The sequence below is a fragment of the Salmo salar genome, chromosome 18 (assembly GCF_965601325.2).
Source record: "Salmo salar chromosome 18, fSalSal1, whole genome shotgun sequence".
Lineage (NCBI taxonomy): Eukaryota > Metazoa > Chordata > Actinopteri > Salmoniformes > Salmonidae > Salmo > Salmo salar.
This window is the reverse complement of record NC_138308.1, coordinates 19,438,784-19,510,872: the sequence shown is the minus strand read 5'-3', so window position 1 is coordinate 19,510,872 and position 72,089 is coordinate 19,438,784. Positions and strand designations below refer to the sequence as shown.

The window sequence follows — 72,089 nt, the reverse complement described above, 5'->3', positions numbered from 1 at the left end:
CACTCATATTGCAATTTATTATAGGTCATATTTCATAGATATCTGGAAACACTGGATGCCATGATCTGTTTCACCTGTCCTTGTGCTTGTCTCCAAACCCCCTCCAGGTGTCGCCAATCTTCCCCGTTATACCTGTGTTTTCTGTCTGTCTGTGCCAGTTCGTTTTGTTCATCAAACCTACCAGCGCTTTCCCCCCTTTTCCTGTCTTGCCTATTGTTCCTGTTTTCCCCAATTTTGACCTTTTCTGCCTGCCCTGAGCCTGCCTGTCATCCTGTACCTTGGCCCCACTACTCTGGATTATCGAACCCTGCCTGCCTTGACCTGTCATTTGCCTGCCCCTGTTGCTGTAATAAACATTGTTACTTCAACACAGTCTGTATTTGCGTCTTACCTGAAACGTGATAGGACTGTTACTTTAACCCCATTTCATTTTGTGTTCAAGGTGGCTGCCCACGGGAGGTGATGCAGTCCAGAGGCATGGTGGATTCTTGGTTTCCAGAGCTCGTTCGCTACTGTGTTTGGTGAAAGCATGGCTTATGGAGCTTGTAAGCTGAAATGTGAGAAAAAAATGGATGTGTGCATCCTGGGCTGCACCACTTCCTGTGCCCCTTTTGGTTTCTTTGTTTTGTGTTAGTTTTAAGTGTAGCAGATGGGAATTTTTGAAACTCACTCCTCAGTCTGAAGGATCACCACTTGCGCTATTAAATTCAGTAGCGTGACCTGTTAAAACCCTTCAGGATGGTGGTCACGTGTGTTTGCGAGGCAGAAGTTCAAGTCTCGATATGAACTGGATTGGGAGGGAGCACTATGTCTAAGCAAGCAGCATGACGTCCTTTACAATGGTGCCATGACCCGGATTTGAAGGTGCAACTTTCACTCAGCACAACAATGGGGACGGCCATGGAAGAGGCTCTCCGCAGTCTGCAGCATCTCGAACACCCCCGAGAGATGTTGCAGCGGAGGATACTCCAGAGCCAGTCTACCCAGCGAGCCAGCGCAACAGCCCATTCAGCAACCCACTCAGGTCAGCGGTGCGCGTCTATCCCTCCTGGAGAAATACGACGGTATACCATCCAAATGCCGTGGCTTCCTCCTTCAGTGCTCCCTCTATTTTTCACACCAGTTGGGAGTCCCCATCACCAAGAGGTCTAAGGTTGCCACAGCTATTTCTCTGCTGACCGGGCAACATTGGAATGGGCTACGGCCGTCTGGGAGAGAGGCGAGGAGGAGCTAGATTCTTATGAGGGGTTCATGGCTCTGTTTAAATGCATTTTCGCTCATCCCACGGAGGGCAGAGAGGGAGGTGAGTGTCTGCTTCAGCTACAGCAGGGGAATCAGACGGCTGTTGAGTATGCGCTCAGCTTCCGGACAGTAGCAGCTTCCAGTGGATGGAATGAGCCAGCGCTTCACACGCTATTTAGAAGAAGTCTGCGCGAGGAGGTCCAGACGGAACTGGCCTGTCATGACAATAACCTCACCCTGGACTCACTCATTGCGATGGCCATCCATCTGAATAACCTTCTTCCGGGAGCGTCGGCATTCTCATTGCTTCTTTCCCTCCGACGAGCACTCGGGATCAGAGCCTGAACCCATGGAGATAGGAGTCACACGCCTTTCCGCGGCAGAACGACGCAGACGGATACAGCTGGGGCTATGTCTGTACTGTGGGAAAGGAGGGCACAAGCTCCAGCGGTGTCCAGTACTTCAGAATCTGGGATCCACTAGAGCAGAGGTACGGTCACGTGATGTTCCATCCCCTGGACCAGGAGTGAGTATTCCAGATTCAGCTCTTTCTGCTAGACTCTTCATGGTGTCCATCACTCTGGCTGACTGTCCCTGATGTACAGTGTCTACAGCTTTAGTGGATTCCGGCGCCGCAGGGAACTTTATGGATCAGACCCTTGCCTCCTCCCTCAACAATACCATCTACCTGCTCTCCTCTTCTTTACCGGTTCAAAGTCTCGACTGTCAGCCATTAGGATCTGGAATCATCACACATATCACACAACCACTCACCCTCATGATGGAGTCCAATCACCAGGAGAACATCCCCTTCATCACCAGTGCACCAGTTCACAAAATCATCCTCGGCCTCACTTGTCTCCAACGCCATGGCCCTACCATCTCATGGTCGAGGATGAGAATCAGACTGGTCACCTGAATGCCGGAGGACCTGCTTCCCTGTCCCCTGTGTTTCCACGTCAGTTGAGAGTCCTGTGGTTGCCCTTCAACCCAACATCCCAGAGGAATACCAGGACCTAAGGGAGGTATTCTCCAAGACCCGCGCTACCTGTCTCCCTCCTCATCGCCCCTGGGACTGTGCCATCGACTTGTTTTCCGGGTGCTACACCTTGTCGCAGATGCATCTACCCTCTGTCTGTAGCTGAGACCCAGGCCATGGAGGTTTACATTCAAGAGGCCCTCCAACAGGGTTTCATCCACACATCCACATCCCTGCGTTGGCTGGTTTCTTCCTCATGGCCAAGAAGGAGGGAGGATTATGCCCTTATATCGATTATCGAGGACTCAATGACATCAACACAAAGTATCGGTACCCTCTCCCATTGGTGCCACCGAGCATCTCCGCGGGGCCGAATTCTTCACCAAACTGGACCTGCGGAGTGCCTACAATCACATCCACATCCGGGAGGGGGATGAGTGTAAGACGGCATTCAGCACGATGTCTAGCCACTACAAGTACTCGGTTATGTCCTTTGGCTTAGCCAATGCTCCGTCAGTGTTTCAGGAATTCGTCAACAAGATGTTCAGGGACATGCTCGGACATCAGGTGATTGTATACATCGATTACATCCTGATCTTCTCGACCAACCTGGAAGATCACATCACCCACGTGATGTTTGTCAAGGCAGAGAAGTGCCAATTCCATCAGAGGGCTGTATCCTTCTTGGTTTACCAAATCAGCCCGCAGGGAATGAAGATGCAGGATAAGAAGGTAGATGCGGTGAGGTCATGGTCAGTCCCATCCACCATCCAGGAGTTACAATGGTTTTTGGGGTTTGACAACTTCTAGCGCCTCTTCATCAGGAACTTCAGTGCCGTCGCCGCCCCACTCACCTCCCTCTTCAAGGGCGGGCCTCATAGGTTGGTGTGGTCTCCAGCAGCCGACGAGGCCTTTTGTCTCCTCAAGGGGCATTTCACCTCTGCCCCTTGCTAAAACACCCAGATCCCATGCTACCTTTTGTGGTTGAGGTAGACGCATCTGAGGTGGGCGTGGGGGCAGTTTTGTCACAAAGACAGGGTAACCGATTGAAATTGTATCCTTGTGCTTTTTTTCTCCAAGAAACTGTCCTCCGCAGAGAGGAATTACGACATCGCCGATTGGGAGCTCCTGGTGGTGAAGTTGGCATTAGAGGAGTGGAGACACTGGCTGGAGGGCGCCAAGGAACCATTTGTCATCCTCACTGACCATCGGAAACCTAGAGTACATCCGGACAGCAAGGAGACTGAATCTGCGCCAAGACAGGTGGGCACTTCTCTTCACCAAGTTTGACTTCATGCTGACCTATCGCCCAGGTTCTAAGAACATCAAGGCCATTGCCCTGCCCCATATCTATGATTCGGGAGAGGTTCCTGTCCAGAGGGAACCCATAATCCCATCCTCCCGAGTCATGGGTCCAGTGGTTTGGGACTTAGATGTGGACATCCGCCAGGCTCTAGAGAGGGAGCTCGCACCCAGGAATTGTCCTCCTGAGCGCATCTACGTTCCCACAGGGATAAGGGATCGGCTGCTGACATGGGCACACACAGCTGTCATCACTGGACATCCAGGTATTTCTCGCACCATCCACTCCATCGCTGAGAAGTATAGGTGGCCCACCTTGGTGCAGGATGTCACTCAGTATGTCAACTCCTGTTCCATATGTGCTCAAACCAAGTCCCCCCGGAATGCTCCAGCAGGGAAGCTCCTGCCGCTTCCCGTGCCTCAGCGACCTTGGTCACATCTATCCATTGACTTTGTAACTGATCTTCCTCCCCTCTGATGGTTTCACCACCATTCTGGTGGTAGTGGATAGATTTTCCAAGTCATGTTGCTTCCTGGTGTCCTCATTTGCTCTCCAGGTTGCTGAGGCACTCTTCCAGCAGGTCATCCGGCATTATGGCCTTCCGGAAGGCATCGTCTCTGACCGTAGCCCCCAACTCACATAATGAGTATGGAGGGCCTTCATGGAGAAGCTCGGTGTCACGGTCAGCCTAACTTCCGGATATCGGCCTCAGTCCATCGGGCAGGTGGAGAGGATGAACCAGGAGCTGGGGAGGTTCCTGAGATGTCATTGTCAGGACCGGCAGGGTGAGTGGGCATGATATCCTTCCCTGGGCAGAGTACGCCCAGAACTCCCTACGTCACTCCTCCACTGGGTTGACCCCCTTCGAATGTGTTTTGGGTTTCCAGCCGGCCCTTGCCCCATGGCCCCCGAGCCAGAGTGCGGCACCTGTGGTAGATGAGTGGTTCCGGCGCATGGAGGAGGTGTGGTGCAAAGCACACGTGAGACTCCAGCGCGCCGTCCATCGTCAGAAGGAACAGGCAGACTGCCACCGCAGTGAGACCCCTGTGTTCCATCCTGGGGACCGCATCTGGCTCTCTACCAGGAACCTCCCACTCTGCCTGCCCAGCAAGAAACTTAGCGCCCGGTTTGCGGGGCCGTTCAAGGTTCTCCGGAGGGTCAACGAGGTGACGTACAGGTTACAACTACCCAGTCACTATTGTATCTTACCCTCTTTTCATGTCTCCCTTTTCAGGCCGGTGGTCCCTCGTCCCCTAGCTGATACTGTCCCCTACAACACACCTCCACCCCCCCCCCCCCTCCCCAGACATCGAGGGGGGCCCAGCGTACGCTGTCAGAGCCCTACTGGACTCCCGATGTCGTGGGGTTCGGCTCCAGTATCTGGTGGACTGGGAGGGGTATGCCCAGAGGAGCGATGTTGGGTTCTGGTGGAGGACATTCTGGACCCCAACATCATCCGTGATTTCCACTTTCGCCGCCCGGACTGACCCGCTCCTCGAGGTCGTCCCTCTGGTTGGTGTCATCCTGCGGCTGGAGCTGCGCGTCAGAGGGTGGGTACTGTCACATCTTCTGCTCCTCCCCTCCTGCGTACGACGTCACTGGAATACTAACCACCAGTCCTGGGATTCATCATTACACACACCTGTTAATCATTATGATTCAAACCTGGACTTCATTACCTTCATCGTTACCTACCCTTTATATGTCACTCTCTTATGTTCACTCACCAGTTGGTTTTATTCTTGTGTAGCCACATGGAATTGTCTCATTCCAGGTTTTGGTTTATTAAATGTTTCACCTGCTTCCAAAATCACAGCTCCGTTATTACAATGATACAACTTAAACAAGTTGTAAATGCAACAAGTGCTGATATTGTGTCATATAATAGCACTAATAGCTTTCCAAGAAAATAGAATCTGAGACATAATTGGTGCAATAAATGTTGACTAATTATTTATGGAAATAAATGACCTAAAAATAGGGTTTTGTAAATCCTGGTGGATTGTAGTATGACATTGAAATATCTGAAAACAAATGTAGTCAGTCATAATAGAACTTCCAAAACAGCATTCAGTGGAACAGAATAAAATGTGCAGCGCAATAAACAGCAATTAGCTAACATACAAAAGATTACAATTAAAAGCACAGACAGCAAGCTACCAGTTATCATTAATTAAAAAAACATTTAATTGTACTGCAGTTTTATTGCAGTTTAATGGCAGTGTATTTTTGTAATGGTATTATTGTACATGTTTATTTAATGCTGGCAGCCTATAACAAATATTATGGAAGCGATTGTGCACTTTTCAATTGGGTGGACTGCAACTACAAAAGACACTGCCATACCGCGTAGTAAAAGCAAAAGCATTTATAGTATCGGAGATTCTCTAAATTAGGGACCATCTCTGATAGCTATAGGACCACAAAGACTGTCAAATGTAATCCTTTAATGATAGAGCAAATACCCATGACTTGTGGGGTGAAATATATCACATTTATTAGTAAAAAAATGGTATTTCAACAGCTGCTGAATTAAAAACCTCAAATGGCGCTACTCCTGAAAAGGTTCATCGGGACGGATAAGCTGAAGTGGACTCAGCCCGGGTACCATTAGCCGGAGCCCAGAGTAATATGATTCTGCCGGACTCGGGAGTCCGAATACATGCCGAGTCTTATGTGCAATGGGTGCATGGCCCACAAACACTCTACCCATGTTTTTATAGATGTCTATTAATTGAGTAGCATTTAGATAACTGGTCAGTAGTTCAATCAGATTTCAACCAAAAACCAGATATCAACCAAAATAAGGCATATTTTTCATGACGTCTTTTTGATGTCATGAAAAACACCTCTTAAAACCGCTTAAAGATCTCTACAGATCGGTGTCCCACCCTCAGTTGACGGTTGAGCTAATGTTCGCTAATGCGATTACCATGACTTATTAAGTAACAAGAAAATTTCCCAGGACATAGACTTATCTGATATTGGCAGAAAGCTTACTATTTTGTTAATGTAACTGCACTATCCAATTTACAGTAGCTATTTCAGTGAAATTATACCATGCTATTGTTTGAGGAGAGTGCACAGTTATGAACTTAAAGTTATTAATAAACATTTTAGGCACATTTGGGCAGTCTTGATACATAATGTTGAACAGAAATGCAATGGTTCATTGTATCAGTCTAAAACTTTGCTCATACACTGCTGCCATTTACTGGCCAAAATCTAAATTGCGCCTGGGCTGGAATAATACATTATGGCCTTTCTCTTGCATTTCAAAGATGATGGTACAAAAAAATACAAAAAAGGCATGTTTTTTCATTGTATTATCTTTTACCAGATCTAATATGTTATATTCTCCTACATTCATTTCACATTTCCACAAACTTCAAAGTGTTTCTTTTCAAATGGTACCAAGAATATGTATATCCTTGCTTCAGGTCCTGAACTACAGGCAGTTAGATTTGGGTATGTCATTTAAGGCGAAAATTTAAAAAAGGGCCGGATCCTTCTGCCTTTGATCTGGTTATAAGACGTTCTGACCAGATTTCAACCAGTAAATTACATCTTTATCGCATCGTATACCCACTGGATTGTGATCAAAACCATTTTTCTTTGGGTGATTGGGGGTGGGGTTCTAAAACTCAATCATATCACACAATTTTAGCATTTATGAAATGTTTTTTTTTTTTTATATTCAGACTATTGCAAAAATATGTGAAACTTCACAAATGATCCAATGGATTATGATCATTTGCTGATTAAAAAGTATAGATGCAAAAACATAATTTGTTCCATGGCTCAGGCAGCCAAGTTTAGCGAGAGACAGAAGAGGAAGTGAGACACCCCACTCATGTTTTTTTTCTGGTTCAATGAAAGTCAATGAACTAAGTAGACCAGACCAAGCTGCTATTGCATCGGTATCTATGGGTATCCGTTAAGTAGACTGGAACTGACCCAAAAAAACGATACCGATAACCGCTATAAAACATTTTTTAAAGCATTTTTAAGCATTCTAGTACAGTTAAATAGTTAACACACACACACGGACGCAGCGGTCTAAGGCACTGCATCTCAGTGCAAGAGGCATCATTACAGTCCCTGGTTCGAATCCAGGCTTTATCACATCCAGCCGTGATTGGGAATCCCATAGGACGTCGCACAATTGGCCCAGCGTCATCCGAGTTTGGCCAGGGTAGGCCGTCATTGTAATTAAGAATTTGTTCGATGGGCTCGTCCCGTATACGCCTGAAAAGCATAACGAAATGTTATATATATATTTTTTCAAATATAGGACTATGTTATATCGTTTTATAGATACACCTCTCCTGAATCGAACCACGTTGTCCGATTTCAAAAAGGCTTTACAGCAAAAGCAAAACATTAGATTATGTTAGAGGAGTATATCGTAAAAGTAGCCACATAGCCATTTTCCGACCAACCACATGCATCACAAATAACCAAAAATCAGCTAAATGCAGCACTAACCTTTGACAAACTTCATCAGATGACACTCCTAGGACATCATGTTACACAATACATGCATTCTTTTGTTCTATAAAGTTCATATTTATATATAAAAACAGCATTTTACATCGGCGCGTAACGTTGACTAACTATTTTCCCTCAAATGCATGCGGTGAAACAGCGCTACAATTTACTAAATTACTATTCGAAAACATTTTTAAAATGTAATATTGTCATTCTAAGATTTATAGATGAATATCTCTTGAAACCACCTGTAATGCCAGATTTAAAAATAACTTTACTGGGTAATCACACTTTGCGATAAAAGGGGATGCGATACTCAGAACAATAGGCTAGCAATAGCAATAGGCTAGCCATCTTGGAACAATCGCATATCAAATCTAGTCTTGTATTTTATTGTCAAAAATCCCTTACCTTTGATTATCTTCATCAGAAAGCACTTCTAGGTATCCCAGGTCCACAACAAATGTATTTTCGTTCGAAAAAATGTATCCTTTATGTTCCAATAGCTTGTTGTTGTTAGTGCGTTCTGAAGGCTGCTCCAAAAGCTCCGTCGGCCGCGGGACTACTCTTTCGAAAAAATGCGTTGTATAACATAAATCTTTCGGGCCTTTTTCAACCAGAGCTCTAATAAGATTCAAGGGAGACGATTGCATTGTCATTCAAAACGTTTCGAAAGGGGAGGGTAGCCCGGGGCGCCGGCGTCATAATGGTGATGGCCCTCTCCGTGTGACCACGTTCCACAGCGTGTCATTCAGTCAGTTTTCAACGTAAGAGACTCAAACCACTTTGTGAAGACTGGGGACATCTAGTGGAAGCAATAGGAAGTGCTCAATGAACCATTTCTCACTGTGTGATTTCTAGGCAACGAGATGAAGTTGACTCCGCAATTCAGAATTCCACTTCCTGTTTCGATCGGTCTCGGGGTTTTGACTGCCATATGAGTTCTGTTATACTCACAGACACCATTCAAACAGTTTTAGAAACTTTAGGGTGTTTTCTATCCACAAGTATTAATTATATGCATATCCTAGCTTCTGAGTTTGAGTAGGAGGCCGTTTAAAATGGGCACGATTTTTTTTCAAAAATCGCTGTAGCGTCCCCTATCCTAGGCGACCGTCAAGAGGTTAACTGACTTTCCTAGTTAAAGGTGATACTTTCTTAAACGGCAACACATGACTGATGTGAAATACTGAACATCCCTTAAAGATGGGTATTTTCTATACATTGTTAATGTGGAGTCGTGCCTCCTGTATACTGGAACCCACAGGACATGGTTTAAGACGGAGATGAACTAATATCTTTAAGAGAATGTTTTAAAAGGGAATTAGTTGCGATTGTCAATATTTGGTTGAGACAAATTCTCAGCAAGGCTGGCCAACTGACTAATACATGAAATGTCTTTGTTCCCATCTACTGCTTGGCTGTCATTGTAGATAATAATTTTCTTAACTGACTTGCCTAGTTAAATAAATACTTTCGTCTCTAGCGGCACTGTGTGTCCCTTGGTGATGAACTGGTGTCTGTACCCAACGTTGTGAAGTACCTTGGCGCAAACCTGGCATCTGTGCACAGCTCTGAGGAGGATCAGTTTCTACAGGAGTTGGTCTTGGTCAAGACTGTTGGTTTCCCTCCTACCTGGATTGGCGGATTTTATTCTGTTAAAGTGGGACTATTAAGCACAGTGTTATATAAAGCCATTATTGCAAGGAACTCCGTTCCGTCTCATATTGCTCAAGTGAACAGCAAACCTGGTTTAAAAAAATAAAAATGTGAGGTGTGGCATGTAGGCTACCTGTAATTTGTTTATGTAGTTCTGTCTGAGTTGTGTATAATGTCATTTTGTGTGGACCCCAGGAAGAGTAGCTGCTGCTTTTTTTAACAGCTACTGTAATGGGTTCCCAAATATAATGAGTACCCAGGCGACAGGTAGCCTAGCCGTTAAGACCATGGGGCCAATAAAGGCACGGCTGCTAGTTTGAATCTCAGAGCTTACTGAGTGAAATCTGACGTGCCCTTGAGCAACGCCATTAACCTAATTGATCCTTTAAGTCATTCTAGATAAATATATTTAAGTAATTTAGCAGATTCAACTGTCAACTTCAGTAGGAGGCTTTTATACACATGTAAAACGGTTCTAGTTAAGTATAAATTCGATCAAAGTAATCTATTCCAGACAGTCTTCTTGTAAACATGTGTATGGGGTTTCTAGCTTCAACAGTTGTAGGCTAGTTATGGTCTTTGAAATGCATTGGGATGATTGCAGATGTGAGGATTAAGCTCCACGTTGTTCTTTACACAAGCAACCGTCACAGTCGGTGGGTTTTGTGGTAGCTTTAACTGTTTTGTTGTTTCAGGTGGTAGAGGAAGGACTACATTTAGTTTTTATTATGAAACCCCACTTTCCCCCCTCAGGACAGGCAGTGGTTCTGGAGCGATGGCTCCGACTTTGATCACCAGAACTGGGCAAAAGGAAGGCCCGCGATGCTGGTGCCAGAGAGACTTGTATTCACATCAACTTTGGAGGTACATTCACTGATCCAGTCATCAAATTAAACTTTATTCCCAGTTCATTTAACAAATGAATCTCATGTAGACTTTCCTACTGTTGTGTGTCTGTGTACAGCTGAATATTTCCGTTCTGTGTTTCGTCTTCAGGTCAAAAGCGCTGGAACAATGCTTTATGTGGAAGGAGCTTGCCCTCGGTGTGCTCCCTGAGACTCCTGCCGCTTCGCCAGACTATACATTAAAAGCAGCAATGCTATTCCGTAGTGTCTGAATCCTAAATACTTCATGGTAAAGTCAAATACTTTGTTGCTGCTAAATTAAGTTTCAGTTACTACACAAATGTTGAGGAATTGTTTGCAGCCAATAAAATGTGTACACTATTTTGTCTCACGAGTTATTGAACATGAATGATACGTTGTAGTTAGTACTCTTTCTTACTGGTCCTCTGTGGGACTCAAACCCACAACCCTAATGTTGCAAGTGCCATGCTCAACTGTGCCACCATGCATATAACTGTCATTGTGCCTAACTTTTTGTAAATGTACACCTGTGAAATGACGCAGTATGTTTAGGATACTGGAGGTTCAAAAGACATGTTTAACCTGTCATGATGTTCTTTAGTTTATAAAATGTTTGTTTCTTAAGTTGTGTTTTAAAGAACTGAGAAGGTCATTATGCCGGTCTTTTGTCACCACTCTAAAAAGAGGTGGTTTTAATTCACCTAGGCAAGTCCACTTGTTTACAATGACAACGGATGGCGCTACGCCAATTGTGCGCTGCCCTACGGGACTCAATCACAGCTGAATGTGCTACAGCCTGGAGTCGAGCCAGGTACTGTAGTGACGCCTCTTGCACTGAGATGCAGTGCCTTTAACTGCTACGCCACTCAGGCGCAGGTTCCTGGAGTATCCTTTAGGGTTTCTTCAGATTGTAACTAGGGGGAACCCCTATGTTCAGAAAACCCCTTGTAAGTGATACTTGAAGAAAAAATGTAATCATGAGGAGAAATGCCAGCAGAGCTTCAAGTCCAATGTTTTATATCTAGGGTGTTGCTGTTCTCGATCCATAGCCAGAATGCTCACCATGCACTGCAACACAGGATTCCAGTTATATTCATCAGCGGTGTAGGGAGGTTAAAATCTGAACCCTGAACATTTTTATTATACAGATTAACAAAACAAGCACACGACAGAACTCATACCTTGGTTTTTGTGGTGACAGAACTTTTGCTAAAAGTTCTCATACCGTCTCCAAAATGTAGAGGCCTATAGGGTATTCATTGAAGAGGTAAGGGAGGATGTTAAATGTGATCTGCATAACATACCAATTGACATGCCTCATCTGTATACCTGCAGACAATTGAGCAGTTCAGTCTTCTGCACGCAATACAGCTAACATTATCTTACCTCTTGATTATCCATTGAATTGTGAATATTTTCTGTTTAAGATTGACACATAGGAAAATAAATGGTATCATACAAGGGACAAACCTCACCTTGATCTTATCATTTTTCAGTTAAGCACCTGCTCCTACTGTCCTTTCAAATCGAAATGTTTGTTGGGCAGGTAGGTTCCTGCAAGAACCCCCCACCAGCTAAGGAGGTTCCATGATGAACCCCACCTTCTATGGGGTTCTTGGAAGAACCTTTTTTGGGGGCATTTTCAGTGCCAAGAATCGTAAGTTTCTTCAAAGAACTGCGGCCCTTAGAACTCCAGATGAACCCCGCATTTTTAGTGTACTCTGACTAGGATTCAAAAGGCACTCACACATCTCTTTGTTGCAGGTGCATGGTTTTAGTTGAATGAGATGAGGAAGAACACCGTACACTGTTCATGCTAGTCTCACTGCTCTAAAGCTGTACGTATCGGCCTCGTCAGAGCTTTCAGTGTTCACAACCTGCACCTCTATGTAGACATTGCTCCAACCACATCCGTTCAATGCATTCAATGGGGTTGGAGTGTGAGAGAAAATATGTGTTACCAAAAGTAACAATGTGCGTTTCATGAGTATTCTAATAAAGTGTGTACATAACGTGTCAAACAAGACTAAAATCGCACAGAGGACATAGACCTATCAAGTAAGTTTCCGTACAAGAATAAAACATGAGTAGACTAAAGTGGCAGGATTAATTCATGTTCACATTTACAACGTAAATAGGCATTTCATCATTAAGACCTTTTGGGAATAATGAGGGTGAAAATCCCTAAACATTCTTCAAAAGACACTGATATGATCCCACCATCAATAGACACGGACATGACCCCACCATCAAAAGACAATATGGCGGTTGTTTTGCTTTTCACACAAGCCTCACAAGACTCGTCTGAAGGTAGACCAGTTTAAAAAATGAATAGACGTATACAGTTTATTAGGTACAGCCATCTAGTACTGGGTTGGACCCCCCCATTGCCTTGAGAAAAGCCTGAATTCTTCAGGGCTTGGAAACATTGCTCAATTGGTATCAAGGGACTTAACGTGTACCAGGGAAACATTATTACACCTCCGCCACCAGCCTGTACCGTTGACACCAGGCAGGATGTGGCCGTGGGCTGATGCTGCTTACACCAAATCCTGACTCTGCCATCAGTATGACGCAACAGGAACCGGGATTCATCGGGCCAGGCAATGTTTTCCACTCCTCAATTGTCCAGTTTGCATAATACCTGACATTCTCTTTCGACCTTTCATCAACGAACTGTTTTCGCCCTAAAGAACTGCCACTGACTGGATGTTTTTTGTTTGTCGAACCATTCCCGTTGCTGACAGTTGTATAAATAAATAAATAAAAATAGAGCACGCAACCATGCAATCTCCATAGACATACATTGGCAGTAGAATTGCCTTACAGAAGAGCTCAGTGACCTTCAATGTGGCACCTTCATAGGAAACCACCTTTTCAACAAGTCAGTTTGTAAAAAGTCTGCCAGGAGAACACCAACTGCCCGAATGCATAGTGCCAACTGTAAAGTTCGGTGGAGGAGAAATAATGGTCTGGTGCTGTTCATGGTTCGGGCTGAATGGAAGCACATCACCGCAGCAATGTTTCAACATCTAGTGCAAAGCCTTCCCAGAAGAGTGGAGGCTGTTATAGCAAAAGGGGACCAACGCCATGATTTTGGAATGAGATGTTTGACGGGAAGGTGTCCACATACTTTGTCATGTGGTGTGTTTAAATTTTATATCTTAACTAGTTAGCAAATTATAGGCTGAACATTTACTTACCCCCCTGAAGTTATTAATTTCCCTTCTCGGATGTCCTGTTCACCTAGGGCAATGATGTGAATCACCCAAGCATTCTAGCTAGCTAATACTGTACTAACCATGTTCATGTCTGTCAAGTTTTCTCCAAATATTGGCATGAAGTACCCTAACCATTAATAGATTATAGTCTGTCCCTAAAAGATCAGATGGCAGCAAATGTAACAAAACCAGGAGATATGAATCATCTTTCATCAAGTCACCCTACAAGTTCTAATACAACATTTACTCATGTAAAGATGAAGAGAATGTACTTTATTTTTTCAGGATGATATAATGCATGAAGCAAACAATGGAATGATTTAGTGTAATGTGAAGATGTAGACTCAGTAAAGGGATCTTTTATCCCTCTGTGGCCTGGAACAATTCTTCAGCCTCAGAGTAGCATGGTTCTGATTGTGGACTCTGTTGAACGCCTGTATATATTGGAATGACATTTGGATGTCTATGGAGGACCAAAGCTGCCATAATTAGAATTAAAATATATAAAGAGAAAGCCACACAAAGGAAATACTGACAGATATGATTCCACAGTCCAAGTCCTCCAATCAGAGTGAGAATGCTAATATTTGTAAACTCTTTCAGTTGTGTTCTGTGGGTATCACTGAGTAGGCTGATGCCCCATATCATGGACCCAAGAGCCATTAAAAAGGCCTTGCATGGGCACATGACTAAACCCCCCAACCCCCTTCTCAGCTGTCCATCTTTCTGATTTCCACCAATCAGAGTGGATGTCAGAGTGATTAGTAGAGTGCTGAGTACCAGGCAGTTAGCAAGTTTGGTAGACTGGTAGACTACTAATGACCATCACCAGCATCAGAGCTTGGAGAAGCCTAATTACTAAATGGTCACATGGAATTTGACTGCCTTATTGTCCTGTAACCGCCGGTGTGGTGGTAATACAGTCACCATAACAGTCCTACCCGTTCCTCCATTTCCCAGAAATGGACTGGTTCAGATAAATTGTTCAGCATATGACACCAACAATAAAGTAAGTAAATCAACAGTTTAATCTCTGGATTCCTTCATGTATTTATATGGAATGTGAATCAGTTCCTGTAGTACAGTAAAGACAACTGTCAGTCTTCTACATCTTAGTTCCAACGCCTTTCATCTACAATTACAGACAAAAAAAAGAAACACACATCAAGAATCAGCTGCAAAGTAGTAACATTTAGTGAATGAGTATGTATATACATACACCTTGCTGCAACAGTTGCTAGCAGTTGATAGCAGTGCCTGGAGGAGTTTATACGGAATAGGGTTCCATTTCAGATCCAACCTAGGTATTTCCCGGCTAAATATTGAAGTTCTGCTACTTGTTTAAAAAGGCCTATGCAGTCAAAATTCAGTTTCTGTCTTTTGTATAACAGCTGATGAAACTAAGACTGAAAGTGAGGGTAAATTGTATCAGTGTTGTTTCCTGACAGTTGCTAGACAATCCAATCATACATCCAGTTGAATGATCCAACCATCATATCAGAATACCTCAGTCCAGCATCTAGACACCAATATACATCTGGAACTAGAGGTGTGGCAGGTAGCCTAGCAGTTAGAGCATTGGGCCAGTAGTTCAAATCAGTGAGCTGACAAGTTGATATATCCATCTATGTGCCCTTCAGCAAGGCACAACCTTAATTTCGCCAGTGTCAAGGTTGATAATGGCTGACCTCTCAGAGGGTGTCCCATGGAGAACTGGTTATGAATAGAAACATTTCCAATTCCCACCTGCGTATTAATACCTACGTGTGTGAAGTAGGACAGAGCAACACCAACAAATATTTTTATTAAAATGTTGGTGAGTAGGTGTGAGGTATGTCACGCTTACTTCCCAGAGCAAAAGCTGTGCTGACAAGCAGAATGGTCAAATTCGCCATGGTGATTGTCTCCTGAGAGAGAGAGAGAGATTAGTTGAGCATTTTAAAATCATCTGGAATTGCTGTGGGTACCAGAGGAGAGGTTAAGTAAACCCACTGTTAGGCACAAAACCTAAGCAACTGCCAAAGCAGTATTTTCTAAACCCAGTCCTGAGGACCCCAAGAACTGAGTATTGGCAACGCGGTGCTACAAGTCATCTGCCAAAACTCAGATATAATTTCTTCAACCACATACAATAGATTAGCCTGGCACACAGGAATATGTATCCTTCCCAAATGGCTCTTCATTCCTTATGTAGTGAACTACCTTTGACGAGGGCCTACAATGCACTACATAGGGAATGGGAACAATTATAGATATTGTCAGAGACTACCCATTTACTGCAAAGGTACAGATTAGTCTATGCTCTTAAATTCAGGGGGCCGCTCCACAAAATGTCACAACTATATAGAGCACTACGTTTGACAAGGGCCACATAACATTAAGGTAGCATTTGAGATGCAGATAGTCTATTAAATAACGATGCACTCTCACCTTCTGCACTCTTCCAAGGGATTCACTGGGTGTGTCTCTCTCTGTTCGTGAGTTATGGTCTACCTCTTCCTTTAAAGGACCCGTCACAGGTATGACTAGTTGCCTCATTAACCCAACGAGAGATCCTGTTGTCGGGCCATTAGTTAGTGGTGTAAAGTACTTAAGTACTACTTTAAAGTATTTCTACTTAAGTCATTTTTGGGGGGTATTTTTGACAACTTTCACTTAACTACATTCCTAAAGAAAATAATGTACTTTTTTCTCCAAACATTTTCCCTGACACCCAAAAGTACTCGTTACATTTTGAATGATTAGCAGGACAGAAAAATGGTCCAATTCACGCACTTATCAAATTAACGTCCATGGTCATCCCTGCTGCCTCTGACCTGGCAGACTCACTAAACACAAATGCTTTGTTTGTAAATTGTGACTGCGTGTTGGAGTATGCCCCTGGCTATCCGTAATTATAATTTAAAAAACAAGAAAATGGTGCCGTCTGGTTTGCTTATTGTAATTTGAAATGATTTATACTTTTGCTTTGATACTTAAGTATATTTGATCAATTACATTTAATGTTGATACTTCAGTATATTTAAAAACAATTTTAAACCTTTACTCAAGTAATATTTTACTGGGTGACTTTCACTTTTACTTGAGTCATTTTCTATTAAGGCATCTTCATAGGCAGTAAAGAGAGTAGTAGAGGAAGATGGCTCCAGTATCGAGGGATCCTGAGAGGCTCCCTGTGAGTATGCCGTTGCCAATAGAGAGTGATAGGAATAACATGTGTTTCAGTAAGGTTGGTTTCTTAGCATTCATAGCCATGGTTATCAACTGTACCGCAGAAATGGAACATAAATCACAGAAAATTGATGTTGTGGTGGCAGCTGCAGAGAACTCCTTGGGTTACAAGATTTTACTGCAGAAGAGTTTCAAGGTGTGATGAACGACAGTGTCCCGTTCTCCCAGGCTGCCGGCCTGCTGTAGGATCAGATAGGGCCAAGTAGTGGAATAGTGGGCAGGTTTTAATGGGTCTATAGTCAGATAGGGTCATGTAGTGGAATAGTGGTGAGGTTTTAATGGGTCTAGGATCAGATAGGGTCATGTAGTGGAATAGTGGTGAGGTTTTAATGGGTCTATGTTCAGACAGGGTCAGGTAGTGGAATAGTGGTGATGTTTTAATGGGTGTATGGTTAGTTGGTAGGGCTATTTTTATTTTCAGTTTATTTTTTCTATCCATTTCCGCATTCTTTTTACCCTCCCCTTTTTTGTGTCACAAATTGTAATGAATTCACAAACCAGAACAGGACAGTCCATGCTGAAGGACTCAGCCAACGCAGTACGACTCAGCCAACGCAGTACGACTCAGCCCACAAAGTATTTATTATTAAGTTATACGTTTTAAAAACATTACCATATATTCATTACAGATTTCACAACATATTAAGTGTGTGCCCTCAGGCCTCTACTTTACAACCACATATCTATATCACAAAATCCAAGTGTACATGTGTGTATAGTGCATATGTTATCGTGTTTTTGTATGCATATGTCTATGTTTGTGTTTCTTCACAGTCTCCGCTGTTCCATAAGGTGTATTTTTATCTGTTTTTTAAATAAAATGTTACTGCTGGCATGGGTTTCTTGATGTGGAATAGATTTCCATGTCGTCATGGCTCTATGCAGTACTGTGCGCCTCCCATTGTCTGTTCTGGACATGGGATAATGTGAAGAGACTTCTTGTAGCATGTCTTGTGGGATATGTATATATATATTATGTATGGGTGTCTGAGCTCTGTGCCAGTAGTTCAAACAGACAGATCGGTGCATTCAACATGTCAATACCTCTCACAAATACAAGTAGTGATGAAGTCAATCTCTCCTCCATCTTGAGCCAGGACAGATTGACATGCATTTTATTAATGTTAGCTCTCTGTGGATATCCAAGGGCCAGCCGTGCTGCCCGGTTCTGAGCCAATTGCAATTTTCCTAAGTCCCTATTTGTGGCACCTGAGCACACGACTGAACAGTAGTCCAGGTGCGACAAAACGAAAGGCTGTCGACCTGCCTTGATAGTGCTTCAGGCTGTGTAAGGGCTATTTGACCAAGAAGGAGAGTGATGGAGTGCTGCATCAGATGACCTGGCCTCCACAATCACCCGACCTCAACCCAATTGAGATGGTTTGGGATGAGTTGGACCGCAGAGTCAAGGAAAAGCAGCCAACAAGTACTTAACATATGTGGAAACTCCTTCAAGACTGTTGGAAAAGCATTCCACGTGAAGCTGTTTGAGAGAATGCCACGAGTGTGCAAAGCGGTCAAGGGAAAGGGTGGTTACTTTGAAGAATCTCAAATATAAAATATATTTTGAATTGTTTAATACCTGATTCCATATGTGTTATTTCATAGTTTTGATGTCTTTACTATTATTCTACAATGTAGAAAATATATATATTTTTAATTATTTATTTCACCTTTATTTAACCAGGTAACAAGTTCTCATTTACAACTGCGACCAGAATTGGATGTAGTCTATCACGGTGCCATCCGTTTTGTCACCAAAGCCCCATATACTGCGACCTGTACGCTCTCGTTGGCTGGCCCTTGCTTCATACTCGTCGCCAAACCCACTGGCTCCAGGTCATCTACAAGTCTTTGCTAGGTAAAGCCCCGCCTTATCTCAGCTCACTGGTCACCATAGCAGCACCCACCTGTAGCACGCGCTCCAGCAGGTATATTTCACTGGTCACCCCCAAAGCGAATTCCTCATTTGGCCACCTTTCCTTCCAGTTCTCTGCTGCCAATGACTGGAACGAACTGCAAACATCACTGAAGCTGGAGACTCATATCTCCCTCACTAGCTTTAAGCACCAGTTGTCAGAGCAGCTCACAGATCACTGTACGTGTACATGGCCCATCTGTAAACAGCCCATCTATCTACCTCATCCCCTTACTGTATTTATTTTATTTATCTTGCTCCTTTCCATCCCAGTATCTCTACTTGCACATTCATCTTCCGCACATCTACCATTCCAGTGTTTAATTGCTATATTGTAATTACTTCGCCACCATTGCCTATTTATTGCCTTATCTCCCTTATCTTACCTCATTTGCACTCAGTGTATATAGATTTTTTTTCTACTGTATTATTGACTGTATGTTTTGTTTATTCCATGTGTAACTCTGTGTTGTTGTATGTGTCGAATTGCTATGCTTTATCTTGGCCAGGTCGCAGTTGCAAATGAGAACTTGTTCTCAACTAGCCTACCTGGTTAAATAAAGGTGAAAAAAATTAAATAATAAATCTGAACAATAGCGCACTTGGTAACGTTAGTGTGTACCGGTGCTCGACCAGTCGCGAAAGCCAACATCACCCACGACAGAGAACGGTTGATTGTCAATGGCAATGAATTCTATTATCTTGGCTTTAGTGGATTTTGGCTTTGAGTTGTCTCGCTGAAATGTTCTTATTCTTTCAAATGACTGCTCGACTTGTTGACTGCTCGATCCACACAGCAGACATTGTGGGCTAGGTTAGGAATGCTGTGTTGCAGGTGTAGCGCAAAATTTTACTTGGCGTCATTATGTCATGTACCTACATTATACAGTGGGGGGAAAAAGTATTTGATCCCCTGCTGATTTTGTACATTTGCCCACTTACAAATAAATTATCAGTCTATAATTTTAATGGTAGGTTTATTTGGACAGTGAGAGACAGAATAACAACAAAAAAATCCCGAAAAACGCATGTCAAAAATGTTATAAAATGATTAGCATTTTAATGAGGGAAATAAATATTTGACCCCTCTGCAAAACATGACTTAGTACTTGGTGGCAAAACCCTTGTTGGCAATCACAGAGGTCAGACATTTCTTGTAGTTGGCCACCAGGTTTGCACACATCTCAGGAGGGTTTTGTCCCACTCCTCTTTGCAGATCTTCTCCAAGTCATTAAGGTTTCGAGGCTGACGTTTGGCAACTCGAACCTTCAGCTCCCTCCACAGATTTTCTATGGGATTAAGGTCTGGAGACTGGCTAGGCCACTCCAGGACCTTAATGTGCTTCTTCTTGAGCCACTCCTTTGTTGCCTTGGCCGTGTGTTTTGGGTCATTGTCATGCTGGAATACCCATCCACGTCCCATTTTCAATGCTCTGGCTGAGGGAAGGAGGTTCTCACCCAAGATTTGACGGTAGATGGCCCCGTCCATCGTCCCTTTGATGCGGTGAAGTTGTCCTGTCCCCTTAGCAGAAAAACACCCCCAAAGCATAATGTTTCCACCTCCATGTTTGACGGTGGAGATGGTGTTCTTGGGGTCATAGGCAGCATTCCTCCTCCTCCAAACACGGCGAGTTGAGTTGATGCCAAAGAGCTCCATTTTGGTCTCATCTGACCACAACACTTTCCCCAGTTGTCCTCTGAGTCATTCAGATGTTCATTGTCAAACTTCAGACGGGCATGTAAATGTATTCTTGAGCAGGGGGACCTTGCGGGCGCTGCCGGATTTCAGTCCTTCACGGCGTAGTGTGTTACCAATTGTTTTCTTGGTGACAGCTGCCTTGAGATCATTGACAAGATCCTCCCGTGTAGTTCTGGACTGATTCCTCACCGTTCTTATGATCATTGCAACTCCACGAGATGAGATCTTGCATGGAGCCCCAGGCCGAGGGATATTGACAGTTCTTTTGTGTTTCTTCCATTTGCGAATAATCGCACCAAATGTTGTCACCTTCTCACCAAGCTGCTTGGCGATGGTCTTGTAACCCATTCCAGCCTTGTGTAGGTCTATAATCTTGTCCCTGACATCCTTGGAGAGTTCTTTGGTCTTGGCCATGGTGGAGAGTTTGCAATCTGATTGATTGATTGCTTCTGTGGACAGGTGTCTTTTTTACAGGTAACAAGCTGCGGTTAGGAGCACTCCCTTTAAGAGTGTGCTCCTAATCTCAGCTCGTTACCTGTATAAAAGACACCTGGGAGCCAGTCATCTTTCTGATTAGAGGTGGGCAAATACCTATTTATTTATTAAAATGGAAATGTTGGCATGTGGACTAATATGTTGTTGAATTGTGTTCTTACACTGGTACAGTCATGCCCTATGAGAGATGTATGACTGCGCATGTGCGAAAATAAATAAAGTGCATTTTCCCCCGTTCTGGTTGAAACACCAATGATGAACATGTGTGTTTATTCCTCCGTTAAGTAAACCGGTATTCCTGTCCTGAAGATGTCAGCACCAACAGGTTATGGGCCCAGGAGGGAACATGGAAGCCGATGGAATAGATTATATTTCGACGGAGATGAAAAAAAACTACGAGTTATGGGAGACAAAGTTTTTGGGGCACTTGCGTTTGCTTGGGCTAAAGGCCGCCATATTGAGCGTGGATGAAGATGAAGAAGACGGAGAGAAAAATGAAGAAGCCTACGCCGAATTGATACAGGTTTTGGATGATAAAAGTCTTTCCCTGATAATGAGAGAAGCAGCAGATGATGGGAGAAAAGCGTTGAAGATATTGAGGGAACATTATGCAGGTAAAGGGAAGCCACGTGTGATTAGCCTCTACACTGAACTAACTTCTCTTCAGAAAGCCGCTGACGAAAGTGTTACGGACTATATCATTCGTGCTGAGACGGCTATTACAGCACTGAGAAATGCTGAAGAGACTTTAAGTGATGGGCTGTTGATTGCAATGATTCTGAAAGGTTTGCCCGAATCATTTAAGCCGTTTGCCATCCACATTACGCAGAGTGACGAGCCGACAACTTTTGGCAAGTTCAAAACCAAGTTGAGGAGCTATGAAAGCACCGAGAAGTTTAGCGCCATTTCCACTGACGACAACGTGATGAAGGCAAGTAACATTAAAGTTAGCTGGCCAAGAGGGAGAGATAAAGGGACCGAGATAACCTGCTTCAACTGTGGCCAGAAAGGGCACAAGGCCCGGGAATGTACCGTTACTGGAGAGCGCAAAGAACGGAGACAGTGGTGTAGTTTTTGCAAGAGATCCACTCATACTGACGCAAATTGCAGACGAAAAAGAAGAGACAATGTGAAACAAGCAACAGATGCTGAAAGCCACACATTTGCATTCAGAATAAGTGACTGTCAGGTTAGTGGACTGAAACAGAAAGGGCTGATGGTTGATACGGGAGCAACGTCACATATAGTCACGGACATCGGGAAGTTTAAGGAGTTTGACGAGACTTTCAAACCGGAAAAACATTCCGTGGAGCTGGCTGACGGAACAAGAACGAATGGTGTCGCGGAGAGGAGAGGTGCAGCGGAGGTTTACCTGAGAGACAACACGGGTCGTCGGGTAAAAACAACGCTGACGAAGGCGCTGTACGTGCCGTCGTTTCCACAGGACATTTTCTCTGTTAAAGCAGCGACAGCCAACGGAGCTTCAGTCAACTTTCGACAGGGGTGTAACAAGCTCATCCACAAGAACGGTACCACTTTTGACATCAAGGAGTACGATAGACTTTACTATCTTAACACTGTAAGTGATGAAAATGATGATGGATGTCATGGGTGCTATGATATTCACACATGGCACAAAATTCTTGGCCACTGTAATTTTGAGGATGTGTCAAAGTTAGAAAATGTGACAGAGGGAATGAAAATCACAGGTAAGATTGACAAATCTACCCTCAACTGTGAAATCTGCACTCAGGGAAAATTTGTTCAGAGCAGAAACAGAGAGCCTGATGAAAAGGTAAAAGCGGCTCTTGAGCTTGTGCACACTGATTTGGCTGGCCCTATTGAGCCAGAGGCGAAAGATGGGTTCAGATATACTCTAGCATTTACGGATGATTATTCAGGGGCAGTTTTTGTGTATTTCCTAAAAGCAAAGAGTGATACTGTAAAAGCTACTGAGAAGTTTATTGCTGATGTGGCCCCTTATGGGAAAATAAAGTGTGTCAGGTCAGATAATGGCACAGAATTCACAGCCAAAGAGTTCCAGTCACTGCTCAGTAAGAACGCCATAAGACATGAAACTTCAGCCCCTTACTCACCCCATCAAAATGGGACCGCTGAGAGAAATTGGAGAACACTGTTCGAAATGGCAAGATGCATGCTACTTGAAAGCAACCTACCAAAGAACTTGTGGACATATGCTGTAATGACTGCTGCAGTAATTCGCAATAGGTGTTACAATAAGCGTGTAGGACAGACTCCACACTACATGTTTACTGGGAGAAAGCCTGATCTTTCAAAGATGAAAGAATTTGGATCTGTTTGCTATGCATATAGACAGAACAAGAAAAAGTTAGACTCAAGATGTGAAAAGGGTATTTTTGTCGGGTATGATAAAAATAGTCCAGCATACCTAGTCTACTACCCAGACACTGGGAAAGTTCTTAAAAACAGATTAGTCAAGTGTGTTACAAAAGGTGTAGTCGAACACCAAACTCAGACAGATTTGGAAAACAGTGATGATCTTCATGGGGAGAGATTTGAAAACCCCATGCCGAAAGGCAAGATGGCAGATCAAAACTCAGAAGAGACACAAGATGTGCAAATTGAGACTTCAGATGGTCAGAGTCCACGCTATCCAGACAGAGCGAGGAAGAAACCCCAGTACTTAAAAGACTATGAGTGTAAAGTGAAATGTGATGACCAGATACCACCTAGTGTTGACTACTGCTACAGAGTAATGTGCAATGCACCACAAACCTTCAAAGAAGCAATGATTTCACCAAAATCAGAGATTTGGGCTACTGCTATGAAGGAGGAGATGGATTCCCTTAGGGAAAATGATACATTCACATTAACCACACTGCCAGAGGGTAAAAATGCAGTGGGGGGCAGGTGGGTCTATGCGGTCAAAAACAATTCAGATGAGACTGAGACATACAAGGCAAGATATGTTGCAAAGGGGTATAGTCAAGTGGCAGGAATAGACTATAAGGAGACTTTTTCTCCAACTGCAAATATGACATCAGTACGCTGTTTGATGCAGCTAGCAGCTCAGTATGACTTAGAGTTACATCAGATGGATGTCAAAACAGCATATCTACATGCTCCTATTGACTGTGAAGTGTACATGGAGCAACCAGAGGGTTTTGAAGTCAGGTCAGATACAGGTGAGCAACTAGTCTGTAAACTGAACAAGTCATTGTACGGCCTGAAACAGTCAGGAAGGAACTGGAACAAAATGTTGCATGATCACCTTAGTGAAAATGGTTTTACACAGAACCCAGCTGATCACTGTGTTTATAACAAACAAACTGCAACAGAAAGGATCATTTTGATAATTTGGGTCGATGATCTAATTATCGCTGCTAGTGATAGTGACTCACTCACAAGTGTAAAAGAAATGTTAAGTGAAAAATTTAAGATGAAAGATCTTGGGAGGCTTGGACATTTCCTAGGCATTGATTTTACACAAAGTGAAGGGAAAATAACGATGAACCAAAAGAGCAACACTGGATAACAGCTAAACATGTGTTGAGGTACTTGAAGGGAACAATGAATCAGGAGTTGTGTTACAAAAAGGGGGTGGAAAAACTCAACCTCGTAGCATATAGTGATGCTGATTGGGCAGCAGATCAAAGTGACAGACGAAGCATAACAGGGTATTGTTTTAGTTTAACTAAATGTGGACCTGTCATTTCATGGAGGTCTAAGAAGCAGCCAACAGTAGCTTTATCTACATGTGAAGCAGAGTACATGGCACTGGCTGCTACTACACAAGAAAGTTTGTACCTTGTACAGTTATTGGGCGAGATGGATAGTGAGTGCCAATATACACCAGTAACAATCTTTGAAGATAACCAAGGTGCAATTGCTCTGTCAAAGAACCCAGTATGTCGTCAGAGATGTAAACATGTCGACATCAGATATCATTTCATTCGATCTGCACTCAGTGATGGTAAAATAAGTATTGAATATTGTCCAACGGCAGACATGGCTGCAGATGTTTTGACTAAACCTGTAACGAAGTTCAAAAATGAAAAATTCTTGGGTTACATGTTTGGAATATAAACTGACATTTGTGAGATGAATAACTGTAAGCTAAATGTGTTGATAAAGTTAGGTTGAATACGACTTGTACAGTATAAGAGCAAGTGGGGGTGTTGGCATGTGGACTAATATGTTGTTGAATTGTGTTCTTACACTGGTACAGTCATGCCCTATGAGAGATGTATGACTGCGCATGTGCGAAAATAAATAAAGTGCATTTTCCCCCGTTCTGGTTGAAACACCAATGATGAACATGTGTGTTTATTCCTCCGTTAAGTAAACCGGTATTCCTGTCCTGAAGATGTCAGCACCAACAGGAAATCAATTTATAACATTTTTGACATGCGTTTTTCTGGATATTTTTGTTGTTATTCTGTCTCTCACTGTTCAAATAAACCTACCATTAAAGTTATAGACTGATCCTTTCTTTATCAGTGGGCAAACATACAAAATCAGCAGGGGATCAAATACTTCCCCCCCCCCCCCCCCCCCCACGTCAGCTTTGACATCATTTTTTCACATCTGCGTTAAATTAGACAACGGCCAATACCGATGTTGGAATTTTTAGCTAATATTGTCCGATTCCGATATGTTCACGGATATATCATGCATCCCTAGTAAACAGCCTGAGTCAACTATCTTAATATTTTCACCATATTTGTTGTAGCCAAAGATTATACACTGCCCAAAAAAATAAAGGGAACACTAAAATAACACATCCTAGATCTGAATTAATGAAATAATCTTATTAAATACTTTTTTCTTTACATAGTTGAATGTGCTGACAACAAAATCACACAAAAATAATCAATGGAAATCCAATTTATCAACCCATGGAGGTCTGGATTTGGAGTCACACTCAAAATTAAAGTGGAAAACCACACTACAGGCTGATCCAACTTTGATGTAATGTCCTTAACACAAGTCAAAATGAGGCTCAGTAGTGTGTGTGGCCTCCACATGCCTGTATGACCTCCCTACAATGCCTGGGCATGCTCCTGATGAGGTGGCAGATGGTCTCCTGAGGGATCTCCTCCCAGACCTGGACTAAAGCATCCGCCAACTCCTGGACAGTCTGTGGTGCAACGTGGCGTTGGTGGATGGAGCGAGACATGATGTCCCAGATGTGCTCAATTGGATTCAGGTCTGTGTAACGGGCGGGCCAGTCCATAGCATCAATGCCTTCCTCTTGCAGGAACTGCTGACACACTCCAGCCACATGAGGTCTAGCATTGTCTTGCATTAGGAGGAACCCAGGGCCAACCGCACCAGCATATGGTCTCACAAGGGGTCTGAGGATCTCATCTCGGTACCTAATGGCAGTCAGGCTACCTCTGGCAAGCACATGGAGGGCTGTGCGGCCCCCCAAAGAAATGCCACCCCACACCATGACTGACCCACCGCCAAACCGGTCATGCTGGAGGATGTTGCAGGCAGCAGAATGTTCTCCACGGCGTCTCCAGACTCTCTCACGTCTGTCACGTGCTCAGTGTGAACCTGCTTTCATCTGTGAATAGCACAGGGCGCCAGTGGCGAATTTGCCAATCTTGGTGTTCTCTGGCAAATGCCAAACGTCCTGCACGGTCTGGCAGTGCTTCTCCTGCTCCTCCTTGCACAAAGGCGGAGGTAGCGGTCCTGCTGCTGGGTTGTTGCCCTCCTATGGCCTCCTCCACGTCTCCTGATGTACTGGCCTGTCTCCTGGTAGCGCCTCCATGCTCTGGACACTACGCTGACAGACACAGCAAACCTTCTTGCCACAGCTCGCATTGATGTGCCATCCTGGATGTGCTGCACTACCTGAGCCACTTGTGTGGGTTGTAGACTCTGTCTCTGTCACGTCCTGACCAGCAGAGCGAGGTATTGTATTAGTTTTGGTCAGGACGTGGCAGGTTTTTTGTGTGTTAAGTGTTGTGTTGGTGATTAGGACTCCCAATTGAAGGCAGGTGTGTTGAGTTGCCTTTGATTGGGAGTCCTATATAGGAGTGTGTGTTTTTCTTTGGGGTTGTGGGTAGTTGTTTTTGCACTGCGTGTTGTGTGCCTGCAAAATGTTCCTGTCTTCGTGAGTATCGTTTATTGTTTTCCCTGTGGATGCTTTACTTGTGTTTATTAAAAAAACTGTGAGTATCCACCTTCCCGCTGCGCCTTGGTCCATTTCTGAAGACAGCTGTTACAGTCTCATGCTACCACTAGAGTGAAAGCACCGCCAGCATTCAAAAGTGACCAAAACATCAGCCAGGAAGCATAGGAACTGAGAAGTGGTCTGTGGTTACCACCTGCAGAACCACTCCTTTATTGGGTGTGTCTTGCTAATTGCCTATAATTTCCACCTGTTGTCTATTCCATTTGCACAACAGCATGTGAAATTTATTGTCAATCAGTGTTGCTTCCTAAGTGGACAGTTTGATTTCACAGAAGTGTGATTGACTTGGAGTTACATTGTGTTGTTTAAGTGTTCCCTTTATTTTTTTGAGCAGTATATATTATATTGCTCAGCTCAGTCGTGACTAGCAAACTATGCAGGAGTTTATCATTAATAAACAACTGCATGCTGGTGGGTGGTACCATTCAAATTAAACCCAACCCTGAAATTTAACGTAGGCTAAAAATAATGTACACATCGTTTCATAGGAAAAGACACGTCATTGGCACGAATTTGTCACTTCAAGCCCAAATATATGAGTACAACAGTGGCGTGCAACACGGTATATCGGAACACACAACTCGTCGGTCCTTGTCACTGATGGGCTATACAAGAAGAAGCGGCTCCGATGGGCATGCGATCACCAACACAGGACAATTGAGGAGTGGAAAAACATTGCCTGGTCCCTGTTGCGTCATGCTGATGTACTTCTGTTACTCTCTGTTTATTATTTATGCACTGTCACTTTACCCCTACCTGCATGTACATACTGCCTCAATTACCTCAACAAACCCGTACCCCGACACATTGACTCAGTACCACTTGTATATAGCCTTGTTGTTGTAATATTTTTCCTTTGGTTGATTTAGCAAACATTTCTTACCTTTATTTAACTAAGCAAGTCAGTTAAGAACAAATTCTTACTTACAATGACAGCCTACCCCAGCCAAACCCAGATGACGTTGGGCCAATTGTGCAGCACCCTATGGGACTCTCAATCACAGCCAGATGAGATACAGCCTGGATTTGAACCAGGGAGACCTCTGGCATTGAGATGCAGTGCCTTAGATCGCTGCACCACTCAGGAACCCTTTTGTTTTTGTTGGTTAAGGGCTGAAAAGTAAGCATTTCACGGTAAGGTCTATGTTACAAATAACATTTTATTTTAGATGGGTGTACCTTATAAACTGGACACTGAGTGCATATTTACAGTTTGTGTGTGACATGGGGGTTGGATACATGTTTATTTCAAAATTACAAAGGAAAACTTTTATAAACAATGGCAACACTGCCATGTTGCACTGAACCTTGCTGTTGGAAAGCCAAATAGTGTGCAACTTTTGGCTGTCACAGATGCACCTCCCCAAAAGCCAATATATTTTTTTGTGTATGGCCACATGGTGGTACTATTGAACAATATACATGTTCATACAAGTTGATCCCAGTAGTAACAACGTAACCTCATAAAGTGTAGGCCTATTGGTTAGGTTAAAATACATATATCTTAACTTGCATTAACTCAATATTTCTAACAAATGGTATTGCTACACAATCAGTTGGAAAGTTATTTAAAAATGTACTTCATCTTCAAATATAGGTAATATGAATACACCTCTAAGTAGCAAATTTTGGCAGTGTCAAAACCGTGATGTAGCCTACCATGGGTAAATTGTGATTGACTGAATGATCTAAAAATAATATTGAGTCGTTATTGATGATGCAAGTTGATGTGTAGATCAATCAGTCGGAAGTCGCTTGCACTGTGGGCAGCAATGTCGAACAAGCCCAAATATTTTGTATTGATGAAATATACTGACGTAGAAGCTACTTTAAATATGAATAATGCAGGTCTGACGTAGATCCGCTGTCAACTCAAAACGAGTCAATGACGCGGAGTTGTTATTGTCCACTTTGTAGTGGGGGGCAGGAACTCTAACCAGCTGGTAGTTGAGTTGTTCTTCTCGCTTTTTTAAAAACTCTCCCTATGAAAAATACGCTTGAATGTCTCGGTTTTAGGACGTTTTCTATTTCAAATCGTACATAGCTAGCGTACACACGGTTCCGAAGTAATGGATTCGCGGGTATCAGAGCTTTTTGGTTCAGGTTCCGGGCAGAAGTCTGGTTGCCAAGGAGTTGGATGTAACGTTAGTTCGGGGAATGGCTTCGGAATGAGTTCTAAAAAGTGTTTGAAGAATGCCAAAAAAGCAAAGAGTCGGTCATCCCGAAACTCCAAACCAAGCAATAACCCCCCATATCTTCCCCCGGCTAATCTACCCCCAGAGGTAAGCAGATATGCTTCCGTAGCCTGCAATTGGGTGGTACAGTAGCTAGCTAACGTTTGCTAGCTGACTAACGAGAAATGGCTTGCAAGTTTATTACCCGCCAATTTTGTTCTAAAAACTCTTACAATTTGTTTGTGCATACCATACTTGTATGTATATTGTCCAAAAACATGTTTGTAACCATCTTCTGTTAGAAGTTCTTGTGAACTGACTGCCCGTTTTGAAGCAAGTGTCTGCAAACAGAAAGTCATTTTTACACTATTAGCTAGCTTCCTGGCTGGAGATGCAGTGACACGTAACTAAAGCAAGCAAGCTAGCTAGCTAGCTCTACAAAATACAGTATGTAGCAACGTTGGTTGTTTATTGAACTGAATAGTTGCAGTAAAACTACTATAGCCAAGTTAGCCAGATCGTTCCATTTTAATATTTTGTATAATTTTGTCCAATGTTTTGTTGACGTTACTAAAAAAAAAAAAACGGAACAGCTGTGTTTGTAAACAGCAAAGGGACGGCTTGCCTCGCCTACTGAGTGTAGAGGACTGAAGCAAAGGCAGACGCCACTGAAATCCTCTGCAGAGCTGATGAATTGCTTTCTCCCCAGAGAGATTGAGAGATTTTGATAGAGTAGAGCCTCCTCACATAATAATTAGCTATAGTGTATTACTTAGTCTTTTAGCTTTCTTTCCCATTGACTTTAACTTGGGCTGGTGTGTGTGTGTGTGTGTGTGTGTGTGTGTGTGTGTGTGTGTGTGTGTGTGTGTGTGTGTGTGTGGATAGATCTCTCTCGCTCACAAATTCAGCAAAAAAAATAAACGTCCCTTTTTCAGGACCCAGTCTTTAAAAGATCATTAATCAAAATCCATATAACTTAACAGGAATGCACAATCCCTCCATCAGTGCTCAGACTGTCTGTGATAGGCTGCGAGAGGCTAGACTGAGGGCTTGTAGGCCTATTGTAAGGCAGGTCCTCACCAGACATCACCGGCAACAACATCGCCTATGGGCACAAATCCACCGTCGCTGGACCAGACAGGACTGGTAAAAAGTGCTCTTCACTGACGAGTCACGGTTTTGTCTCACCAGGGGTGATGTTCGGATTCGCATTTATTGTCTTAGGAATGAGCGTTACACTGAGGCCTGTACTCTGGAGCGGGATCGATTTGGAGGTGGGCGGTCATAGCATCATCGGACTAAGCTTTGCAGGCAATCTCAACGCTGTGCGTTACAGGGAAGACATCCTCCTCCCTCCTGTGGTACCCTTCCTGCAGGCTCATCCTGACATGACCCTCCAGCATGACAATGCCACCAGCCATATTGCTCGTTCTGTGTGTGATTTCCTGCAAGACAGGAATGTCAGTGTTCTGCCGTGGCCATTTAGAATCCCCATTACATAGGACAGTGGTCACCAACCTTTTCTGAGTCAAGATCAATTTCTGAGTGAAAATGCAAGCTGAGATCTACCGCTCAGATTTTTTATTTATTTATTAACATGACTTAAAAAATCTAAGCCTATGCAACATTACCCTATTAAAAACATTACTGTAACAATGACCCAATACATTTTCACCGCATATTGGCTTTGCTTGACTAGTCCTGCCAATGCATTGTTCGAACCATTGTTCGAACCAAATCTAAAAATATATTTCTAGATTTGAGGTAGGCTTTATGATCGCACCGGTAATAGAACAGTTGTTGTATTACTTGTGAGGTACAGCTGAGTGAGCATACATTTCAATATTTTGCTTTTTGTTTTTATTTTACTGGACTGATGGTCAGTCTCAGTGGAGGTAGAGAGTAGCAGACTGAGGGTTCTCCTCCCTTTCCTCTGCTGACACTGACCAAAAAGCGACAGTCTTCCAGCTGATTGAAACTCGAGTCGCACCGGATTATTTCTACCTCGTGCACAAATTCATGTTACTCTTATGAGCAGAGAAAGTGAAATATTCCTTGACATTAAAAGACACAAACTGCTAATAATAACAACGCAAACCCATCAATACACTTTCCTACTCATTCATTACAGCTGCAGTGCTGGTTATAGCGCAAGTGGATGTAGGAAGAACACATATTTTATGGTTGAATAAAAAGTGACAGTGCTGATTAAGAACAAACATGAACTCGCTCATAAAAAATAAAAAAAACAGCAGCTCTGCTGTATTCGTTGAGTCTTTCACTATTCATGGTAAAACACTTTTTTTTATCTCACCATATCAACTTTGCTATAGCTTTCTTTTACGCCTGCTACGTTACTGCCGACATTAATCTGAGCCAGCCAGCGGTAGGCCTATAGTGCACTTGATTTGTACCTTCAGACACAGGAGATGGTACAAAATGGGAACACTTCGCCTACCCAGCCTCAGGGCAGCTGAATCGGGTGCACTTACCATCAACAGTGCGAGAAGCACTTTATTGTTGGTTTTTTTACAGAAATATTTTGACGATCGACTAGGAATGCCTTGGGGATGACCAGCCGATTGTGATCGACCGGTTGGTGACCAATGATGTTGGGCTTATTGTTTTTCCATTGACTGTGCTATTGGCTGCCTGTATGTGGTCTTTAGTACACCGAATAATCAGGAAATCTCTACTCAAAGAGCAATTTAAGCCAGCATTGCATCACTTTACAGTTATATTTGCATGTAGACTCTTTTATGGCTAGTTGAAACAATGTAGCAGCTTTAAAGTTCTTCCAACCACCCACTCCATTCATTTACTGTTGGATACTGGGCTTTCAGTCAGAGTGGGGTTCTTTGTGCCTTTTTAGAGAACAGTAGGTACCATTTGTCTCAGTTCTCTTCTGTCCAACATAATAATGCTGTCCTCTCCTCTCTTTCAGGCTGAAGAGGGGAATATAGAGTACAAGGTAAGCTGAAATACAATGTTATACATGTGTCATGACACACACCTTTGCTCACTCATTACTGGAGAGTAGCAGTTGTCAGCTGATGGAAGGCCTTCCAGTTTCCAATAATCTTACCTCCATCATTGGTTGTCTATATTTCAGCTTTTCTTCACAAGTGAATAGCCTATCCCTAGTTTATCACTGCAGGTGAAGAAGCCGGATGTGGAGGTCCTGGTCTGTGGTTGAGGCTGGTTGGACGTACTACCAAATTCTCTAAAACGACGTTGGAGGTGGCTTATGGTAGAGAAATGAACATGCAACAGCTCTGGTGGACATTCCTACAGTCAGCGTACCAATTGGACGCTCCCTTAACTTGAGACATCTGTTGCATTTTGTTTTGTGACAAAATTGCACACTTTAGAGTGGCTTTTTATTGTCCCCAGCACAAGGTGCACCTGTGTAATGATCATGCTGTTTAATCAGCTTCTTGATATCCCACACCTGTCAGGTGGATGGATTATCTTGGCAAAGGAGAAATGCTCACTAACAGGGATGGAAACAAATTTGTGCACAACATTTGAGAGAAATAAGGTTTTTGTGTGTGTATGGAAAAGTTCTGGGATGTTTTATCTCAGCTCATGAAACGAGGGACCAACACTTTTTACATGCCATTTTTTTCCCTGACTGTCTAGTTTTTTTGTTGTTGGTGATTTGTTAATTCTACGTACTTTATATCTGAATACTTTACACAAACGTTACATTGAAAACGTTTTACCGTCCCGAAAATATAGGGGAAACACTGGAAATGACTAAAAGTTAATGAATAAAAGTTTTGGGGTGTTTTCCATGCTCAATAAAGTACAATGTGCCCTCAAATATTTGAGTCACTTGGGTGTGACAAATATTCAGCTGACACTTTAAGGGCAGGCCTTTTACCGTGGTAACGGTGTGATTCGTCTGTCTGATCGATGGGATTCTCTGACATCCCTTTGCTAGTAGCTGTTGATCAAGATCAAACATTGGATAACAATCTTGTGTGTGTGAACAAAATTACGTAAAAAGCCAAGAAACACAGGGACGAAGTCAAACTTAAGTAGACTTCCGGCTAAATTCGACCATTCTATGCTGGTGCGGTTCTAAAAATGAATCTTTCAGCACTTCACTCAGTCCATGCAATGCCCCAGGCACTGTTGCTGCATGTGAGGTGGGTTATATGGGAATCTACATAGTTGTTTGCATAGAAATAAGAAATCATTCTGATTTTATATGGTTCTTTGTGATTAGCTACCCACTATGAAACAAAACGCAGAAATACAGTTGAAGTCGGAAGTTTATATACACCTTGGCCAAATACATTTAAACTCAGTTTTTCACAATATATCCACATAATTTTCTTTCTTCATGATGCCATCTACTTAGTGAAGTGCACCAGTCCCTCCTGCAGCAAAGCACCCCCACAACATGTTGCTGCCCGCTGCCACCCCCGTGCTTCACGTTTGGGATGGTGTTCTTTGGCTTGCAAGCCTCCCCCTTTTTCCTCCAAACATAATGATGGTCATTATGGCCAAACATTTCTATTTTTGTTTCATCAGACCAGAGGACATTTCTCCAAAAAGTACGATCTTTGTCCACGTGTGTAGTTGCAAACCGTAGTCTGGCTTTTTTATGGCGGTTTTGGAGCAGTGTCTTCTTCCTTGCTGAGCGGCCTTTCAGGTTATGTCGATATAGGACTTGTTTTACTGTGGATACAGGTACTTTTGTACCTGTTTCCTCCAGCATCTTCACAAGGTCCTTTGCTGTTGTTCTGGGATTGATTTGCACCAAAGTATGTTTATCTCTAGGAGACAGAACGCGTCTCCTTCCTGAGCGGTATGACGGCTGCGTGGTCCCATGGTGTTTATACTTGCGTACTATTGTTTGTACAGATGAACATGGTACCTTCAGGCAGGAAATTGCTCCCAAGGATGAACCAGACTTGTGGTCTTTTTTGTGGTCTACAATTTTTTTTCTGAGTTCTTGGCTGATTTTCTTTTGATTTTCCCATGATGTCAAGCAAAGAGGCACTGAGTTTGAAGGTAGGCCTTGAAATACATCCACAGGTACACCTCTAATCGACTCAAATGATGTCAATTAGCCTATCAGAAGCTTCTAAAGCCATGACATAATTTTCTGGAATTTTCCAAGCTGTTTAAAGGTACAGTCAACTTAGTGTATGTAAACCTCTGACCCACTGGAATTGTGATACAGTGAAATAATCTGTCTGTTACCAATTGTTGGAAAAATGACAGAGAAGATAAAGAAGCCCCCTGCATGTAAAGACATTTGACTTCAACCAACCACAGCGCAGACAAATCACATTGCATGCAGGTATCGGAAGGCGAGACAAAGCAGTTTTTCCCTGTCATCGCTCGCTTTGTGACTGACAAGCGCCTATTTTTTAAAATTTTTTATTTCACCTTTATTTAACCAGGTAAGCTAGTTGAGAACACATTCTCATTTACAGCTGCGACCTGGCCAAGATAAAGCAAAGCAGTGCGACAGAAACAACACGGAGTTACACATGGAATAAACAAGCGTACAGTCAATAACGCAATAGAGAAAAAAAAGAAAGTCTATATGCAGTGTGTGCAAATGGCATGAGGAGTTAAGGCAATAAATAGGCCATAGTAGCAAAGTAATTACAATTTAGCAGATTAACACGAGTGATAGATGATGGTGTGTAAGCAGTGATACTGGTGCGCAAAAGAGCAGCAAAGTAAATAAAAACAATATTGGGATAAGGTAGGTATATTGGGTGGGCTATTTACAGATGGACTATGTACAGCTGCAGCGATCGGTTAGCTGCTCAGATAGCTGATGTTTAAAGTCAATAGATTGCTAGAAGATGTATATTGTTTCTTCTAGCGGGAGAGGGATCGGTTGACTATTTTGAAAATTAGCTTAGTTAATTTAAGTGGAAAAAGTAGCTGGCTGAAAATGAGCCTGTAATCGGCTGTTTAGCCAACAGCCGGCGCTAGTGGAAAAGACTGGATGTAGCTTTGTTTCACTCTTCTGTTCTGTATGTAAAGGTGTATTATGACCAAAGAGCAGTGAATAGTCTGGCTGCAACCCGAACATGTTCATGTCCTACCACAGTGGATTAGCACTGTCGTTTTTAGGACCAGGGGCAGCTGCTGCCTCCAAACAAATGTACAAAGACATCCTACTTACAGTATTAGTTATTTTCACCACCTGCAAAGTGCAAACTAGAAACATTAATTGGCCTGAACAGAGGTGTTAGCCATTTATTAGCTATACCATTCCTTCAGCTCTTTAGTCTCAGCTTTCTCTCCCCCTCTACAGCTGAAGCTGATCGACCCCACGCAATACCGCTTTGAACACCTGGCCACACAGATGAAATGGCGTCTACAGGAGGGGCGGGGTGAGGCTGTCTATCAGATTGGTGTCGATGACAACGGCATGCTGGTGGGCCTATCAGAGGAAGACCTGAGGTCATCGCTAAAGACCCTAGGCAGGATGGCAGAGAAGTACGACCCACACACCAACTGTTTAGATTTTTATTTTATTTACCTAGGCAAGTCAGTTAAGAACAAATTAGAATTTACAATGACTGCCTACACCGGCCAAACCCGGACGACGCTGGGCCAATTGTGCGCCTCCCTATGGGACTCCCAATCACGGCCGGTTGTGATACAGCCTGGATTTGAACCAGGGTGTCTGTAGTCACGCCTCAAGCACTGAGATGCAGTGTCTTAGACCGCTGCGCCCCTCTGGAGCCCTGCCAGCCTTCTCGTATACTCCATTTTTTAAAGATGTGATGAAATTGCTTGTGCAATTCTTGTACCAAAAGTATTTCTGGGTCGATGTTGTACGTGTAATTGACTCTTCATTTACTTTTGACTTGAAGGGTTGGGGCTGACATCACCATTCTCAGAGAGAGAGAGGTGGACCACGATGCTGATATCCCTCGTAAGATAGCTGAGGTTCTCATAAGGAAGGTGCCAGACGACCAGCAGGTTAGTGACCTCATGAGAAGCTCATAAGCTGTTAAGTGTAGACAGCGAGAGTCACTACTTGTCGTACTACTACTACAACATTTGCTGATAAGTTGGCTATGTGTGACTAGGTCAACATTCATACTATGTTCTACGTGTGTTTTTGTATTTAGTTCCTGGACCTGCGGGTGGCTGTGCTGGGTAACGTGGACTCAGGAAAGTCCACCCTGCTAGGTGTGCTGACACAGGGTGAGCTGGATAACGGGCGAGGCCGGGCCAGACTCAACCTCTTCAGACACCTCCACGAGATCCAGACAGGACGTACCTCCAGCATCAGCTTTGAGATTCTCGGCTTCAACAGCAAAGGAGAGGTGAGGGAAAGGACTGGCCATGTCCCAAACTCTCAAATGGCTTTTTCATGACTACTAATAGATGAAAGGACTAGATGGGTTGGCTTGTGTTTTTTTTTTTTTTTTTTTTAAACCTTTGCCCTCTTGTGTCCCTCAGGTGGTGAACTACAGTGAGTCGCGGACAGCAGAGGAGATATGTGAGAGTGCCTCTAAGATGATCACGTTCATTGACTTGGCCGGCCACCACAAGTACCTGAAGACAACCATCTTTGGCCTGACTAGCTACTGCCCAGACTTTGCCATGCTGGTGGTCAGTGCAAACACGGGCATCGGTGAGTCTGACTGCTACACTTGACCCAGACTCTGTGGTTGTTTGTTAAAATCGCTTTTTGTTGGTTTACGTCAGGGGTCGGCAACATGCTACCCGCAGGTAAGACCAGCCACCTGTGATTATAATTTTTTGTTCCCCCAAGGTTTTTAGCAAAAAATTGTCAACCCACAGCTAATTCTAGTTGCCTACCCCTGGTTTACATGAAAACTGTGCCTCTGTGCTTGTCCAAGGCAGGTTATGCCTTCTAAAGGTCACAGTTAGGATCAGTGTGGGGAAAGTTGTTCTTACTCCAGTGCTTGGAGGCAACACTTGAGCGTTGTTGTCAAGACTTGTGCTTTGACAGGTTCTTACATTTTTACAGATAAGCCAGTCGGTGGAGCACTCCCTGATGGAGTAGGGCTGGCTCCAATTAGTCGACTGGTCGATTGTTAGGCTGTTGGTCGACCAAGATTGGTTTTTATATATAAATATATATATATGCATGCATACAGTTGAAGTCGGAAGTTTACATACACTTAGGTTGGAGTCATTAAAACTTGTTTTTCAACCACTCCACAAATTTCTTGTTAACAAATTATATAGTTTTGGCAAGTCGGTTAGGACTTCTACTTTGTGCATGACACAAGTAATTTTTCCAACAATTGTTTACAGACAGATTATTTCACTTATAATTCACTGTTTCACAATTCCAGTGGGTCAGAAGTTAACATACACTAAGTTGACTGTGCTTTTAAACAGCTTGGAAAAATCCAGAAAATGATGTCATGGCTTTAGAAGCTTCTGATAGGCTAAATTACATAATTTGAGTCAATTGGAGGTGTACCTGTGGATGTATTTCAAGGCCTATCGTCAAACTCAGTGCCTCTTTGCTTGAGATAATGGGAAAATCAAAAGAAATAAGCCAAGACAAGTCTGGTTCATCCTTGGGAGCAATTTCTAAACGCCTGAAGGTACCACTTTCATCTGTACAAACAATAGTACGCAAGTATAAACACCATGGGACCACGCAGCCGTCATACCGCTCAGGAAGGAGACGCGTTCTGTCACCTAGAGATGAACATACTTTGATGCGAAAAGTGCAAATCAATCCAGAACAACAGCAAAGGACCTTGTGAAGATGCTAGAGGAAACCGGTACAAAAGTATCTATATCCACAGTAAAACGAGTCCTATATCGACATAGCCACTCAGCTAGGAAGAAAGCACTGCTCCAAAACCTCCATAAAAAAGCTAGCCTACGGTTTGCAACTGCACATGGGGACAAAGATCGTACTTTTTGGAGAAATGTCCTCTGGTCTGATGAAACAAAAATAGAACTGTTTGGCCATAATGACCATCATTATGTTTGGAGGAAAAAGGGGGAGGCTTGCAAGCCAAAGAACACCATCCCAAACGTGAAGCACGGGGGTGGCAGCAACATGTTGTGGGGGTGCTTTGCTGCAGGAGGGACTGGTGCACTTCACTAAGTAGATGGCATCATGAAGAAAGAAAATTATGTGGATATATTGAAGCAACATCTCAAGACATCAGTCAGAAAGTTAAAGCTTGGTCGCAAATGGGTCTTCCAAATGGACAATGAGCCCAAGCATACTTCCAAAGTTGTGGCAAAATGGCTTAAGAACAGCAAAGTCAAGGTATTGGAGTGGGCTTCACAAAGCCCTGAGCTCAATCCTATAGGACATTTGTGGGCAGAACTGAAAAAGCGTGTGCGAGCAAGGAGGACTACAAACCTGACTCAGTTACACCAACTTATTATGGGAAGCTTGTGGAAGGTTACCCAAAACGTTTGACCCAAGTTAAACAATTTTATGGCAATGCTACCAAATACTAATTGAGTGTATGTAAACTTCTGACCCACTGGGAATGTGATGAAAGAAATAACAGCTGAGAAAAATAATTCTCTCTACTATTATTCTGACATTTCACATTCTTAAAATAAAGTGGTGATCCTAACTGACCTAAAACAGGGAAGTTTTACTAGGATTAAATGTCAGGAATTGTGAAAAACTGAGTTTAAATGCATTTGGCTGAGGTGTATGTGAACTTCGACTTCAACTATATTTTTTTTATTTGCGCCCATCTCGGTGAACTAATCCATTGCTGAGCCCTAGACTAAAAGCCTATTTATGCTTAATTTGAAAATGTGGTCCGAGGCTCCATATGGAGGGTGTGACGCAATTGCGGAGCCTCCAGAGGCATGCAGAGGCCAAATCGAGCTCTGTACCACATCGCCATGTGTCTCCCAAATGTTGTAACAATGTGGAGGGCTCTGTATAGCTCTGCATTGACATGATTGGTTGACGGTAGGTAGGGGCGTTACATCCTGTATAAACAAACTCACTTCCTTGACAACAGCTCTGCACTGCTCTGCGAAGCTCAAGAAGTATGAATGCCCTGACCTGCTGAGGCCATATCACTGTAAATGCTGCATTGCCAATGCAGACGTCAGATTCTTTCATAACTTCATTGTGTGAATTGTTTGTGTTTTGATTGTTAGGGTATATCAATTCCCCATTACATATATCACCAGTAGTACATTTACCGTTAATTCCTATGATTCTAATCTACAATGTTTGTTACTTTGGTTATGGTCATTTATTTTAATGCATTCTATATTATGTCTTTCTGTTCTCATTGTCAGTGGACACATTTGTTTTCAGAGTGCACAACCTATGCTACACTTGTGACAAACAAGTTTTGGCTTATTTAATTCCATTTACGATTTCTGTCAATTTAGTCATTGTCTTTTGTTTGGAGCGCTCCTGTCAATGTTGAGTAAGGACGCGCACGCATAGAAGTAGGCCTATAGGCTACCTGACCTGCGCGCAAATTGTAGGCATATAAATGTGCCCATTTGGGGATCTGATAGTATTTCTGATTGGCTTAACGCACCACCACTAATAACCTGTTTAGCTTCTCAAAGTAATATTTTCTTCACCTCAAACAGTAAGCAAACTGTCTGTTATTACATCCATTGAGAATTACAATAGTTCCTCAATGTATTTGAAAAATCTTTCCAGCTCTCTCCCTTTCGATAACCACTCAGCTTGAAAGGGAAAAAGGTCATGCTCTGATCCTGTGGAAACATCATAAAATAGGCTTCTTATCAGTGCTTGACTTGGACTGAAATAGGTTCTGGTACTCATTTCAGGTGCTGGTACTGTTTATAAACTCAGGAAAAAAAAGAAACGTCCCTTTTTCAGGACCCTGTCTTCAAAGATAATTCGTCAAAATCCAAATAACTTCACAGATCTTCATTGTAGGGTTTAAACACTGTTTCCCATGCTTGTTCAATGAACCATAAACAATTAATGAACATGCACCTGTGGAACGATTGTTAAGACACTAACAGCTCGCAGACGGTAGGCAATTGATGTCACAGTTATGAAAATGTAGGACACTGAAGAGGCCTTTCTACTGCCTCTGAAAAACACCAAAAGAAAGATGCCCAGGGACCCTGCTCATCTGCGTGAACGTGCCTTAGGCATGCTGCAAGGAGGCATGAGGACTGCAGATGTGGCCAGGGCAATAAATTGCAATGTCCGTACTGTGAGACGCCTAAGACAGCGCTACAGTGAGACAGGACGGACAGCTGATTGTCCTCGCAGTGGCAGACAACGTGTAACAACACCTGCACAGGATCGATAAATCCGAACATCACACCTGCTGGACAGGTACAGGATGGCAACAACAACTGCCTGAGTTACTGTCCGTAATAGGCTGAGAGAGGCTGGACTGAGGCCTTGTAAGCCTGTTGTAAGGCAGGTCCTCAACAGACATCACCGGCAACAACGTCGCCTATGGGCACAAACCCACCGTCGCTGGACCAGACAGGACTGGCTAAAAATGCTCTTCACTGACAAATCGCGGTTTTGTCTCACCAGGGGTGATGGTCGAATTCGCGTTTATCGTCGAAGGAAGGAGCGTTACACTGAGGCCTGTACTCTGGATCGGGATCGATTTGGAGGTGGGCGGTCACAGCATCATCGGACTGAGCTTTGCAGGCAATCTCAACGCTGTGCGTTACAGGGAAGACATCCTCCTCCCTCATGTGGTACGCTTCCTGCAGGCTCATCCTGACATGACCCTCCAGCATGACATTGCTACCAGCCATACTGTTCGTTCTGTTCGTGATTTCCTGCAAGACAGGAATGTCAGTGTTCTGCCGTGGCCATTGAGCACGTCTGGGACCTTTTGGATCCGAGGGTGAGGGCTAAGGCCATTCCCCCCCAGAAATGTCCGGAAACTTGCAGGTGCCTTGGTGGAAGAGTGGGGTAGCATCTCACAGCAAGAACGGGAAATCTGGTGCAGTCCATGAGGAGGAGATGCACTGCAGTACTTATCTGGTGGCCACACCAGATACTGACTGTTACTTATGATTTTGACCCCCCCCCCCCCCCCCTTTGTTCAGGGACACATTATTCTATTTCTGTTAGTCACATGTCTGTGGAACTTGTTCAGTTTGTCTCAGTTGTTGAATCTTGTTATGTTCATACAAATATTTACACATGTTAAGTTTGCTGAAAATAAATGCAGTTGACAGTGAGAGGACGTTTCTTTTTTTGCTGAGTTTATTTAGGTGCAGGAGCTCCACAATACTTTTGAGCTAATATTCTATAAGAGGAACAGGAACTCAAGCAGTAGAACATTTGAGGTGCCAGTACTAAGCTCCGGTGAGCTCCTGCCCAAGTCAAGCACTGCTTCTTATCCCTGGTGCAAATACCCTACAGCTGTGTCTGTCCTGAGCTCACTGGCTCAGGAAACTGAGGTTCCAGAATATTTTATACAATGTTGCAAGTTTGCTAGTGCAAGCTTTGGGCTGGCCCAAGTTAATAGTTGATGCAATGTTTCAAGTTTGGCTACACATGGCCTGTCTGAAACAAGGTGATTCATAGGAAATGTATTTTTAATCAGGTTATTTTCTAACTACAGCCTGGAATGTTATTTGTTCGCTTTGTCGGCTATTTTTACTTAGTTGGCAACGGCAATCAGTTACTTTTTAGGTTTGTACCATTTTTCATTTCGATTTGGATGGAATTTCGATTAACCACATATGAATGATTTTTGAGATATGAAGATCTTATTATAAATTAAATTAAACTGTTTACGAAAATGTGCATTTGAAAACCATAACTGTCATTCATCTCGGTAGAAATTGTCAAATAAATTGGCATTCCACATGAAAGGTTGCAGACTCCTCGTGTAGCATATTACTGGCAACTTCAGGAGCGTAATGGCAGAAATTGCGAAAGCCAACAGGAGTGGGAGGAAAATAGTTCAGTCTGGTGAACTTCTTTTTTTCCTTCTGGTTATCTAGATCTCTGGTGTCCTCTTGAGGCTTCAAACCGTTTAAAGCATCAGACGAGTTCAATACACATAGTTGATTTTATTAAAGCTCATACTGTGTGTTTTATATATGGAAAACTACGTTTAAAAATGTTGAGCAATCAATTGTTAGGAAGAACAGACTTTCGGTCGACCATGATTTTCTTTAGTAGGGGACGGCCCTAAGCAGGAGTATTGCACAATATGACTCCAATGTACTCAAGTCCAACCCTCTTCTCTCTCTTCTGTAGCTGGCAGGCTAGCTAAGTTCCAAGCTGGGCAGTAGGGCTGTACAAACACACTGCAAAAAAACAAAAACACACTGCTATCTGGGCTTATGTAACAGCCCCCTCCCCAGTCAAAATCAAATCAAGTCCCAGACTAACCGGCGTTCCTCTGAGCCCCCTAACAGATGATGGTCTGTAGCTCACCAAAGGGTGTCTGTGAAACGGACACCTGTTGAGTTAGTAAGCAGACACTTGGGATGTCAGTGCTGACGCTACAGGAAAGGTTCAGATTCTTAAAGTTCACCACTGTCCCAAGACTTTCAAAGGCATTCTGCTCTTGTTTCCTTTCTGTTCCTTTGTACTGATACTTGAAGGAACTGGATAGGTGTCCTTAATATTGCCTTCACCTTTCAAGTCCTCCCAGATCAGTGGTCTTGACTGAGGAAGAGGAGACAGTCTAAAATAGCTTTATCGGGACACAGCTGAAATCTGAGCGAAGGAAGGAAAGGAAACTGACACACAGTCGGCACCCTTGCTTAGCCTTTTTCTTTATTTACAGATTATCTTTCAGTGGTTAGTGAATAGCTCATTGCTTTTTTCCTTTGTTATAACACTATCCATTTGATCTGTAATTTGCCAGGATTAGCAAAAAAATTGTCAGAAGTGGGATTCGAACCAACGCCTCCAGGGGAGACTGCGACCTGAACGCAGTGACTTAGACCGCTCGGCCATTCTGATATGACAGTTGCACATTATATCACGTCCTACCAAGACTCCCTCTCTCTGGGTTTCTAACTCTATAGATAAGCAGTGGTATCTGCTTGTCTGCCAACACCATACTTTACTGCCTGGATATCAGAGTGAGCTTGAGTGCCTCAAGGGGAATGTAGGCAGCCTGCCAAGTTAAAGCCTCTAGCCCTGTTTCAGGTTTTGGCTGTTACTAAATACCTATTGTAAATGTAGGAGTATGTCACTATTGATTTGCACTCTTAGTTGCCAGGAACAACCAAAATGTTGTCAGAAGTGGGATTTGAATCCAAGCCTCCAGGGGAGACTGCATCCTGAACGCAGCGCCTTAGACCGCTCGGCCATCCTGACATGTTTATCTTTCCTCCTAACTCACCTACATGTCTAACAGTCAGGCGCCATTGGCTGCTTCTGGGATCTGAGATGATTTGAATACCTTAGGGCAAAGATGATCTATTATATTGACAAAATAAACGGAGTGACCGCTCTAACAATAGAAATGCATGTCCTCAGTGATTTGAAGACAGGTGAGATCAGGTGGGACCATTCTCGCCAATGAGAGGCCAGATACGCTTGTGAACAACCAGCACAACTTAGTAGTTTTTCTCAAAGTTGCCAGAATGCCAGGTGCATACACTTATGTCATTACATTTGTAATAACCTAAACATTATGAAACATCTATTAGATCAAATAAGCCTCACGTAATTTGACACTCTCATAGACCGAAAAAGGGCTTATATCATGCAGACAGATTTTGGGCCAGAGTAAATCCTCTCGCTTCGCGTCTTCCTCTCTGCTTAAAGCTACAATAGGCAGAAATCGCTCTGCCATTTCCTGGTTGCTATAATTCGACTGGTTTGCCTAATTTCAGTTTATTTGACAGAGAATCATTGTACTGTCTAAAATGCTGTGAAATCTATTCAATAAACAAAAATATTGTATTTTCTTCTGTTTGAAGCTGGGGGTAAAAAGAGCACAAACAAAACTTGCCCCCCTTGCTTTCAATGAGTGACAGATCTAGAACTCTCATTTCTACGTGAATTTGTTCAGGTCACCCATAAAGCTACCTACTGCTCCTTTAAGTGCTCTTTTTTGACAACAGTATTCATTTGCTCACTGTATTTGCAGATGTGTTCATAACTTTCCAGACATCATGGCTGGTTCGGGGTTCCAGGATTATGAATACCTTTTAGGCTGTGTTGTAACAACATTATTAATTTGTTCACCTATTAGTTGTGAGGGTTAACCAAAATATTAGTGTCAGAAGTGAGATTTGATCTCACGCCTCCAGGGGAGACTGCGAACTGAACGCAGTGACTTAGACCGCTCGGCCATGCTGACATGCGTCACCCTGCCTCTAATTCTCCCAGAACAGTGACAGGTGGAAACTTTTCAGCTGCAGCTGGTGAATACGGGCTCTCTCTTCCGTTACTGCGTTAATATGCATGAGATTTGCTTTTGTTGCAGACAGTTTGTATGATTTTCTTCTGAATTACTTAATTGGGAAATTATTCAGACCACTTTACTTTTTCCACATTTTGTTAGGTTACAGATTATTCTAAAATTGACGAGGGGAAAAAAAGGATTTAATCAATCTACACACAATACTCCATAATGACAAAGCATAAATACAGGTCTTTAGACATTTTTGCTAATGTATAAAAAAAGGATATCAAATTAATATAAGTATTCAGACCCTTTACTCAGTACTTTTGGTGAAGCACCTTTGGCAGTGATTACAGCCTCGAGTCTTCTTGGGTATGACGCTACAAGCTTGGCACACCTGTATTTGGGGTGTTTTTCTTCTCTGTTGATCATCTCAAGCTCTGCCAGGTTGGATTGGGAGCGTCGCTGCACAGCTATTTTCAAGTCCGGGCTCTGGCTGGGCCACTCAAGGACATTCAGAGACTTGTCCCGAAGCCACGCCTGCGTTGTCTTGGCTGTGTGCTTAGGGTCGTTATCCTGTTGGAAGGTGAACCTTCGCCCAAGTTTGAGGTCCTGAGCGCTCCGGAGCAGGTTTTCATCAAGGATCTCTCTGTACTTTGCTCCATTCATCTTTGCCTCGATCCTGACTTGTCTGCCAGTCCCTGCCGCTGAAAAACATTCCCACAGCATGATGCTGCCACCACCATGCTGCTGCCACCATGCTTCACCGTAGGGATGGTGCCAGGTTTCCTCCAGACTTGATGCTTGGCATTCAGGCCAACGAGTTCAATCTTGGTTTCATCAGATGAGAGAATCTTGTTTCTCATGGTCTGAGAGTTATTGGGTGCCCTTTGGCAAACTCCAAGCACGCTGTCATGTGCCTTTTTTACTGATGAGTGGCTTCTGTCTGGCCACTCTACCATAAAGGCCTGATTGGTGGAGTGTTGCAGAGATGGTTGTCCTTCTGGAAGGTTCTCCCATCTCCACAGAGGAACTCTGGAGCGCTGTCAGAGTGACCATCGGGTTCTTGGTCACCTCCCTGACCAAGACCCTTCTCCCCCGATTGCTCAGTTTGGCTGGGCGGCCAGCTCTAGGAAGAGTCTTGGTGGTTCCAAACTTCTTCCATTTAAAAATGGAGGCCACTGTGTTCTTGGGGACCTTCAATGCTGCAGACATTTTTTTGGTACTGTTCCCCAGATCTGTGCCTCGACACAATCCTGTCTCGGTGATCTACGGACAATTCCTTCAACCTCATGGCTTGGTTTTTGCTCTGACATGCACTGTTGGACATTATATAGACAGGTGTGTGCCTTTCCAAATCATGTCCAATCAATTGAATTTACCCCAGGTGGATTCCAATCAAGTTTTAGAAACATCTCAAGGATGATCAATGGAAACAGGATGCACCTGAGCTCAATTTCGAGTCTCATAGCAAAGGGTCTGAATACTTATGTAAATAAGGTATTTCATTATTTTTTTTAGCAAACATTTTGAAAAACCTGTTTTTGCTTTGTCATTATGGGGCATTGTGTGTGGATTGATGAGAGAAAATGATATTCATTTTAGAGTAGGGCTGTAACGTAACAAAATGTGGAAAACGTCAAGGGGCCCGATTACTTTCTGAAGGTACTGTATGTTGGTTGGTCAAAATAGTCCACCAAACAGATCAAAACATTGATCGATTTATCCATGGAAAATATTATCATTCAAATGTCCCAAATTCCTGAGCCGTCTTTATACTCTAATTTTACATTTGCATAACTAGTAACCAGACACAGGCATGTTTGTTTGGAAAGTGACCTTCAGCAATGTGTTTACTTGTATGTTATGGTATGTGCACAGGTTACACAACCTGCCATACCACCCCCTCCCTGTTTCACTGGCCCAGCCAGGTAGTGATTCTGAAGTCAGACTAATGTCATGGGGGATATGGGTCAGGTATGAGGACCATCCATGGGACACACAGACAGACACGCCTTGCTGGCCTTGCAACGTCAGAGCACAGACTTGAATTATAAAACAGAGAAATGCATCTGTGTAAGGAACAGGCCTAGTCTGGTGTATTCTCTGTGACCCGCCGAAAGGCCATGGAGAAGCTGGCCCATATTGGCTATGGGCCCAGATATAGAAAACTATCATTAGGCAAGCATTAATGTTGGATAAGAAGGGGACCGGCCCGCTAAGTCGGGGACAAAAAGGCTCCTGAGCAGCTTCTACCCCCTAAGCCATAAGACTGCTAAATATACTTAACAAAAATATAATGCAACATGCAATAATTTCAAACATTTACTGAGTTAAAGTTCATATAAGGAAATCAGTCAATTTAAATAAATTAGGCCCTAATCTATGGATTTCACATGACTGGGAATATAGATATGCATCTGTTTGTCACAGATACCTTTTAGGGGGGGGCATGGATCAGAAAATAAGTCAGTATCTGGTGTGACCACCATTTGCCTCATGGCGTGTGACACATCTCCTTTCGCATAGAGTTGATCAGGCTGTTGATTGTGGCCTGTGGAATGTTGTCCCACTCATCTTCAGTGTCTGTGCGAAGTTGATGGATATTGGAACACGCTGTCGATCCAGAGCATCCCAAACATGCTTAATGGGTGACATGTCCGAGTTTGCAGGCTATGGAAGAACTGGGACATTTTCAGCTTCCAGGAATTGTGTACAGATCCTTGCAACATTGGGCCATGCATTGTCATGCTGAAACATGATGTGATGGCAGCGGATGAATGGCACGACAATGGGCCTCAGGATCTCATCACGGTATCTTTGTGCATTGAATTTGCCATCGATAAAATGCAATTGTGTTCGTTGTCCATAGCTTTTGCCTGTCCATACCATAAACCCACTGCCACGTGGGGCACTCTGTTCACAATGTTGGCATCAGCAAACCACTTGCCCACACAACACCATACATGTGGTCTGCGGTTGTGAGGCCAGTTGGACATACTGCCAAATTCTCTAAAACGATGTTGGAGACAGCTTATGGTAGAGAAGTGAACATTCAATTCTCTGGCAAAAGCTCTGGTGGGCATTCCTGTAGTCAGCATGCCAATTGCATGCTTCCTCAATTTGAGACATCTGTGGCGTTGTGTGACACAACTGCACATTTTAGTGGCCTTTTATTGTCCTCAGCACAAGGTGCACCTATGTAATAATGGTCATACTGTTTAATCAGCTTCTTGATATGCCACACCTGTCAGGTGGATGATTATCTTGGCAAAGGAGAAATGCTCACTAACAGGGATTTTAAACAAATTTGTGCATAGAATTTAAGAGAAGCTTTTTGTGCGTATGGAACATTTTCTGGGATAAGTTTTCAGCTCATGAAACATGCAAAGTGTTGGTCCCAAGTTTCATTTTTTTTTTCAGTGTAGTTAACCAAATAGCTACTCGGACTATCTACATTGACTTTTCTTTTAGTTTTTTTTTTTTATGTATTTTTAACACTCTTTTTGTCTATGCACTGTCACACTGGACTCTACCCACACACTCACAAATCAAATCAAATTTTGTTGGTCACATACACATAGTTAGCTGATGTTTATACCAGTCAGAAGTTTGGACACATCTACTCATACAAGGGTTTTTCTTTATTTTTTACTATTTTCTATATTGTAGAATAATAGTGAAGACATCAAAACTATGAAATTACACACATGGAATCATGTAGTAACCAGAAAAGTGTTGAACTAATCAAAATATATTTATATTTGAGATTCTTCAAAGTAGCCACCCTTTGCCTTAATGACAGCTTTGCACACTCTTGGCTTTCTCTCAACCAGCTTCACCTCTCCCTTAAGTAAGCATTTCACTGTTAGTCTACACCTGTTGTTTACGAAGCATGTGACAATTAAAGTTTGATTTGACAGTGACACATGGACATGGATCAGCTGATCGGCGAAGCTGCAGGCTATTCAAGGCATGCCTCTCTTGCTAGTACATGCACACACAGATACTTTCCACTCAGTGAGGGGGGGGTGTTTACAGAGCTCTGTTGAGGTATCATGTTGAGCCAAGACATGCCTCTTGATGGGGCCCATAAAAGCAGAGGAATAGGTTGGCTCATTATGACACCATGTAGCCTTGCCCCCTAACACACACATACAGACAGTGTAAGTTATGTTTCGTTTGCCAGCATGCAAATACAATCTGTCTCAGCTGAGAGGGTAGGTTTATTTCGGTCCCGCCAGACTGTTGTGGGTCAGTGCCCTTGACCTCTCTGTGGCCTATATCCAGACCAAGCCATACATCTCTCACGTCTCACCCACCGGGGGGGGGGGGGTGCTTTGCTATTAGTGTCAGCGCAATGACATGCTAGCTGTTCCCATAGACTTCCAGTCATTGAGCTAATGACTATTCATTTAAAAGCTTTTCAATGTAGAAATATATAAATATTGACTTTTTTTCAGTTGTTGCAAGAATTTAGCAGTGGTTGGCCACTGTTGCTAAATGAATATAGGGGAGACACTGGCTTAGGATAGAGACATATTGTTGATATACAGAAATAGCAGGTTTTTCTTCAATGGCAAGAACAACTGATGAAGATGCCCTTTATGAAGGTTATTTTTATGAGCATAAGCATAGTTGTTTTGTTTACTTGTCAGCAGCAGTGTTTTTCTACACACACTACAGGAAGCTTGAGGTGATGTTTTAGTGTCACACGGTAGGCTACACCCACTCTGAAGTTCTCAATCTCTCTCCCTCACCCACGCTCTGTAGCTTCTCTCTCTCTCCTACGTGCTCAATCTTGCTTTCCTCTTCTCTTTCTCTTTTTTGTGTCCTTATGCTTTCTCTGCAATAGGGCCTACTGTCTGTTTCTCCCTAAACTATAGTCTCTCCTTATCTTGTAGTTCTCGTTTAAACTATACTGAACAAAAATAAAATGCAAAGTTTTGGTCCCATGTTTAATGAACTGAAATAAAAGATCCCCAAAATGTTTCATATGCACAAACATTTCTCGCAAAGTTTGTTTACATCCCTGTTAATGAGCATCATTTTTTTTTTGTCAAGATAATCCATCCACCTGACAGGTGTGGCATATCAAGAAGCTGATTAAACAGCATGATCATTACGCAGGTGCACCTTGTGCTGGGGACAAAGGGCCACTCTAAAATGTGCAATTGTTTTCAAACAACACAATGCTACAGATGCCTCAAGTTTTGAGGGAGCATGCAATTGGCATGCTGACTGCAGGAATGTCTACCAGAGCTGTTGCCAGATAATTTCATGTTCATTTCTCAACCATAAGCCACCTCCAACGTCGTTTTAGAGAATTTGACAGTACAGCCAACCGTCCTTACAACTGCAAACCACGTGTATGGTGTCGTTTGGGCGAGTGGTTTGCTAATATCAATGTTGTGAATGGTGGGGTTATGGTATGGGCAGGCATAAGCTACGGACAACGAACACAAGTGCATTTTATCAATGGCAATTTGAATGCACAGAGATAACGAAATGAGATCCTGAGGCCCATTTGTAGTGCCATTTATCCGCCGCCATCACTTCATGTTTTAGCATGATTATGCAAGGCCCCATGTTGCAAGGATCTGTACACTATGCCTGGAAGCTAAAATGTTCAAGTTATTCCATGGCCTGCATACTCACCAGACATCATTGAACCCATTGAACTTGTTTGGGATGCTCTGGATCGACGTGTTCCAATATCCATCAACTTCGCACAGACATTGAAGAGGAGTGGGACAACATTCCACAGGTCACAATCAGCAGCCTGATCAACTCAATGTGTCGCGCTGCACACTACATACTGACAGGTTTTCTGATCCACGTTCCTACTTAAAAAAAAAAAAAATGTAAGTATCTGAGACCATCTGTATTCCCAGTCAAGTGAAATCCATAGATTAGAACCTAATGAATCTATTTAAATTGACTGATTTCTTTACATCAACTAACTCAGTAAAATCTTTGAAATTGTTACGTTTTATATTTTTGTTCAGTGTATAGTGATAAGAAGCATATGACTGTGTACAAACCGTCTGGCTCCAGACAGCTAATGACATTTGCAGTGTGTGTTTGTTTTTAAATGTGTTCCTATGTGATGTGATTATCTAATGGAATCAGACCGTGATGGTTTGAGTCCACGTGTAGTAGCATGTGACGGAATACTCCAGTCTCACAACTCTCTCACGTTCCTTCTAAAAGTCACACCCAGCCAAAAAAAAACATGCACAGTGACCTCAACTTTGAGGTAGCCAACATATGGCTAGGGTCAAAGTTATTGTGAAATATGTATACAACTTTAGGCTATATCCAAATCAGATGGCCGGGGATCTCAAATTGTTGAGATATTGTCAAAGTGTGATTATGTCACGGGGCTCTCGGTTTCCTTGTATTATCTGCTCTCACCTTTGCACACTTCTTTCCATGACATAACAGTCATAACCTACGCCATGGCTTGTTTACCTGACGTTATTAACCTGGCCTCATGTCCGTCTCTTTCTATGGGGTTTAAACTCTAGATAAGCAGTCTCATCTGCTGGCACTCCAACACTGTACTGAACTACATGGATATTAATAAGCTTCGGAATGCATGCTTTTTGAATCCGTGATAGAAGCCAAAAGCTGCACCATACATAACACTTGATAACATACTATATGATTTAAAGAGTGTTAAGAGATCTGTGTTGACACATCAATGAAATGTATGGACATGACTCGTATTAACCTGCGCCCCCCTCTCTGTACCCCATCCAGCCGGTACAACACGGGAGCACCTGGGTCTGGCCATGGCTCTGAAGGTGCCCATCTTCATTGTGGTCAGTAAGGTGGACCTGTGTAAGCGCGACACGGTGGAGCGCACGGTCCGGCAGCTAGAGCGCATCCTCAAACAGCCCGGCTGCAACAAGGTGCCTCTGGTGGTGTCCACTGCTGATGATGCCGTCACGGCCGCACAGCAGTTCGCTCAGTCACCCAGGTACACACTAGGAGCTCGAATGCAATAATTGAATAACCAACGTTTCGACAGACAAGCTGTCTTCATCAGGGTATAATGACAAACACTGCGGGTCACTAGCTTATATACTTTGAAAGGACACACACAGGTGTCTGTAATCATGGCTGGGTGTGGCTTGATTACAGATTATAAATATTACAGATAGAAATAGGACATATAAAAAGCATGAATGGATAACATACGATCATAGATACAATTTGGCTACATAGGCCAACAAACATTTACAATGGATAGCAAAAACACAATCACAAGAATGGCTTCCGGTCAAGTCTACGTTGAGACCGAAGGGAGCAAGCTTCTTTAAATGAAAGATCCAGGCGGCCTCTCATTTTAACAATAAATTGTCAAGGTAAATCCTTCACACACACACTTGCAGTGTCATGATCAATGTACATGATGTGTATTTAATGTACTGTACGTACACAGCCACACAGGGTTCCAGCCATAATGTTAGCGTCATATCATTGTATTGGTCATTTGATGTTGGTCATGGTGTGCGTTGTCATAGCCCTGGTCATGTGACGGTGGTGGTGCTGTTGTTTCCTGTGCAGCATCACTCCCATCTTCACCGTGTCCAGTGTGTCTGGGGAAAGTCTGAATCTGCTCAAGGTCTTCTTCAACATCATCCCCCCACTCAGCAACAGCAAGGAGCAGGAGGAGCTCATGCAACAGCTCACTGAGTTTCAGGTAACACACACGAACATACAGACACACACAGTAAATGAATAGCATACATGTAAATGTGTGTTTTGACTGTGTGTGCTTTCCCTGTAGGTGGATGAGATCTACACAGTGCCTGATGTGGGGACAGTGGTGGGAGGAACTCTATACAGGTCAGTGCACTGATATAGGAGCCCCAGTGTCTTGTCCTCTCCTCTCCGTCATGTTCCTTTTTCTTATCTAGTTCTCCTTGTGGAGTAGCATCTGTCTGACCTTCCCTTTTTGTCTTATTACATTTCTCTCTGTCTCTCTCTCTCATGTTGTAGTGGTGGTACGTCTAACTGTCCATCCATTGGTATCTGTCAAACTCTCATCCATCTCTCTCCATCCATCCAGTGGTATCTGTCGTGAGGGGGAGCAGCTGGTTGTGGGTCCTACAGACTCCGGTCAATTCCTCAAGCTGACAGTGTGCAGCATCCAGAGGAACCGCTCAGCATGCAGGGTACTGAGGGCCGGCCAGGCCGCCACACTCGCACTGGACACTTTCGACCGCTCGCTGTTACGCAAGGTGAGACGCTCAAACTGTGTACTTGTATTTCACTCAAGCTGCTGAAACTGAGTTGTACGTCTCTGTCCATCGTGGTTTATGCAGTAGTGTTTGCCTTCAATTTCTAATATCAACATATTTTTCATTGTTCCGTTTCATTGTGTTTAATGACTGTACTTCCTGTGTGTTCCCTCCCAGGGTATGGTGATGGTGAGTCCAGAGATGAACCCCACTATCTGTTGGCTGTTTGAGGCGGAGATCGTGCTGCTATTCCACGCCAAGACCTTCCACAAGGGCTTCCAGGTCACTGTGCATGTGGGCAACATCAGACAGACTGCTACTGTGAAGGCTGTGCACGGCAAGGTCAGTCCTCCACCGTTCCACAATCCTCTCTGTCTGGAGAAACCCTGCAGTCACAGACAGAAGTGCTGCACGGATGAAGTAGTGTTGCACGGTATACCGAAACTTCGGTACTTTTTCGATACAGTACCAAACTTTTTTTTCATGTTTTAGTATCTTTTTTTACTTTTGGTACTTCACAGATTAAGCCTGTCTATCAACGCCCCCTACCCTTATTATAGCGTGAACCTTGCCTGCTCCCCCTTACTCATTGCTAGCCTGCACTGGGAGTCTGGGATGTATCATGTTAGCTCCCCTGCTGCACAAAAGTTAACCCACTTAAATATTTCTGGTACAGTGTCAACACTAGTTTTAAGGATTTGTAGAATTAATATTTGTGAAGTGCTAACATACAGTGATAATATTCTATACAAGTCTTCCTCTATGAAACTAATACAAGTCTTCCATGAAACTACTAATCCATCTATCTGTGTACCACAGGAGGAGCTGAGGACAGGTGAGAAGGCGGTGGTGTGTTTTAAGTTCATTAAGCACCCAGAGTACCTGAAGGTGGGGGCCAAGCTGCTGTTCAGAGAGGGAGCCACCAAAGGCATCGGCCAGGTCACCAAGCTGCAGCCTGTCTCCCAGTCACAGCCCTCACAGAGTGAGGAGGAGGACGAGGCCTAGAACCCAGAACCGCCCAGTGGAACAGGAGAACCACAGCCGTCCCAGCTAGATCCCAGGATCTAGAACATCGGAGGAGAGGGTTCCGTCTCTTTCTCCTGTCATCTTCAGCCTTCCTGCTTCTTCCAAAGCCCCTCTCCTGTCATCTCAGCAAAGAACCGACTTTTCCCTCAACTTTTGTCTTTTACTTAGTTTTTCCAAAGCCTTGTTGTCACCAAACCTTTTCTCAAGCCTTTTCAAGAACTGCTATTTTGATTGTTTCCTTTTGCTTTTCTAGATATTGATGAGGGAAGTATATTTTGTCTCCTGTGTCACCTGTTCACCTAGCAACAGTCACTACGGTGAGGTTGAGGTGTAAGGAAGACCTGGTCACAAAAGGCACAGAAATCTATCCAATGGTAACTATGGAAATGAGTGTAAAGCAGCAGTCACCTTAAACACAGTTGATTCACACCTCTGGGTGACGTGCTTACACACACTCGCCTCTCACTCAAACATACATTCACGTACTGAAACACAAGTACGCAGGTGCGTCCACACACACTGAGATGCCTGTATTTATCACCTGAAAAGACACTGAGTTCTGTTACCAGATGTCTGGCATGTTTACAAACTAAAAATACAGACAGAGGACTGATGGCAGATCGATGTGAGTTTTCTTCTATTGCAGCTACAGAACTAGGATGTCAGAGGTTAGAACTGTGATGCCTCCTCTGTCAACTTCCTAATCCCACATCATCTGGTTTGTATGACCTGCACAGTGCCTGGCTGAAAGTGACAAAAGTCCTCTTATACCATGTTTGAATATGTTGTTCACATTGGCACTTTATGAGGCATTTCCTTTTAGCTTGTGATGTATGAGTAAAACTTGACCTTGTAATAAACTGGCCAAGATGGCCAATGATCTCACTGACGTTCATCCCCAGTAAAGTTCTCCTTTCTCTGGCACAGTTTGAGAATTATGTTTAACTCGTAGCAATGCCTCTCGATAGCCCGACTAACCAATGAATGGTGTTGCTACCTACTTTTCAAGTGCTTTAGTTACTCAGGTCAGTATAGTTCGTACAGTATAGACACCATTCCACTCTCTCACAGAACTACTTCAATGATTTTGAGATTTTATTGATCATTTTGAGTATCTTTGTGGAATAGTCAGCCATTTCTCCCAAAGAGATTGACTACTTTGTGTGTTTTGATTATGCTTATTGTTTAAAAAGCGGCCACTTTGTGCTGCTATGTTTAAACTCCCCTGTTCTGCAATTGTCTGAGGTTGTCTTTTTCTGTCGTCTTCTCCCTTACGTTACTGTTGTCTCTGATTATGAAGGGGTAAAACAGTGCCTAGTGGAACTACTTTTGGAGTACCCTTCCATGACACCCCAAGGTTTTACAACTTTTTCAGTAAATCAACTTGATTTGGTGCTGCTCCTTGAAACAACTTTTGATATCTAGATGATGAATAGGGAAAGGTGTTCATTGCTGAATTTGTTTGTTCAAGTCTGCTGTTGACCATATAAAGTGTCGAGTTATTGCATGTTAGAAAGAATGACGCAGAGAAATCACTCGCTCATTTATGCCTCGTTCACATGCTAGTCAGAACTCTGGAATTTCCAACTTGGTACGCTGTATCTACAACCAGTTAGCAAGTTGGACATTTCTGAGTTTCCTATTTCCAACTAGCACGTGACCGCGGTATTAAAACTATTAAGTGGTGCAACTAAATGTTCTCTTTTTGTTGCACATGTGGTATTATGTGTGCACTCGTAGAGGGAAAATGACTTTGAACCAAAATATGAAAAAAGAGCTGATCAGATGTTGTAAATTGATTTTTGCATCTAAGTAATGTTTCGTTTTTTATAGATTTCTAGTGGTTTCTAATTTCACTCAATTGTATATTCACTTGTTGTTCAGACTGTTTTAGTCCAGCACCAACAAGTGTCACGTGTTCTCTACCAAGGATGCAACGATTGTTTTCCTTTTTTAAAAATTGTTAATGATATTATAATTTTTTGGGAGGGTGAAGTACCACATATTTATGTACAGATCCAGTTTGTATATTATGGTACACATAAATAAAAAGTTGTTACATTTATATTTGTCTGTGTTTTCTATAGATTCTACACCTGAATGGTGTAGTTAGGCTGTTTACCTGAAGGGTGCCCTGGTGAAAAGCTATTATAAATGGGTCCATGAAGTTATCTCTCCTCCCCTTTGTTAGCCTCCTCCCTTTTCTATTACTCAGCTGATGCAAGACACTAGAAACTGTGAGTCAGACTGTAACACCACTGTGTTATGAAAGGGATGATCACTTGATTCCTCATGAATGGTGCAATGCCACTCATCATAGAGGCAACCAGGACTGTACTGATGTCAAAGACCTGGTGCTGATGTCAACAGTTAAAACAAGACATTAAGATTAAACCTCAGTATTAAGACCCCATTGAAATGATCCTTCCAGTGTATGGGAATAGTTCAATCCACATTGAAAGAAAGTAGTTCTATTCAGACACTTCCTATTGTATCATATCCCGCTGTGGAACATCTTGTTCTGCCCGTTGCCAGACTGTTGTTGTATGAGGCTAAGGGTACGGGCTGCTGGTTTCTCTCGAGTCTTCCTGATAGAAGGAGGAGATGCCAGTATGGTGGCTGGCTGATAAGCTAACTACAGAAGAAGAGTGACAAGATGTACTAGAAACAGTTGAGGTTGGGGTTTCATTCTCAGACACACTCCTCTTTACTACAGAGAAAGACACAGGAAAAGAGGAAGGCTGGAGAAAGGTTCCATAGCCCCTATCATTCTCTTCTTCCTCCTTCCTCTGTTTCTCTGCAGATCTTTGGAAGAAGGACTGGATGGCGCCGGGTCTCTTGGGGGTGGAGTCCTTCTTTGAACCAGAGCAAGACTGAGTGGAGGCCTGGGTGGAAGTGACATCACTGGACAGGAAGCCGGCGATTCCTCCGGCCCCGGCAGAGGGTGCGTCATTAAATTTACTGGCTGAAATGTGGAGCAGGGTGAGGGGAGGAGTCCTGGATAGAAAGATAAGGAAAGAGAGTGACACATATACATTCGACAGTGGTGGAAAAAGTACCCAATTGTCATACTTGAGTAAAAGTATAGATACCATAATAGAAAGTTAATCATGTAAAAGTGAAAGTCAGCCAGTAAAATACTACTTGAGTAAAAGTCTAAAAGTATTTGGTTTTAAATATACTTAAGTATCAAAATAAAATGTAATTGCTGAAATATACTTAAGTATCAAAAGTAAAAGTATAAATCACTGCGTGGCCAAGCACGCCTCCAACTCAATCATAAAGTTTGCAGACGACACAACAGTATTCGGCTTGATTACCAACAACTACGACACAGCCTATAGGGAGGAGGTGAGGGCACTCGGAGTGTGGTATCAGGAAAACATCCTCTCACTCAACATCAACAAAACAAAGGAGATGATCGTGGACTTCAGGAAACAGCAGAGGGAGCACCCCCCTAACCACATCGACGGGACAGCAGTGGAAAAGGTGGAAAGTTTTAAGGTCCTCTGTATACACATCATGGACACACGGAAATGGTCCACTCACACAGACAGTGTGGTGAAGAAGGCGCAACAGCGCCCCTTCAACCTCAGGAGGCTGAAGAAATATAGCTTGTCACCTTAAATCCTCACAAACTTTTACAGATGCACCATTAAGAGCATGCTGTTGGGCTGTATCACCGCCTGTTAAGGAAACTGGACCGCCCTCAACCGCAAGGCTCTCTAGAGAGTGGTGCGGTCTGCACAACGCATCACTGGGGGCAAACTACTTGCCCTCCAGGAGACCTACAGCACCCGATGTCACAGGAAGGCCAAAAAGATCACCAAGGACAACAACCACCCGAGCCACTGCTGTTCACCCCGCTAACATCCAGAAGGTGAAGTCAGTACAGGTGAATCAAAGCTGGGACCAAGAGACTGAAAAACAGCTTCTATCTCAAGGCCATCAGACTGTTAAACAGCCATCACTAACACAGAGAGGCTGCTGCCTACATTCAGACTTGAATCATTGGCTAATTTAATAAATGGATCACTAGTCACTTTAAACAATGTCACTTTAAATAATGCTTCTTTAATCATTTTTACATATCTTACACTACTCATCTCATATGTATGTACTGTATTTTATATAATCTAATGCATCTTGCCTATGCCTCTCGGTCATCGCTCATCCATACATTTATATGTACATATTCTTATTCCATCCCTTTAGATTTGTGTGTATAAGATAGTTGTTGTGGAATTGTTAGATTACTTGTTAGATATTACTGCACTGTCAGAACTAGAAGCACAAGCATTTCTCTACACTCGCCTTAACATCTGCTAACCGTGTGTATGTGACCAATACAATTTGATTTGATTTGTGAAGGCTGTGCATGGCAAGGTCAGTCCTCCACCGTACCACAATCCTCTCTGTCTGGGTAAACCCTGCAGTCACAGACAGAACACGGTATACTGAAACTTCTGTCCTTTTTCGATTCTAGAACATGAAAAAACGTTTGGTACTATATTTGTTTATACTTTTGGTACTTCACAGATTAAGCCTGCCCGCCCCTACCCTATTATAGCGTGAACCTTGCCTGCTCCCCCTTACTCATTGCTAGCCTGCACTGGAGGTCTGGGATGTTAGCTCCCCTCTCACGCTGCACAAAAGTTAACACACTTAAATACTTCTGGTATCGTGTCAACACTAGTTTGAAGGATTTGTAGAATGAATAGTTGTGAAGTGTTAACATACAGTGATAATATTCTATAAAAGTCTTATTTTATGAAACTAAGCAAAGAACTGACTTTTCCCTCAACTTTTGTCTTTCCAAAGCTTTGTTGTCACCAAACCTTTTCTCAAGCCTTTTCAAAAACTGCTATTTCGATTGTTTCCTTTTGCTTTTCTAGATATTGATGAGGGAAGTATATTTTGTCTCCTGTGTCACCTGTTCACCTACCAACAGTCACCACGGTGAGGTTGAGGTGTAAGGAAGACCTGGTTACAAAAGGCACAGAAATCTATCCAATAGTAACTATGGAAATGAGTGTAAAGCAGCAGTCACCTTAAACACAGTTGATTCACACCTCTGAGTGAAGTGCTTACACACACTCGCCTCTCACTCAAACATACACTACCGTTCAAAAGTTTGGGGTCACTTAGAAATGTCCTTGTTTTTTAAAGAAAAGCACATTTTTTGTCCATTAAAATAACATAAAATTGATCAGAAATACAGTGTAGACATTGTTAATGTGGTAAATGACTATTGTAGCTGGAAATTGCTGATTTTTTTATGGAATATCTGCATAGCCATACAGAGGCCCATTATCAGCAACCATCACTCCCGTGTTCCAATGGCACATTGTGTTAGCTAATCCAAGTTCACAATTTTAAAAGGCTAATTGATCATTAGAAAAACTTTTTGCAATTATGTTAGCACAGATGAAAACTGTTGTCCTGATTAAAGAAGTAATAAAACTGTCCTTTAGACTAGTTGAGTATCTGGAACATCAGCATTGGTGGGTTTGATTACAGGCTCAAAATGGCCAGAAACAAATAACTTTCTTCTGAAACTCATCAGTCTACTCTTGTTCTGAGAAATGAAGGCTATTCCATGCGAGAAATTGCCAAGAAACTGAATATCTCGTACGCTGTGTACTACTCCCTTCACAGAACAGAGCGAACTGACTCTAACCAGAATAGAAAGAGGAGTGGGAGGCCCCGGTGCACAACTGAGCAAGAGGACAAGTACATTAGAGTGTCTAGTTTGAACAACAGATGCCTCACAAGTCCTCAACTGGCAGCTTGATTAAATAGTACCCGCAAAACACCAGTCTCAACGTCAACAGTGAAAAGGCGACTCCGGGATGCTGTCCTTCTAGCCAGAGTTGCAAAGAAAAAGCCATATCTTAGACTGGCCAATAAAAAGAAAAGATTAAGATGGGCAAAAGAACACAGCCACTGGACAGAGTAACTCTGCCTAGTTGGCCAGCATCCCGGAGTCGCATTTTCATTGTTGACGTTGAGACTGGTGTTTTGCGGGTACTATTTAGTGAAGCTGCCAGTTGAGGACTTGTGAGGCGTCTGTTTCCAGTTTGTGCTGTTCTGTGTGGGGTGAAGTACCACATATTTATGTATAGATCCAGTTTGTATATTATGGTACACATAAATAAAAAGTTGTTACATTAATTTTTGTCTTTGTTCTCTATAGATTCTACACCTTAATGGTGTCGTTAGGCTGTTTACCTGAAGGGTGCCCTGGTGAAAAGCTATTATAAATGGGTCCATGAAGTTCTCTCTCCTCCCCTTTGTTAGCCTCCTCCCTTTTCTATTACTCAGCTGATGCAAGACACTAGAAACTGTGAGTCAGACTGAAACACCACTGTGTTATGAAAGGGATGATCACTTGATTCCTCACATAGAATGTACACCCAGAAATGGTGCAATGCCACTCATCATAGAGGCAACCAGGATTGTACTGAGGTCAAAGATAACAAAACAGACATTAAGATTGACCTCAGTATTAAGATCTTATTGAAATTGTCATTCCAGTATTAAATTGTTAAATCCACAAAATGAAAGTAGTTCTTTTCTGTTAGTTCCCAGGCCTTATCATTGATGGGACTGGCGATGTGTCTGTCATACGTTTAGGGCCTAACGCTGCCATGACCTGGAAGTAAACCCAACATGAGGTTTCCACTTATCTTCTCTTTTGTTCGAAACTATTAGGAAAATAATCTGATATGGAATAGTTGAAAAAAAGACCACTTCAGTACGAGCATTATAGAGTGTTTAACAGCTGTGGAGATAGTCACACTACAGCCCAGTTTCTGCAATATAGGCTACTGTTTACACTGACTCATTAGTTTATTCACAAGGTGGGCCAAATGTCTGTTAAAGGTCAGCCAACAATGTTAGCACAGCAAAAGCCCAATAACACATGGGGGCATTTTGCATGTTTGCCTTCTCTTAGATTTGCATTGGTAAAACTAAGCAAACTATTTCCTTGAACACAAATACTGTACCGAAGCTGAATAAGCATTAAACTGGGTGCCTTAACTGTGCATGTGCTCGTCATGTGTGATGCTACCATCTAGTGGCAAAACACATTTCACATGGTTGATAAAAAAGGCCCACAACTCAATCACTATTTTCAATGTTTAATGGAAACATGATCACAGAAATGTACAAGCTTCTCAAGACAACATATCCCTTGAAAGAGGACATCCAGGAAAGTATGGCTTCATCAATATCTGTAGAGCCATCATAAAATATGCAAATTTTCTATAGGTAAAAATATTTATTCTGTACAATAATTGCCATTACAATTAAACAGCATCTCGCCATACAATCACAAATTGTTTTGGCAGTGAGTTTAGAATATTGTTGGTCAGTTTAAATAGCATCAGCAGAAGTAACCAGTCCAGCACAGTGTATTCTCTACCTCCTTTCATGGTCATTCTCTTCTTGTCCTCTACCTCGTCCTCAGCTCCTCTTGAAGAAGGAGTCCAGCGTACCAGTAGCACCACCTTGGGAGCGGGGCCGTTTAGGCTGCGGTGTTGACTGGCCCCTAGCCCGCGTCTTTCCCCGGGACAACTGAAGGGCGCCTGCCCTGAGAGGGGGGCGGGAGGCAGTTGAGAGAGAGGAGGAATGAAGAGAGGCATTGGTGGTTGTGCTTGCAGAGGAGAAAGAGTTCTGTAGGTCCAAGGCAAAGTGGTAGTCATTATGTTCAGGCATCTCCCAGGCCAGCACGTCCTGGCCACAGCACTCACAGGTCAGCAGGTCCTCTTTGGCCACAATGGCATGGCACTGAGGCGGGTCAGAAGGGGGTTGGTAGGGCATCTCTGACCCCTCAGACTGTTTTTCCTCTGATAGAGTACAAGTTCCCTCCCCAGACCCCAGAGATTGGTCCTCTGCTTGGTTAGAACTAGTGAGTTGAGTGTGTTTCGTGTGTTTTCCTTTTACGTTCGCAGTCTGCTCGTCACATGTTTCAGCTCCCGGAGCTGTGTAACTTCCTGCTATTTCACACCCCACTGTGTCTGTTAAAAGTTGGACACTCCCTATTGTATCATATCCTACTGTGGAACATCTTGTTCTGCCTGTTGCGAGACTGTCGCTGTGTGAGGCTGCGGTTACGGGCTGCTGGTTTCTCCCAAGAGTCTTCCTCTGAAAGAAGGAAGTGATGCCAGTATGGGGGCTGGCTGATGAACTGACAACAGAAGAAGAGTGACAAGATGTACTAGAGACAGTTGTTTTTTCTTTCTCAGACACACTCCTCTCTACTGCAGAGAAAGACACAGGAAAAGAGGAAGGCGGGAGAAAGGTTCCATAGCCCCCATCATTCTCTTCTTCCTCTCCCTCCTTCCTCTGTTTCTCTGCAGATCTTTGGAAGAAGGACTGGATGGCGCCGGGTCTCTTGGGGGTGGAGTCCTTCTTTGAACCAGAGCAAGACTGAGTGGAGGCCTGGGTGGAAGTGACATCACTGGACAGGAAGCTGGTGATTCCTCCGGCCCCGGCTGAGGGTGAATCATTAAATTTACTGGCCGAAATGTGGAGCAGGGTGAGGGGAGGAGTCCTGGATAAAAAGAGACAGAAAGAGAGAAAGTGAGACATAAATACATTCGAAAACAGACAGCCATGGGAAATCAACGTCTCTGAAGGTTAAGATTTCAGGGTGGCTATAGCTGTAGAGTTCCAAATAATGGTGTTATATTTGCCATGCTGTCTAGAGTTGGTTGCATATATAGCTAATGTCATGGCAGACTTCATTTGTGCAACTTGCCATGCTGCCTGATGGTTCCCTGCTGTGTTGAGACTCTTGAGGATTGCGAAGCTGTCCGAGGAGATCTTGGTGGCGTCGTAGCGTGCCAACGAGCAGCACCGAGAAAAACTGCTGGGCCTTTTATCACCCAACTGCCTTACACCCACAGTCAACTGCTTAGCCACACGACCATTCTACACAGAGGGAGAGCGAATGAGTGACAGAAATGGAATGGAGTGACAGGCATGCAGGTGGGGAGGTACAGTTGAAGTCGGAAGTTTACATACACTTAGGTTGGAGTCATTAAAACTAGTTTTTCAACCACTTCACATATTTCTTGTTAACAAACTATAGTTTTGGAAAGTTGGTTAGGACATCTACCTTGTGCATGACAAGTAATTTTCCCAACAATTGGTAACAGATTATTTCACTTATATCACTATTCCAGTGGGTAAGAAGTTTACATACACTAAGTTGACTGTACCTTTAAACAGCTTGGAACATTCCAGAAAATCATGTCATGGCTTTAGAAGCTTCTGATAGGCTAATTGACATCAGTTGAGTCAATTGGAGGTGTACCTGTGGATGTATTTCAAGGCCTACCTTCAAACTCAGTGCCTCTTTGCTTGACATCATGGGAAAATCTAAATAAATCAGCCAAGACCTCAGAAAAAAAATTGTAGACCTCCACAAGTCTGGTTCATCATTGGGAGCAATTTCCAAACGTCTGAAGGTACCACGTTCATCTGTACTAACAATAGTACGCAAGTATAAACACAATGGGACCACGCAGCCATCATACCGCTCAGGAAAGAGACGCGTTCTGTCTCCTAAAGATGAACGTACTTTGGGGTGAAAAGTGCAAATCAATCTCAGAACAACAGCAAAGGACCTTGTGAAGATGCTGGAGGAAACAGGTACAAAAGAATCTATATCCACAGTAAAACGAGTCCTATATCGACATAACCTGAAAGGCCGCTCAGCAAGGAAGACGACACTGCTCCAAAACCGCCATAAAAAAGCCAGACTACGGTTTGCAACTGCACACGTGGACAAAGATCGTACTTTTTGGAGAAATGTCCTCTGGTCTGATGAAACAAAAATAGAACTGTTTGGCCATAATGACCATCGTTATGTTTGAAGGAAAAAGGGGGAGGCTTGCAAGCCAAAGAACACCATCCCAAACGTGAAGCACGGGGGTGGCAGCAACATGTTGTGGGGGTGCTTTGCTGCAGGAGGGACTGGTGCACTTCACTAAGTAGATGGCATCATGAAGAAAGAAAATTATGTGGATATATTGAAGCAACGTCTCAAGACATCAGTCAGGAAGTTAAAGCTCGGTAGCAAATGGGTCTTCCAAATGGACAATGACCCCAAGCATACTTCCAAAGTTGTGGCAAAATGGCTTAAGGACAACAAAGTCAAGGTATTGGAGTGGCCATCACAAAGCCCTGACCTCAATCCGGTAGAAAATCTGTGTGCAGAACTGAAAAAGTGTGTGCGAGCAAGGAGGCCTACAAACCTGACTCAGCTACACCAGCTCTGTCAGGAGGAATGGGCCAAAATTCACCCAACTTATTGTGGGAAGCTTGTGGAAGGCTACCCGAAACATTTGACCCAGGTTAAACAATTTAAAGGGAATGATACCAAATACTAATTGAGTGTATGTAAACTTCTGACCCACAGGGAATGTGATGAAAGAAATAAAAGCTGAAATAAAATCACTCTCTCTACTATTATTCTGACATTTCACATTCTTAAAATGAAGTGGTGACCTAAGACAGGGAATTTTTACTAGGACTAAATGCCAGGAATTGTGAACAACTGAGTTTAAATGTATTTGGCTAAGGTGCATGTAAACTTCCAACTTCAACTGTAGATTATCCTTCCGTCCCTCAGTCTCATGAGGGTGTGACCAGACAGGGAGGGCTATGAGACAAACAGAAGATGGTGTGATGAAGTCCCTCACCAGCTCTCTGTCCTTGGTCAGTCTCTCCTCCAGCTCCAGAGCCAGCTGATAGAGCCAGTGCTGCACCTGCGGAGATAAGACAGAGTATTTTATTCAGACATCAACAGACATAGAAGGAACAGAGCTCAACAGGAATCAACACGGGAGACTGGCCATAATCTACTGAGATGCACCAGAGGCAGACAGAAGAACAGAATATAGCCAAGTACCTGCTCCCTAGTAGTGAGAGATGTCTTCCCAGGGAAGTTCTTGCTGCAGCCGATGGATTTTGGGAGTTGTCTGGGCTTCACTGCCTCCAAGTCAATCCCCCGACACAAGTCAAACAGCCACTGGCTGAAGAGAGCAATATTTATTAATATCAATATGGGAACTACAGTGCCTTCGGAAAGTATTCAGACCCCTTGACTTTTTACACATTGTGTAACATTACAGCCTTATTCTAAAATATATATATATATTTTTAAATCCTCAGCAATCTACACACAATACCCCATAATGACAAAGCGAAAACAGGTTTTTAGAATAGTAAAACATCTAATTTACATAAGTATTCAGACCTTTGCTATGAAATTGGAACCCTTTGCTCAGGTGCATCCTGTTTCCATTGATCATCCTTGAGATGTTTCTACAACTTGCCTGGAGTCCACCTGTGGTAAATTCAATTGATTGGACATGATTTGGAAAGGCACACACTTGTCTATATAAGGTCCCACAGTTGACAGTGCATGTCAGAGCAAAAACCAAGCCATGAGGCTGAAGGAATTGTCCGTAGAGCTCCGAGACAGGATTGTGCCGAGGCACAGATCTGGGGAAGGGTAACAAAACATTTCTGCAGCATTGAAGGTCGCCAAGAACACAGTGGCCTCCATTTTTAAATGGATGAAGTTTGGAACCACCAAGACTCTTCCTAAAGCTGGCCACCCGGACAAACTGAGCAATCGTAGAAGGGGCTTGGTCAGGGAGGTGACCAAGAACCTGATGGTCACTCTGACAGAGGTCTAGAGTTCCTCTGTGGAGATGGGAGAACCTACCAGAAGGACAAACATCTCTGCAACCCTCCACCAAATCAGGCCGTTATGGTAGAGTGGCCAGATGGAAGCCACTCCTCAGCAAAAGGCACATGACAGCCTGCTTGGAGTTTGCCAAAAGGCACCTAAAGACTCTCAGACCATGAGAAACAAGATTCTCTGGTCTGATGAAACCAAGATTGAACTCGTTGGCCTGAATGCCAAGCATCACGTCTGGAGGAAACCTGGCACCAACCCTACGGTGAAGCATGGTAGTGGCAGCATCATACCATGGGGATGTTTTCAGTGGCAGGGACTGGGAGATGAGTCAGGATCGAGGCAAAGACGAACGGAGCAAAGTACAGAGAGATCCTTGATGAAAACCTGCTCCAGAGCACCCAGGTCCTCAGACTCGGGCAAAGGTTCACCTTCCAACAGGACAACAACCCTACGCATACAGCCAAGACAATGCAGGAGTGGCTTCGGGACAAGTCACTGAATGTCCTTGAGTGGCCCAGCCAGAGCCCGAACTTGAACCTGATTGAACATCTCTGGAGAGACCTGAAAAAAGCTGTGCGGCAACGGTCCCCATCCACCCTGACAGAACTTGAGAGAATCTGCAGAGAAGATTCGAGAAACTCCCCAAATACAGGTGTGCCAAGCTTGTAGTGTCATAACCAATAATTGATGCTGTAATCACTGCCAAAGGCGCTTCTGAAATGGTCCACCCACACAGACAGCGTGGTGAAGAAGGCGCAACAGCGCCTCTTCAACCTCAGGAGGCTGAAGAAATTTGGCTTGTCACCAAAAACACTCAAACTTTTACAGGTTCACAGACGAGAGCATCCTGTCATGCTGTATCACAGCCTGGTACGGCAACTGCTTCGCCCACAACCGTAAGGCTCTCCAGAAGGTAGTGAGGTCTGCACAACGCATCACCGGGGGTAAACTACCTGCCCTCCAGGACACCTACAGCATCCGATGTCACAGGAAGGCCAAAAGATCATCAAGGACAACAACCACCCAAGTCACTGCCTGTTCACCCCGCTAACATGCAGAAGTCGAGTTCAGTACAGGTGCATCAAAGCTGGGACCGAGACACTGAAAAACAGCTTCTATCTCAAGGCCATCAGACTGTTAAACAGCCATCACTAACATTGAGTGGCTGCTACCGACATACAGACTCAAATCTCTAGCCACTTTAATAATTGGATGTAATAAATGTATCACTAGTCACTTTAAACGAATGCCACTTTATATAATGTTTACATACCCTACATTACTCATCTCATATGTATATACTGTACTCTATACCATCTACTACATCTTGCCTATGCCGCACGGCTATCGCTCATCCATATATTTATATGTACATATTCTTATTCATCCCTTTACACTTGTGTGTATAAATAAGGTAGTAGTTGTGAAAACGTTAGATTACTTGTAGGTTATTACTGCACTGTCGGAACTAGAAGCACAAGCATTTCGCTACACTCGCATTAACATCTGCTAACCATGTGTATGCGACCAATAAAATGTGATTTGATTCAACAAAGTACTGAGTAAAGGGTAAGAATACTTATGTAAATATATTTCAGTTTTAATTTTTTTTCATAAATGAGCAAAAATGTCTAACCAAGTTTTTGCTTTGTCATTATGGGGTATTGTGTGTAGATTGATGAGGAAAAAAACCAATTTAATACATTTTAGAATAAGGCTGTATCGTAACAAAATCTGGAAAAAGTCAAGGGGTCTGAATACTTTCCCGAAGGCACTGTATATTAGCCACCACTGGCACCAAATAGTATAACATCTTTAAGAGGAAAGTTACTTTTACAACACCAGATTGTAATATTGCAATTTTAGCTAATAACTTACAATTATCCACAGTATTACATAAGTGTGGTTCATTGAGGAAGAGTGGTTTATATACTTCATGACATGAAGGAAGCGTGTGTTGTTTACCCAGTCTTGTCCCCAAAGTGCTGTCCCAGCTGGGCCTGAGAGAAGCGGGTCAGTTCCCCCATGTTCTCTACCTCCAGGGTCTCTGTGATGGACGCCCCCAGCTTACCCCCCAGGTTTCGGCTGGAGAGAGGAACAACAGGACCGGATCAGTCTATCTCTGAGTCTGTAAAGTTGATTCTGTATTCATTTGCATAGTCTGATGGTCCTGTAGTCCAGGAAAGATCGTATTTTATGTTGCATGTATAGTAAAGGATGTGTAATTGTGTCAATTGTCTCTCAGTTACAGCACACGGTTAGTTTTAACTAGCAGTACACTCACATTTTGCCAATGGGAAGTGAGTTGAAGAGCTCTGGAACAGAGCCTAATGGCAGGAGTGTCTGGCGGTTGGGTTTGTTCAGACCACAGGCTAGTTTAGCCAGCACCTGGGGAGACATGATAAGTAAACAGACACTAGCCTAGAACTGACAGCTGAAAGGACTGGCCAAGTTTCCACCATGTTGCTTAGACCAGTTGTGTTCTGTTAGGATTCAGTGATCATGACCGAAAGGACACAAGAAAGCTTGTTGAACTATTGACAGAAAGAGGTAAAACACACTGGTTGTGTTGAGAGGGGAAGAGAGTACTGACCTTGTTGTGGGATATCCCTGCCGAGCAGCGGTAGCCTGTGTGCTGCTCCACTGCAGCCCTCATCTCCTCGACAATCACAGCCCCCAGAGCCAACTGCAGCTCTGCACAGCCAGAGCCCCCTGACACAGAGGACAGCCACTGCTGCAGCCCACTGGACCTTCGCTCTTCTGGGGAAAACCATGGAGAGGAGCACCATGTTTACATACCATTTTACCCACTTCATATGTATATACTGTATTCTAGTCAATGCCTATCCTATATAACTACAGTTGTTCACCTTTTCTATTCATATACTGCCCATAATGTCTATATACACCATCATATACACTGAGTGTACAAAATATTAAGAACACCTTCCTAATATTGAGTGGCACCCCCTTTTGCCCTCAGAACATCCTCAATTCGTCAGGGCATGGACTCTACAAGGTGTCAAAAGCAGGGATGCTGGCCCATGTTGTCTCCAAGGCTGGGTGTCCTTTGGGTGGTGGACCATTCTTGATACACACGGAAACTGTTCAGCATGAAAAACCCAGCAGGCTTGCAGTTCTTGACACAAACCGGTGCGCCTGGCCTTTACTGCCATACCCCGTTCAAAGGCACTTAAAGATTTTGTGTTACCCATTAATTCTCTGAAATGGCAAACATACACAATCCACGTCTCAATTGTCTCTTTCGCCTGGATTCACCTGGTCAATCTGTCATGTAAAGAGCAGTGTTTTGTACACTAAGTGTATATTTATATTCCGAACTCTGACATTGCTCGTTCTAATATTTCTTAATCCCTTTTTTGTGTGCGTGTGTGTTGGGGTTATATGTATTGTTGGGTATTACTGCACTGTTGGAGTTAGGAACATCTGCTAAATATGTGTACGCGACCAATAAAATGTAATTCACATTTTTTATGTGAAAATCTGCAATGACATGGTCTTTTATTAGAAACTCAGGGATGTGGACAGATCTAGAATATCAAGATACCACATATATAAAATGAGAACACAGCACTAAAAGAGATAGGCCTAAATATTTTTATGAAACGCTAAAACTCGACACTCATTTAGAGTTCTTGAGGTAAACTAACCCAATCCCAGCCCAATGACGACCACGGTTTAAAACCCACCTTTATCAGTTGTGGTGTCCTGTGCTCCCTCTTCCTGGTCAAGAGGAGCCAGTGGGTAGCCCTGGACGTGGCTGGTCTTCAGGAGCTGAGGGTCTACCTGCTGGTCAGTCATGCTTTTCAATCTCTGCTGTACCGCAGCAGTCAGGTCCATGTAGGCCTCGTCAATACTGGCCCTCTCGAGCACAGCGAAGCGTGACATCACCTCAAACACCTGTACACTCGCCTCCCGGTAACTACACAGGGGATGACAGTTAGTTGGTTAGCAATACAGGCTTTCTGAAGGGGTTCCTGGGGATTCACTTAGTCACTGAAGTCATTTAAAATATTGTATAATGGCCACGTACTGGGTGAGGTCTGCCTTCCCATGTGACTCTCTGACCCTTGCAACCTGGAGATCTGGGCACAGTTTCTTGGCATCGTCTGCCCACATGTTCCTGGTGACACCATGGGCCCTGGCCTCATAACTCACAGCTATGATACTGGGTAAAGATAAAATGTGAGTATCATAGTCAAGGCATGTTTTCTGAGCAGTCCATGCAACAAAACACTGTAATGTATGGGAGAGACAAACGTTTTGCAGAGCTGAGACATCACAAGTCAGGTCTAGCCTGAACTAATGCACCATTTTGTAAGTCGCTCTGGATAAGAGCGTCTGCTAAATGACTTAAATGTAAAATGTAAATGTAAACTAATGTTTAACTCCACTGACTGTCTCCATTACATTATAATGGACACTGGAGTTAAACCTTAGCCAGCCTGACCCATACAACGAAGAAACATGGGGTAAGCTGAAACACCTACGATTCACTCCCACTGTCCCATTGCCCCTAGGTCTACATGTTTTATTCTGAATTGATGTGTGTATGCTAGCTACGCCGCTCTCAATTCCATTGGCCTTGGAAAGCAGAATCTCTGTGTCGGTGACTCACCCGCCTCCCTTCCATGTCTTGTACTGTGCGACCACACACGGGGTGTTTTTAAGCGCTGGGTTCAGCCTCTGTTCCACCTGCACGTAGAAACAGTCCATATCCACCAACGCCACAACCCTCTCCTTCCCATAATCCATTCCAGAAGCGATGCAGAACGACTGGACCACACTGGAAGTTAAAAACTATGTTTTATGGTAGAATGCATGTTAGCTAGCTAGATAAAGCCACAGACCTACATTAGATATAAGTTAGTTAGTTAGCCTATCTAATAGCTATCTAGATTGCTAAATGTAGAATATGTAGCTTGAAACACCCAACGTTAAGATATTACTGTAGCTAAATAGCGAAGGAAACAAATTAGATAACGTTACATTAATGCTACATAATGTAACTTTGCCGCTCCCCGAATAATCTTCTTCGGTGGAGTTTAATGGCGGTTGGCATCCAATATTATTGGCGCATTACCGCCACCAACTGGACTGGAGTATGATCCATTATACTTTGTGATACAAAAATGGGAAAGGGAAAAGGAAAAAAGTACCCTGCCAACTAACCCTACACTCATTTAAACCCACTACCCCATTCCACTATTTTGACTGGCTGACAGCCTGGGAGGACGGGACACTATCATTCAACACACCCTGTAACTCTTCTGCTGTAAAATCTCGTCATCCCACGTACTGTACTTCTCTGCAGCTGCCACCACAACACCTATTTTCTGTTACTTACGTTCCATTCCTGCAGTAAAGTTGATAACCATGGTAATGAAACACTAAAAAGCCAACCTTACTGAAGCACTTTTAATTCGTAGTCCTATGACTCTGTACTGGCACAAGTCTACTACTCACAAAGAGCCTCTTAGGATCCCTCACCCTTGACCCATCTTCTTCTACTTTCTTTACTGCCTCAGAATACAACACTTTCTGTAAAACTCTGACCCTGGCAACCTCAACCTGCCTCTCTCACACCAGACACTTCTGATCCCCAGCAACATAGGCACCCCTACAGTTAACACATACCGCTTCTTTCACCAATACTACACATTCCTTTGTCCCATGCCCTCCTGCACACTTCTCACATTTAGGAATCTCCCTCCTACACACTGCTGCAACATGTCCATAAGCTTGGCACCTGAAACACCGTAGTGGATTCGGCACAAAAGCTCTTACGGGATAACTGATATATACTAAAATGACTTTGTCGTGTAACGACTCAGCATCAAAACTAAAAAAGACAGACAGTGACTCTTCTGTTTTACCACCTTCGCCACCGGGTCTGTGTCGCACCATACGGCGGGCGTTACAGACACCAGGAATCTTCAACTTCAGTTGATCCACCACCACCCTTACCACTAGCCCAGTAAACACTCCTTTCAAAGGTGTTCTATTCTTGACAGCAAAGCAAATAACAGGTCTTGTCCCCATTCACGTGATGCGGCGCGCCCGCTCCCTCTGGGAGGAAGAAACACAAAAAAATCTTCACAAGTCCACTTCAGGTTACTTTCAACGATTCAACAGTACCCAACTGGGTCAGCCAAAAGGAAGGGGTCCACTTTCTCCCAAAACGTCTCTCCTATTGGACCAGTCATCTTTATCATGAGCTCCAAGATCTTCACTACTCCTGCCACCTCATCCTTATTCTCTTCCAATTCACCTCCAGTGCTACTGGAGTACAG

The 72,089-nt window shown here is 43.4% G+C and overlaps 2 protein-coding genes across 2 annotated transcripts; one reads left to right on the top strand and one right to left on the bottom strand.

Annotated features, from left to right (window-relative positions):
* Positions 1–29,185: 29,185 nt before the first annotated feature.
* Positions 29,186–54,634, top strand: gtpbp2a (GTP binding protein 2a). Its single transcript, XM_014154625.3, has 12 exons — positions 29,186–29,572; positions 32,409–32,435; positions 35,757–35,941; positions 36,322–36,430; positions 36,583–36,780; positions 36,917–37,091; positions 51,541–51,760; positions 52,351–52,486; positions 52,574–52,632; positions 52,856–53,027; positions 53,205–53,369; positions 53,847–54,634. The coding sequence occupies exons 1-12, from the start codon at positions 29,360–29,362 to the stop codon at positions 54,030–54,032; spliced, it is 1,845 nt and encodes a 614-aa protein (XP_014010100.1). The 5' UTR covers positions 29,186–29,359; the 3' UTR covers positions 54,033–54,634.
* A 6,548-nt stretch (positions 54,635–61,182) lies between these two features.
* polh (polymerase (DNA directed), eta) lies at positions 61,183–70,851 on the bottom strand. Its single transcript, XM_014154624.2, has 11 exons — positions 70,786–70,851; positions 70,415–70,582; positions 69,830–69,964; positions 69,486–69,718; positions 68,369–68,535; positions 68,060–68,163; positions 67,741–67,860; positions 64,978–65,101; positions 64,769–64,834; positions 62,821–62,993; positions 61,183–62,613 (listed from the first exon to the last, which is right to left on the bottom strand). The coding sequence occupies exons 2-11, from the start codon at positions 70,549–70,551 to the stop codon at positions 61,524–61,526; spliced, it is 2,349 nt and encodes a 782-aa protein (XP_014010099.1). The 5' UTR covers positions 70,552–70,582; positions 70,786–70,851; the 3' UTR covers positions 61,183–61,523.
* Between the last annotated feature and the right edge of the window lie 1,238 nt (positions 70,852–72,089).

Bases quoted from the DNA above. Each gene is read 5' to 3' on its own strand.
- gtpbp2a (XM_014154625.3), top strand. From the start codon at position 29,360: ATGGATTCGCGGGTATCAGAGCTTTTTGGTTCAGGTTCCGGGCAGAAG. The intron at 29,573-32,408 runs GTAAGCAGATAT...CCTCTCTTTCAG, and splicing joins CGGCTAATCTACCCCCAGAG to GCTGAAGAGGGGAATATAGA. The intron at 35,942-36,321 runs GTACGACCCACA...TTTGACTTGAAG, and splicing joins CTAGGCAGGATGGCAGAGAA to GGTTGGGGCTGACATCACCA.
- polh (XM_014154624.2), bottom strand. From the start codon at position 70,551: ATGGATTATGGGAAGGAGAGGGTTGTGGCGTTGGTGGATATGGACTGT. The intron at 68,536-69,485 runs GTGGGTTTTAAA...GGTTTTCCCCAG, and splicing joins GGACACCACAACTGATAAAG to AAGAGCGAAGGTCCAGTGGG. The intron at 62,614-62,820 runs GCAAGTTGCACA...CTTTTTATCCAG, and splicing joins GGGAACCATCAGGCAGCATG to GACTCCTCCCCTCACCCTGC.